The following is a 71,591-nucleotide window of genomic DNA, read 5'->3' on the forward strand; positions in this document are numbered from 1 at the left end:
AGAAAGTTGGGTGGCCGGATCCGCAGGCGGCAAAGGACAGGGTTAACTGGAGAGACATGGGAGAGGCATTTGCCGTGCAGTGGGTGTAGTAAGGCTGATGATGATGGTGATATGTCTATGTTTACAGCATTCCGCACAAAACATATGTATGTCGCCGCACCAGAGGTGTTGCGTTTATCTCAAACGGCGCAATTGACATTTTCAGTACATCGTTTCGTGCATCATTCATGACGCAATACAGAAGAATCATTCTGTGCGCAATGAGTGCACGCAATTTAATGCATGCACGATGTACCTTACAATCCTAGATAATTGCAAAAAAATATTTAGTATTTATGTAAACACGTGAAAGCAAACCACTATCATGCAATTGGCTTCAATCTCCATGCTAATGTACACCAGGTGTCCCAGCTAAATGTAACCAAGCTTTTAAAGAAAAAACACGAAATGTCCTAGCCACGTGAGACCAACTGAGGGTTGTTCAGAGCCGCGTTACGTAGTCTAGATGCAGTATTTTTCGTTCTTCAATGTTAAGTAAGTAGGTAAGCCTAATTATCTAACTTTTTAATTATCACCCTGTGAAACAAAGTGTCAATGAGAAATTGTAGATCACTTTGAAAAACAGTTGACTGCAACGTTTGCACCAAAAAAAGCGTTAACGTAAAGTAGTTTTTTTCGGCCTTAAACCCTAGCTCGCACAATAAAGAAAGCGTCCACGTGGCAATGGTGTCCTTTAAGCTCCCCAGAACCCGTCTTAGAGAACGAAATCCATTTTACTGATTAAGAGCGTACGTTGTTGGGCTAGTCGGTCAATCATGGTAAATACAAGGGGGGAGGGGGGGGGGGGGTACTGCGCACGAAAAGACAAGGACAAGAAGATAACACAACAGGCGCAGACTCGCGACGGGTACTGCGCACAAAAAGACAAGGACAAGAAGATAACACAACAGGCGCAGACTCTGCAGTCGCGAGTCTGCGCCTGTTGTGTTATCTTCTTGTCCTTGTCTTTTTGTGCGCAGTAACCCCCCCCCCCCCCCCACTTGTATTTACCATTTTACTGAAGTGCTCTCACCGATTATTCTTTGCGTGCACATTAAAGCAGACATGTGACCCAGCAGCTGGTCACGTGATAGCTATTTTTTAAGGCCAATAAATAAACCTGCGTAAACCGTGCCTTCATGAAAACAGCACTGCTAGTGGTTTTTTGAGACGATATACAACATTTACATTGACGTGCACTTAGTTCCTCAAATCAATAATTAAAAAGTTAGCTAATTAGACTTAACTAATTATCTTTGAAGAACGAAAAAAATACTGCAGACTAGGCCACGCGACTCTGAACAACCCTCAGTTGGTTTCACTGGGCTAGGGCACTTCATCGTTTTTAAAAGCTTGCAATGGTTACATTTAGCTGGAACACCTCGTATATATATGCGACACCAATAGAACTCAGTGAACATATAGTTGCATAATCAGCCCCCACCATGTGCTGTCTTCTGCGGAACAAACACGAGGACTTCTTCGTCAACAGCAGTGACTAAATCTTTGTTCATGATCCACAGCGCCGAAATGAGCGGTGGCTCCCGAGAAAGCGGCGCAAGTAGATGTTCCCGTCGTAAATATGCGGGTCTCGCTGCACTTTTCGCAATTTCGAAGTTCGCGAGCATGAAACCAAACACCACCGTAGCTGTTGCAGCACCGACCACACTAACACATGAAGGGACACGACGCCAAAGTGTCTGTGACCGACTCCGCAAAGCAGGCGACAACGCCCGAGGTAAGCGACTGACGGAGCTCGAGAAAAACACGTAAAGGATGTGAGGCGGTTGCAACGGTTGCTCGGGTCAGAAATTCGAAGGGATAAAGAGTGATCGAGAGAGAGCGAGAGATCTTTTTATGGAATCTTTTCTCCATGCTTTTCTACTTTCAGAAACTTCTTCCGGTTAGATCTCGCTCTGTATCACAGACGCTAGCGCCAATTTCCCCTCCAGTTACGTTCACAGCGGATAGCGGACCAGTTACGGCTTCAGAGGGACGGTGAGTTGCTCGCGCTTTCTGTAGTGAAGCTCTGGCCACATTCAGGACCGTCGCAAAGAATTCCTCCAAGACGAAAAAGTAGTGCGTTAAAACTTTTATCGCTTTTCTTGTTAATTACACAAAAGCCCAGGTAGCATCAATCATTAGAATAATGTTATAAATGTGCTGATGCCGGCCGCCATACTTGAGGTGCACGTAGCAGACGAACTATGGCTAGCCACCATAAAAGAACCCTTGCTCCGCAAGCATGTTTTCTTCGCATGCCGCACTGCTCCTTGGAATCCGCGTACATCGGAGATTCGGCCGCCGGCGCGAAAGGAACGTCACTTCGATTAGGCAGTTGCATTTGTAAGCGCTGCTAAAGCCTGTCAATGACAGCAGCGCTTTTGTGAAACTATAGAGCCGCATGTATAGTTCCGGCACATTCATGGGGTAGAGATCGGTGATCCTGCCACCCGCTGCGGAGTGTGCGGGCATGAAAACACTGGGTAAATCTCGGTGAAAAGGCGCCGATTCTGTCTTGCGTGAGAGTCCTCTACAAACAGCCGTATCCATGCATCCATCCATCCATACGTCAGAGCGAGCAGCCCGTAGTGAGCCACCGGAGCATTGCTCGCAGCAAGAAAGCATCGCTTGCGCTGATTTTTGCTTACTGAAGCAGATGAAGTTAAGGTGCATGGACCGCCAGATGCGTCATTTCTGCCGCGAGCTTTGAGAATGCCACCAACAGCAAAAGAAAAAAAAAGACTCAGCGCTGGTGTTTCGTGCCCACAAGTCAAATTTACTGCTTATAACACGGGTTCACTTTTTTTTTAAAAGAGTAAATCAAAAGGAAGACGAAAAGAACGGAAAAACCGTGAAACCATGCGTTCTTTAGCGGGCTTATCATGCTGTTGTGTACTACGTGGATGAACAACTGAAAATAAGCGTTCTTCCAGAAACGCGTCTTTTTCTTACTGTGCTGTTTTGCTGGGGAAGTGCCCTTGTCACACTTCTATGTTTCATGAGCTGCAGTTCTTGGGAGCGTTTCTTTGAAAAGGGCATTCTCGTTTGCTGCGATTGCAACGCATGTAAAAAACTCCACGCGGTGGAAAATTAGTCCGGAGCCCCCCACTACATTTTTACTGTTTATTTTCGGCTTCTGCACGTAAAAACCCACTAAATTTCTCACAGTACCGACGCGTATTCGGCACAATGTAGTCTTGACATATAATGGTCTAAGGAGCAGAAGATAAGCATGCAACCCTTTCCGAATATTTTAAAATTTTCAACACACTAGCAGCGCAAATCTCCATGCTTTGTTTAGAGCATTTGGGCTTCAAATCAAAGCTCTTGAAAAACAGATCTAGTTGCTCTGTTGTTATCCTTTGCTACTCGACATGTGTATCTTAGCGAACCCCATCACAGGAGGCAAGAGAAGGTGCTGACGCAAGGCACTCACTTCCCACTTCATACATTTTAACGTCCCAAAGGGACTCAGGCCATATGAGGGACGCCGTAGTGAAGGGCTCCGGAAATTTCGACCACCTGGGGTTCTTTAACGTGTACTGACATCGCACAGTACAGGGGGCCTCTAAAATTTCGCATCCATCGAAGTTCGACCGCCGCGGCCGGGATCGAAACCGCGTCTTTCGCGTCAGCAGCTGAGGGTAATAACAGCTCAGCCACCACGGCGGCTGCTGACGCAAAACAAAAATACCACACATTATAGGGGAAGCCCACCTGGAAGCAAAAGAATTTCCTAAAACTGAAAGGCTACAAGCAGCGCGAGCGAATCGCTCTAGCGGCGCGGAAAAAGAAGGGAGGGGGAGGAGAAAAATTTTGGCACTTTTTTTCATGTCACAAACGAACAGTCGAGCGTGCCATTCGAGCGCGTTCTTGAAAAAACGTGTGGACGTATGCGCAGCAGCCTTTCACGCCAGCACACAAATCGGACCTGATAAGTTCTCCAGTTCCCTTTAAATCAAACCTTTGCAAATGCCCTGCTGAAGAAACAAAGCGAGATGATTCCAGCGACTGCTTGTCGTCTGCTGCGCAAGAAAGCGGTTCTGCTTGGTGAATAATTCTGCAGAACTCGTAGCTCATAACTGCATCGTGTGGAGAAACCACCACCGCGGAGCCATTTTTCACCATCAGCGGCATCCCAAAAGCAAAGCACAGCGCGCAAATCACGCAATTAAACGCGTTCCGCGCGCTTTCCAACATGCATGATCAGCGACCGCGCGACGGCGCCTCTAGCATCAGCGCCCCTGGCGGCATCGGTGAGCAGCGGTGCCACTTCCGGCAAGGAAAACGCGCCGGTTTTTTTTTTTTTTTTTTTCACACCTGAAAAAGTTCTAGCCACCCTAACTTCGGCGTAAAAGTAGTGTGCAAAAGCCATAGGAGCGAAAACGCAACAGCACACGATGCCACTAAAAGGTTTTTTGTTTTCCGAAATGCTCTGGAAAAACCTCTTAAAATGTTGAAGTGGCAACATTTTTTTCAAAACCATATTTCTTTTTAAAAGTGCACCTGTTAATTAAGCACGAAATATTGGCTTTTGTGGTCTGCAATGTTTGGCCAATAGGAGAGCAAGCCGTCGCTTATTTTGAGCAAACTTTGCATTTACATTCTTTTCTGCTCGTTTGTTATGATTTATAAACAGGATATTGAATGATAGGACATTCTTGATTATCGAACAACGCATTATTTTTTGGCCGCAAGTTGTATTTCTGCAGTCGGTAGCTCTTCGCCCCATGATGCTTAGAGCGCCGATGGTGGTACATATGGTCTCCAGGAAGCTCCATGCAAACTCCAGCTTTCCCTCTAGTTAATAGTAAGGAACTCTGTGCCACCATAATCCCCTTCTTACGCTGACCACATAGACAAGTGCATCCGGCTGATGTATGGTATGGCTGTGTGGGCTGACGAGGAGACAGATTGAAAAAAAGCTTCACTGAAAATTCGCTTCTGCTGGTTCCCCCGACGCTTCAGAATGGTACTCTTGTTCAGTGTTTCACATCTAGCGAGACGTATTTCACCTATTCTACCTCATCGCTGTTCTGTCCGCGACTTCCCGCTAGCGCTGCGGCGCAGGACATGCGCGTGCCGAAGTGCTTCACTAGTCATCCTGCGACGCTGCTCCACTGAAGCTGATTACATTGAATTCGAAAACTTTGTGCACTGTAGCAGTTATGTAGAGCAGCAGCCAAAGTTCTCTTTGCTTAACTTGCCTTGTGGCGGTCATGACGTCCTTGTTGTGCAGCCTCGAATCAAAAAGGGGCGCCGGATAAGAACTGATACTACTACTGCGTTGCAACTCGCCGAAGCAGTAGCCCTGGTGGAAACATTGCCAGGCTGGAGAGCTGCCGGCAGGCTAACGCTCAAGACGGACAATGATATGCGGAAGCTAATATTCAAGACGGGAAACTTGGAGAGAATTCAGGATAGCGTTAAGGAAAAGTCTGCCTCTGCAGTTTTTATTAACGTCGACATCCTGACCGGCGTGCAGCACGTAGCTCTTCAAGAGTTCTTTGGTCGTCCTATCTACGACAGGTACACTGTGGTCCTGAATATTTTTCGCCATCACGCACGCACTAGAGAAGCCAAGCTGCAGATTGCGCTTGCCGAGATTCCGTACTACCGTGCCCGCATCTGGCACATACACAAAGGCAAGGGCCGCGATATGTCCGGCACGGGACAGACCTACTACGAGAGGCAGCAGCAGCAGCTGGCGAGTCGCGAAGCGGCACTCCGCAGGCAGTTGGGCGAACTCGAGGGAGAGCGTAGCTTGTTGCGGAAGAAGCGGCGCCAGCTCGAGTACCCCACTGTCGCCGTCGTGGGCTACACGAACGCCGGAAAAACTGCGCTCATCGGGCAGCTGACGGACGACAACCGCTTGCAGCCGCGCGACCAGCTCTTTGCCACGTTAGACGTGACCGCACATGCAGGCCGGCTTCGCGCTATAAAGACTGTCCTCTACATGGACACAGTAGGCTTCATCTCGGACATCCCCACCGCCCTGGTGGCCTCGTTCGCGTCTACGCTGGAGGATGTGGTCCTGGCAGACGTCATCGTTCATGTGCGCGACCTAAGCCATCCGGACCGCGATGCTCAACGCAACAATGTTCTTGAAACACTGGAACGCATTGGTGTGCCTTCTAAACTTCTGAACAGCATCATTGAAGTGGGCAACAAAATAGATCTGTTGCAGTCACCACCCACAAGCTCCGAACAATGTGTGCCCAAGTATCTGACTTCTTGTGTTGATGGCAGAGGATTGCCAGAATTGAGAGAGATCATCGAGCACAAGCTTATTGAAAACACCGGGCGGACAGTAGTGAGGTTTCGTGTTCCCACTGGAGGGCCCGAGTACACTTGGTTGTACAAAGAGGGCACATTCCTTTCATGTACTGCGGATGAACATGACTGGAACTACTCTTTTATTGATGCCGTACTCACCCCTGCTGCTGTTGCCAAGTTCAGGCACCATTTTGGAAATTGGTGTATCATGGAGTAAATCGTGGCATGACAAAAATGGTACACACAGTTCTGCCACTGTGGAGAAACCCACACCAAATGCTCTCAACCACTTTCACACTGAACAAGTTACTTGGGTATAAAATACAACAGAATTCCTTTAGGCTAGACTCTGCTGTGCTTATAAAGAACCTAGTTTTCTTTCATGCAATCTGTGCACTGCGTGTAATATTTTTACAGCTTGCAGAAAGGTAACAACCCATACTAGAGCTATTAGCAAACATTTTGACAGTTCACGGTTATGCTCCGGAACTGTGCTGTTGCCAAAGACATGCTCCTATCCTTGTGGGCCTTTGTGCGTGCTACCAGCATCAACCGCCGAATGTGACCTCCCAATTTCCTTTCCTAATAACTAGGTTAGCGAGCCATCCTACTTAAAGGGTTTCTATCAATCAATTAGTCCAAATTATGAGTGGCAGTAGATGCAGCAAGATGAGATCACTACTGTAATCTTGCAGCTACACAAAATTAGTGTTCTTTTAGAGATGACATGCATGAGAGTGGAACCCTGGAATAAGGAGGACACCGCCCATAAGCTGAAGCAACTCCTTTTTCTTGAATAAAGTTTTCCTCCTCCTCGAGTGCATTAGACGAAACATTTTGCAAAGCTCACAGGCTGGCAGTTCAGTTTCACGTATGTTACCGTCGTATTTCCCATGGGCCACTGACTCTTATCTCATCTCCACCATAATGGTTTAGCATCTTCTAGAGCACTGCACGCTCAAGCCGGGCCTGGTCGGGGCTCTGGCCCATACATAGAGGGACTGCATACCGCTTTTTATTCATTATTGCAAGTAGTACGCATGCGGTGTTCTAGCAGCGCTACGGATGAAATATGGCTAAGCCATGGTGTTTGTTGAGGAAAAAATTACTCTGCACTCATTTACCTTATGCTGAGGTTGCATGTTCCTTGCACGAGAAAAATTGCAATGCCAATTTGTTTTTTTTACTGTCGCCCGAAACACCTTGGAAGTAAAAGAATCCCAGAGCGAAAGTCTTTCCAGTGGTTTATCAGTAAATCACTATTTATTTTTTATTGCCATAGAATGAGAAAGTTCATTTGTAGACTAACTTTAATCGGCGCCACTCACTTGCTATGTTTAAGTAATTTTGGATGCACATGCCTCGCTGCGTTGAAGGATACAAGAGAAGTTAAGAAGAAAATGCACAAAATCCAGCAGTGGGATAGATCCACTAAGAGACATTCGTAATGGAGCTTGGAACACCAGACTCTAGACTCATTTTCGTGAGTGCACTAGCTTACTGAATTACACAGCACCGCTGACTGTGCTCTTTCAGCTATCAAGAGCACACGCTGTCACATCTGCCAGAAGGCGCTGCACATCTCAGTTTTGTGTTGCCACTAACGACTAGACGTTTGAAGTCTCACAAGAACTGCTGGAGCAGGGCCTTCATTCGATTGCTCGATGGGCAGCAGTCTGTTCCAAGATAGTTTCAGACTGTGTGCCTTCGCTTCCCAAAAACGCATCTCTACGCTATGAGAAATGCTACTTGAGAAAACCTTGTTGTTTTAGGGCACGTCGGGTCTTCAAGCACATACCAAGCAATAAACAGGCGCTTTTATTACTACTTTTCGTCTCCATAGAAATGTGCCCAGTGTGGCCAACCTATGAAATCGTGGTCATTAAAAAAAAGTCACTGCTATGGCTTTGAAGACGTTTTAATATTTAGAAATCATGGGCCATAAAAAATGACCAGAAATCTAGACCTAATGCAAAGTTTTTTTTAAGCGAAATTTATTGCCCCAGGGCATCAATGATGGGTGAAGGTGTGATGAAAGATGTAGTAGTGATTAAATGAATGGAAAAAGGCTAGCTGATTTGATGAAGTCCAGTAGAGAACGATGGTACGGTCCCTGCGTCCAGCCAATGTATGAAGCAGGGTTGCTTGGTGAAAGACCCGCTACCTTCAGGTGCTGTATCCTTGTAGGCTTGAGAGCTGGGCAGTCCCACAGTAAGTGATGAATGTCGGCTTCAATGTCCTCGTGTTTACATATCGGACACCCTGGCCGAGGAAACAAATCTCGGTACTGAGGCCACTTCCGAGTGACGGCAGGTGTGAGGGCAACCCCGACCCGGATCCTCCTAAGCGCAACCTCCTCTGCACGGGTAAGACCGCGGGGGAGGGTTGCCGCACACGGAGGATGAGAGCACGTGTGCGGCACTGGAGGAGTTCCTTTCTTGATGAAAGGAGGGTAAAGTTGTCAAAAATGAAGGAGCCGAGGCAATGATGAGCCTGGAGTCGCTAGGCGGGTCGCTAAATCTGCCTGGCTTTGAGAGGTCAGCAGATCCCGTGGGACCCACTCAATACGTACTGGCTGCGGGACGCGTGCCGCGAGCCGGTGGATGTCCTGACATATCGTTGGACAGCGGCTAACACGTCGTAGGAACCGGACAACTTGAAGGGCGTCAGTACAGATGACAACGCGGGCCGCAGGGAGCATAGTTATGGTGGCCACGGAGCAGAGTGCTTCTTGAACTGCAACGAGCTCAGCACAAAAGGGGTTCTGTAAGCTGAAACCAAGAGGTTTGATTCAGGGAAGGTCTGCACGAGCAGTAGATTGCTGCTGTTGCTTCGCAGGCTTGTATGCTTGCGTCTACGTAGACAACAATGGATCCTTCAGGCAGGCAAGCATCTTGTTCCTGAAATTTCTGGCGAAGCAACGATGCCGAATTAGGAGATGTTGGCCGGCGATTATTTGCTGGCTTGTTGTCGCTGAGCTGTACAAACTTCCATGGGGTAAGAACTGGTGTTGGCGGCTGAAGAATGGAGTGTGACGTTGCATAAGTCCTCAGTGCATGCGTGAAGTGCAATAGACTGGCCTTAATGTTGCGCGCATCACGGTGCTACTGCACCAGCTCATCAATGGCATTGAGATGCGCATTCTCTTGTAAAGCTATGACTGGTGCGACATCAAAGCTTACTGCGAGTTTATGCAACCCTTTTCACTTGGCTCACGGAAGTTTGGGTCTTTTACAAACAAGGTCACTGTTCAAAAAGCAGAGCAGGTGAACCTAATTATCGTCCTCTTTTTGTATCTACTAAGCCAATTTTATCTTGTGGTACTGCTATTTGAGCGCCTTTGCCGGCCACTTTACTTGCAGCAGGAGAATACCTGCACTCGATGAACGTCGAGCTTGGCGGGCCTGGCCCGGGCCGCATTCTGCAGCCTGTGTAGTGCTCTTGGACCTTCATGTTCCAAGAATGATCTCTGCACTGCAGATATGGGCTTTTTTCACAAGTCTTTAACGTCCCACAGTCTCATATTAATCTATGTTCCTAGACGCCTCTGCGGCTGTGGTTATGATGCATACACCTCCCACATTTACTGGATTCAGTTGGTTACCAACATTTTGTGTGGTGTGCACTTCACCTGAACCACTAGTTGTACTATAGTACCTTTCCAGTTTAGTCGCCGAAGCACTGTTCTCGCAACCAAGAAACTGCACCACTGAATTCCGTCTATTCAGAAATCAGCCTATTTTTTTTCTCACAATTTATGTGCGGGATCTGTAACAACATGAAAACGCAGCAAAGTGTGGGTGCCCTGCACATTGGTATGCTGACTTCTTTATCTGAAACACGCAGGAATGAAGCCAAAACCATTTAACACTAAAAGCTCACAACAAACAAGACACCTCAAACTTATTAAAAATGGTATTGAAATATACTGTTAAAAATTTATTTACATGCAACATGGCATATATCTAAGCATAATCCAAAATGGGATCTTATTCTTGAACGGCCGTGCTGCAGATCGCATGTTGTAGAGAGAGCATGCAGCAGTGAAAAATGCCTATTCAGAATAATTCATTCCAGGTGCCAGGCTTGGGGCTAGAAGGTTCGGCCAAGAAAGAAAACCTCTTCGCTCAGAAACTCTGGCAAAGCAATCTCAAGGAAGCCCAGCTTCGTGTAGAAGTCAACCACATTCTTGTCCCCCATTGTTACTTCAGAGAACACACCATGAGACCCTGCACGGAGAAAACAAAATGACCATGAGTGCTTCTGCACAGAAGCTAATTTGACACAGAAATTTCGCTACACATCTTTGCACAAGTAAATACTTAAAAAGCACAAGCACACGACTTTTTTATGGAGAAGGCAATCAGCATCAGTTCAACATTGTTGTGTTTATACAGGATAAGGGCTGCTATATAATGCTGTGCCAGCCACTTCAAAGCTGCTGTACTGCTCACCTAGATTATGCAAGATGCTCCATACAATTTGGGAAATGGTTTCAAACACTGACACACTGTGTATGGGTTAAGCTAACATTATGTTGTCTGCATAAGATTTGTGTGGAACAAGCAGCATTTTTGTATGGCGGAAGTATACGAATCTCACGGGGTCGCGAAAAATATTCACATCATCCGAGATTTGTATGATACAAAACCAACAAAATCCACATGCAGAAGCATGGGAAATGCATTCACTCAGGTCTGATTACAGGTGACAGGATTTATCAACGGTTGCGACACCGCTCACTGCTCGTGGTGCGTACAGCGCGACTGGCGATTGCTATGTTGATGATGTATGAGCCACGCTCCTCCGCTCACTCGCGACCTCAGCAATTCCTAACTTGTGGCGCATACCGTGAGACTAGTGATCGCGGTGTTGGCATGTGCAGGGCGAGTGTGTACTAGTGCTCATGGGTGCAGTCGCACGCAGCTCGCACATTCATATCATCCGTAGTGGCGCAGAAGAGCTTTTGGTAGATCTGAAAATCTGCACATTGTACAAAGGTCAGTCAAAAAGTAACGCACAATCCTCTGTAACTCGGTAATGGTAAGGAAACAAATTTTGTAGGTAGAAGCATTGGAGCTTGGGTCCTTTTGAAAATGCCACTGAATATGTGACCCATCTGAATCACTGCACTGCAGCCTTCTTTATTTCCATGACATGAGTGCACGTTTATGAAGCCTTTGAGGTTTGTCGTTGCAGCACATTTTTCACGCACACAATGATATCACCTCAAACCTGTTTGTCACGCAGATGAGTCTAAAATCGTTCGAACAGATAGAAATCTGATAATGCTTCATGAATGAAATACTTAATGAAAGCATTATAGACAATCCACCAAGAAAATCTGCTCATCTCCCTTGTCAAGAGCCACGAAACCCAGGAAGCACAAATTTTTCTGTATCCCAAGTAATGATGCATCTGTCATTCTGAATGAGTTCATGAATGACTGCTGCATTTTCATTGGTTGTGTCGCCTGACTGTCTACCTCAGGGGTTTTCAAATTGGTTCCCGCAGGCTGCTTCTGTGGGTTCCGCAAGCACCTACACTGGCCTGTCCCCACTTTCAGGTACACTTCTGGTCGGAGAGAGAGTACCTGGTTTGTTAAAGCTCATTTCAAAGCTTTAGCTCTTCCTCAGTTTAGTGCCATTGTGGGGTGCCATCCGTAGCACAGATGTTGGCAGCACGCCAAGAGCTGAGCACCAGTGAGAGCGCCGCGTGCTTATGTTTTGACAGGAGCACCAGTGACGGTGGCTTGTATGGCGAAACTGGCAGCATGCCAAGACACTGCTGTGCCCAGCTGCACCAGAGCACGTATGTTTAGAATACAAGGACGAGTGTTCCACGCACTCGAGTGCATGGCAATGAAAGTATGGACCGTACCGCCGGATTAGCTGAGCCCAGCCAAGACAAAAAAGAAATTTTTCCGGGTGATTAGTGATTAGACAGCATTGGCAGCGCTGGGACAGAGTTTCGCCGGCAAGCCCATTTGTGCTGCAAAGCCAGTATCAGCCGAAATTAGGAAAAAAAAAAATGCCATGTCGCATTGATGCCAGAGCGGCAGATAGCCAATGAAGGTCGGATGAGGCGTCATGTAGTTTTAGTTTTGTGCACAGCCCAGTCAGTAGAGTGCGTGAATGTGGGGGAATGCTTGTCTTGTGACTAGTTTTCTGCGTTCTTGTCTTGGGGTTGGAGGTTTGAGCATGAGCGAGAGATGGACATGCTGAAAGCTAGAAAAGAAAAGAACTTACAAAAGTGAATTAAACATAAAAAAAAAAGCACATATAGGCTATTCACAAGCAACACCGACCAATTACGACGCTTCTGACAACAGATTGAATGTCCGAGAACCCTTGGTCTACCTGAATGAGGCAGGACCTAGCTTCTGCAATCACCATGCCAAAACATCTGAAGCCATCAAAACACATTATTTCAATTCTTTGCGCTGTCCCCACAGACTGGCAGCAGTTTACTGAGAATCGATATTGTTGAGTTTGTTGGAAGAATTCAATCACTGCACTATGCCAATGTAGGGCACCACATTGATCATCCATGGTAGCTTACACGAAACAACAGGAAACAAATTAGGTAACGATTAGGGTATCAAGCACCAAAGCTTCTACCTACAAATTTTAATTTACCCAGTGTTTACCATTACCAAGCAGATTGTGCGTTAATTTTTGAATTTTACAAATTCGTATCAACTGTGATCATATGCTCAAGTTTTGTAACTGGCAATAATACTGCCCAACAATGAAGATATGAGGAATGTAACTGCCAAAAGAGGCACCTAATGGCGCAACCTGAGGAAATGTTGCCTCATGGTTTTAGGCTGCTTTCTGTCAAAAGAAAACGCGCAAAAGCAGAGTGCTTCACTTCATCATCCAATACCTCACGTGGCTTTGCTGCAGCCAGATATGCTATAAGAGTTACTATCACAGTGCATGACAACGCCTCTTGGTCATCCAGTCCTCCTACCCCAATCTTTTATCTCTCCACATACGTACACAAGATTTCGCGTACCTCTATCAATTAAAAGGATTACATCTGACAATTAGAAAGATGACTGCTAACAAAGTTGCACTGGTTTGAGCCCAACTTATGTGAACCATTCAGTATTATAAAAAAAATACAAACCATGCACTGTATAGCACAAAATATACATATAGTACAAGGTTTCTACAATGCCCATGAAAGCTGCTCAAACTTGCATAACTGCAGATGAACAGTGGTGACAACAAAAAGAAAAAGAAATGATGCTCACAACTTCCATTTCTCACAATAAACCTCTGCACATGTTCATCATTACACCACACTGGGAAATAAAGGACCTTCCTGTGGAGAAATAAGTACCAAAGGCACTGTCAGGAATGACTAATAATTTAACACAACACTTTGCCTTCAGCTAACATTGCTTTGTTAAGTCACTTGGGAAATGAGCTGCAAAGGATGGTCAAGATGAGTCAGACAGGCAGAGTAGAACGGTAGGTCTTAATATTAACATGCAGAAAACCAAAGTAATGTTCAACAGTGTCGTAAGGGGAACAGCAGTTCACAGTTGGCAGCGAGGTGCTGGAAGTGGTAAGGGAATATGTCTACTTAGGGCAGGTAGCAGCCACTGATCCAGATCATGAGACAGATCATGAATGGCAGTTTACCAATATCCCTCAAGAGAAAACGGCTGCATCTTACCGGCACTCACCTATGAGGCTAATGAACAAGGTTCAACTTAGGACATCACAGTGCACTAAGGAAAGGAAAATGACAGGTGTAACATTAAAGGAGAGGAAGAGGACAGAATGGGTCAGATAAACAAACGCGAGTTAATGACATTTTAGTTGAAATCAAGAGGAAGAAATGGGCTTGGGCAGGGCATGTGATGTGAAGATAACTGCTGTTCCTTGAGGGCAACGGAGTAGAATCCAAGAGAAGGCAAGCGTAGCAGGCGGCGGCAGAAGGTTAGGCGGGCGGATAAGATTAAGAAGTTTGTAGGGCCGCAGCTGGCAAAGGGCAGGGCTAATTGGAGAGACATGGCAGATGCCTTTGCCCTGCAGTGGGCGTAGTCAGGCTGATGATGATGATGAACAGTGGTCCTTGGATTAATGCGTCTGTCTTTCAAACAAATATCTGTGTATCTCTCGCTCTACGGACCTTCCCAACCTGGGTACTGTCACATCTGTGTGCTGGGCTGCTGTGTGCACCCGGTGCTACCACTTCCATCAAGCTTGCACCAGGTGCACACAGCAGTTTAGCAAGCAATACGACGGCACCCAGGGAGTGCTTTCTGGAATGGTCGATTTTGGATAGGCCCTCTTTTTACACACTTCTGAAATTTTACGTTTTTTTCTCTTGCTCATGGCTTAGCTTACCCAGTAACTTTTTAAAGTTAACTGTGATAAAGACCTGTTACACGCCTTTTCCAAGTTTGTTGTTTGCAAGACACACGATTACGGACTGCATGGGGGTGCCAAGGGCAAATGCCATGTGAATAAGGCTGATCAAAGACCAGGAAACAAACAATTAATTGCTTTTTGGGCTCCTACTGTTATCACCACAAGGTTGGCCAACAAACAACAGGTCTGCACAGCTTCACTATCCCTTCACTATCACTTCACTATCAGAAGCCGATAAACACTTCCAGTTGGTGCTTGCATTTGGCGACATGAGTCTACAAATGCAACCCTTTACCATGGTACTTCAACAATTCGTTGAAGTTATGTCGAAATACGTCGTCAAACACCAGATTTACAAGATTACTCATGGTGCTTGTTGTGAACACAAGTCGCCATCTGCTGAGGATGCCAACAAGATCATCAGAGCATATTTGGCAATGGCTGGCAAACAAATCGAACTTCCCTTGGGTGCACATCTGCCAAAGTGTTGTTTCGTCATCACAGACTATAGACACCACCACACCGACTCAGTTGTTAGAGCATTCTGCTACTGAGTATGAGATCACAGGTCAGATTCCTTGAGTGGCAACATATTGAGAAGGGCATGCAGCTAAGATTGCTACTAAGACTGCAGTAAAGAAGGTAAAAAAATTCAGAGTGCCTCACAACGGTGCATTTAATTTCCCAAGCATCAATCAATAAAAAAAGGGGGGGACAGAGCGGATGTGTTAAGCATAAAAGCCAATCAATTCACCCTGGGTGTCCTGTATACTAACAGCATCAACTTATGTGCCCTAACAGAGCACACAGCGAATAAACAGTCGATCCCACTTCAAAGTTTTTCCATTTCAGCCGCTATGCCATAACATGGTCCATCAAAAGAGTATCAGTGACAGTTCACAATGCCCAGGCAGTCACTAACAAAGTGAGTAGAATCTCGATGATATTGCAGGAAAGCTTTGTAATGTTAACTTGTTCATGCTCAATGCAAGAAGCGACCAGATTATCTCAATGATCGCAGCCAGGCGGAACCGATTCTACTTTGTTCGAGACTGTTGTGGTTACTTTATTCGCCATTAGGAAGTTCATTGTCGGCTTTAAATTGAGCACGGCCGAGAGCGGCAAATATTGCGGGCATTCTGTTCGACGACCGCAGAGCTTGCTTGTTGCCGCCGAGTAATTCAGTTCTATGAGTTCAGTTAATACGAGTTTCGGGATGGTATGAATTCGTAAAATGCCTGGCCAGAGTACAGTCGAGCCCGGTTATAACGGATATGAGCGTCACGCGGCGTCCATTCGTTATATCCCGAAGTTCGTACTAAGTGGACCACAGCTTTAAAGACAGCTGCTTGTCAAAACAATTTTTTTTTCTTTCTGAAAAAGTTCGTGATGGGCGTATGTTTCTGCAGCGCAGATCCGATGAGGGAGGTTTCCAGTTTATTTAAAGCAGAAGCGTGCTATCGCCGACGTCATCGGCATAGACGAGCTACATAGAGAGCCTCAGACAGCTTGTCTGAGGCTCTCTATGTAGCTCACTGCTACAGGCGCGCTTATGGGTGCTGGCTCCGGTTTCATCCTCATCTGATTCCTCCGTGTCACTCTCGTCTCGCACTTCAGAAACGATGCCTTCGTCCGTGCACGGTTCCGCGGTGTCGGCTTCGTCATAGACAGAAATAAAATCATTCCGTCCAATTTCATGACCCCTCATGTCGGCGTCGGCGATGCGCTGGTCATCTTCCGAAGCATCAGGCTCAACATCAGACACTGTCGACGAAGCCGGCCTTGCGGAAGCAGTTCGCTCGCCAGTGGCCGTCACCTCTGCCCAGGCCGCTTTCATCATCTCTACCGCTGAATACAATGAAAATGGGTCCGGTGCTCCCGTCCGCCATCCCGAATTACGACCAGGGCCCGAGATTTGAACGAAGCCAACGAAACGTCTATACCGCAACAAGAGTGACAAAAGCGCGCGATGAGTAGACGTGCAACCGACGTACACAGGCGGCAATTAAGCCAATCAAGCTAAAGATACAGACGCACAGCGCCAGCGTAGAGACCAATGAGGGGCGTTCGTGAGTGTCAGTGCAGCCACCTCTTGGATCCCACGGAAGGCCTGCTTCACGGAGGGTGGTCTCCGCGATCGGCACCGGCGGCGGCGCGGTTGATCGCGGACGCCACGCAGGGATTTGCAAGAGATGAGGAGAGGGGAGCGGAGTTGCGAGGAGAAGCGGGAGGGCGATGTGGAAGGCACGTCAGCGGGGAAGCGTAGCTCGCTCGTGAGCGGCACGAAACAGGCCGCGCAGTTGGCCTGCGTTGAGTCTGGGGAAAACATGCCGCGTGCCGGACGCACAAAGGGGTCTGAGGCAGGTTATCTCTCATCGCGGTGCCGGTTTTACGCCGTCCGTTCGCTGTAACCAATCAGCAGGGCTTAATGACGTTCGTTATACGTGTATTTGTGTGCCATTGAAGCAATGAATATTTTGACGGTCGCGCAGGTCTCGTTCGTTATAAGCGAAAGTTCGTCTTAAGTGGGGCCGTTATATGTGGGCTCGACTGTACACTGTGTGCAATGGGAAGAAATTTGTATGTTCTGAACAAACCCCTGCTCCACTGTGGATGTTACAAGCGTGCGAGCTGCGACCGTACCCTTGAGCACCAAGTACTTGCTACCCATACATTGCAGACGACAGGACTGCGTACCGCTAGCAGTGAGTGGCAGTCGCGTCCGCGCGGCATGACAGTGAGCGGCAGCGTGCGACCAGCACAGCACCGACGTCGCGAGTCAGCAGTGCCGTGCAGCCGTCAGTATAAATTCTGCATACGAATATTGTTCATTTTGGATGATACCAATTTCAAATTATACGAACGTTTTTCGCGGCCCCATGAGATTTGTATGATCAAGATTCTACTACAGCCTTTGTAAAAAATATACAGCCCAAGGAGTTTGCTTCTTGGCCATGCTGTGTGGCTCATTTTGCAACGTAAGCATTCCAAATTTCTAGAACGTTACAAAACCTCTAGCCCTCACCCAACAGGTGCTTTAACTTTCCAGGAAATCTAGAACATTCCACTATTTAGCTTCGAAACAATCTCCTGGACTGTATATTTTTGACAAAGGCTGTACAGTCATGGACAAATGTTCATTATTTCTGCACAGCCTCTTTAGCCAGTCTTCTAAGGTATTGGTTCCAATGGATGCAGCACGAATGTCCCCTCATGCTGCTGGGTTTTCATTGACCTGGTTTAGCTGACAGCAGAGAAAGGTTTTATCCACGAACCTGCATGCTACAAACTTTTGACATGTATTGCGTACAGTCATGGACAAAAGAAAAGCTGGGGTAACAGTAGCTGCATGTTTGTATCAGTTATCTTTGTTCAATACTGAAGAAATAATATATGCAATGAATAAGATTATGCTACACCATACAGGAGAGGCAGAAGTGGTCGAGTGGAATGCATATTAACGAAATGGAACGGTCAGTTATGCAAAACAATGACATCAAATACATTATAAACTTGACCCTGTACATCTCGTTTATTGTTTTCAGTGTTTGGCATTCACTGTTCAAATATCATTCATGCAAACACTCATTACAATAAGTTATTATGAATCCAGACTACAGTAGAACCCCGCTACAATGAAAGTCGCTTCAACGAAATATTTCCAATTCCCCGTCAGCTCGCCACAGAAAGTAATGGAACAAATTTCTCATCACAACGAACCATTTCCGGTGTGCATTTCTGCTTCAACTAAACTTTTGCTATGCGAAGCTGGGTTTAAAAATCTACCTTACAATAAAACAACCAGATCGCCGCCTATCTGTATACTTCCGTAGGTCCACACTGCTTTGTTTCACTAAACTTTCGCTGGAACCAATTGATCCACTCATTCAAACGCACATGAAGACCGCCATTGCTTGGTGGTGATGACAATCGGGCTGGCTGCCTTGCGACAAGGCGCGGGCACAAGCTCCAGTTTTCTTCCATGCAAGCCAGAGCCGCAACCAATCCGTCGCTGAAGGATGCAGTAGCCTGGCAACAACAGCAGTGCGTTTGCCCTAGATTTTTCACTCGTGCTTGTGCTCCGAGATCGACACGAGCATGGCGACTTTGTCTAGGAAGCGGAAGTTCCTTTCTCTTGAAGAGAAGGTACGAATTAGCAGTGCAGCATCCAGCGGCAGGGAAAAGGGAGGTGTTGCAGTGGACTTGCACGGATGTTGCAGCGGAAGATGCACCAGCCCTGCCGTCTGCATTGCATGTGATGGACGCATCTGACACCATTCGTGCTTTTTCTGGTGCCTGTGGCTGCGCCGCCACGCTGTCACGTGGTTGGTCACGCGGTGCGGAACAGATGCCGGCAGCACGGCGCCGTGGTTGATCACGTGGTTGGTCACGTGACCAAGTTCCACTCAGCCAGCTGTAGTTATCGCGTCACTCCAGGTTTAACCAAAGCTAAACCACTGCCAATTTCTTTTGAACTGATTTCGCCACAACGAAATTTCCGCTTTAACAAAATTTTTCATGCATCCCGTGAATTTCGTTGTAGTGGGGTTCGACTGTATAATAATTTGCCACCTAGTATTAAAATAGTGCTAAACACATGTACTTTTTTTAGCTACAAAGCACATTAGCAAGACTTCTTCCCCTGTCTTTTACACCAACTAGAATAATACAATTAGCATCTTTTTGCTATTAGTATATGACTTGAGACCATGTCTTCATTAGCTGCAGAACTGGATTCCATGAAAAAATGGCAAATGTGTCAGCAGATATGGGAACGAATTCTGGGAAATGCAGTGCTTTCAAGATAACTGTTGATGCCCAAACTGAGAACCACGCACAAAAATACTGTGAGTGCTTTATAGTATGACCACCGGTCATCCTTCACTTCATGAGCAGGTCATTTCTTAGCTAGGGAAGGAATTGAAGAGGTCTCAACTGCAATACAAACAACCTGAGACTCACCATTTGCTTTCAGTGCTGCCAAAACACAAGCCAACAGGCGTTTAGAAACACTGGAGTCCATTATCGATGGCAGCATGCTCATTGTTACACGTGATGGGTGGTGCTTGTATACAATGTCTGGGACTGTGATGGTCCTTGAATGGAAGCTGTTCATTATTTCCTGGAAATACAATAACACAATGTGAGTACAGTACCATGCAATGTGTCAGCCCTCAACGAATAAACGAGCACTTTAAGGCTTTAAATTTGATAACTACCAATCGTCCAATGTGTAAGCCCTGACCTCATATGTGGCACATTCACTGGCACTATTCTGCTACTTAGAAGAGCCAGCAACATCCTCATTCAAAATTGAGTGCACCTACCACACAACACACTAATGGGCTGTATAGAAGAGGCGGAAGGAACTTTCCCATGATGCCGCCTCTATTTTGTGGGTACGTGTATGCACAAAATTTCAAGTGAACCATGCACCAACCATTCCTACGGTAAGTCCTGCTGCTGCAACCAGACAATTGACCTTCAGTCTGCTCAGTGCAACAACGCTTCAAGGTCCTCAAGGCTGAGAGCAACTTTTGTCCTAACCACTCCAGAACTTACAAGTGCCAGAAGTGCTACAAGAGCCTGACTACAAGGCATAGCAAGTAAGGATAGTGGCCTGTATATTTTCCCCAGAAACTGTACCGCCAGCAGCAGATGAGATGTGATCCTTCAAAAATGCACTCTGAGGAGTATTTTGCAGTGTGAGGCATGCAGAGAAACTTCTTGTTCAAGGCAAGCTTTCAAATAAATGCTGCTAAAATGCCGAACGTGACTGAATGTTCTTGTGCACCTCCCAAAGCATACGTACTTCATCGTGATGCACAATTTACCAACGGTCATACAATCGAATTAGTGCGTTTCTGCAGTTAACTGCATGCACGCGCACACACTTATGAAAAACTAGTACATTACTGATGACAAGACGGACTTGTTGAAAAATGAAAAGCACATCCAAACAAAGATTTTGATTTCTCACACTAAGGGCCTCACGTCGAGTATGGCGGGCAGGGCTCAGGCTCGGGCCTCAGAATGTGACCTGTGCAGTGCTCTAGTATCTTCATGTTCCAAGGATGATGTGTGCACTGCAGATATGGGCTTTTTTCACAAGTCTTTAAGTCCCACAGTTTCATATCCTTCTATGTCCCTAGACGCTTCTGGGGCTGTGGTTATTATGCATACGCATCCCACATTTACTGTATTCAGTGTGGTGATTCAGTGATTTTGTGTGGTGTGCACTTCACCTGAACCACTAGTCGTACTATAGTGCCTTTCTAGTTTAGTCGCCGAAGCACAGTTCTGGCAACCAAGAAATTGCACCACTGAATTCAGTCTATTCAGAAATCGGCCTATTTTTGTTCTCACAATTTATGTGCAGGATTTGTAACAACATGAAAACGCAGCAAAGTGTGGGTGCCCTGCACATTAGTATGCTGACTTCTTTATCTGAAACACACAGGAATGAAGCCGAAACCATTTAACACTAAAAGAAAGCGCACAACAAACAAGACACCTCAAACTTATAAAAATGGTATTGAAATACAGTAGAATCTCGATAAACGGAAATCGGTTAAACAGAACTACCGCTTAAACGGAACAAATGCCTCGCGATTGGTTGGTTTTGTATTAAGCCAATTAAAAAAAATCTCGTTAATCGGAACTCAAATTTTGCGACCACCGCGTTAACGGAACCGAAAAACTCGAAACCGCAACTAGTTGGACAAGCGCAGTGCCATCGCGGTATGCATCAATGCTCCCCTCCTTCTCCTCCCCGCGTCATCACTCCGGTTTCCATCTCCGGCGGTTTCCGGTTTGCTCGTACACTGCCCTCCGCATCGCTCGCTCGCGTTCACGGCGGTTGTGTTCAGTTAGGCCTAAGCCCTAGAGCCCTAGAGCTTTTGTTCGGTCCGATGACAGCGCAAAAACGACCGCACAATGCACTTGCGTTGGAAAGGAAGATGGAGATCATCAACTACTTCGAGAGTGGTGGCTTCACGAAAACAGCGCTAGCGACGAAGTACGCCGTCCCCAAAAGCAGCCTAACAAGAATTCTTCAGGACAAGGACAAGCTGCGGGAGGCGTTCGAGACGTCACGCTTTGGTCCTCAAAGAAAACGACTGCGAGCGGCTGACCACGAACACTTGGAGAAATGCCTGGTGCTTTGGCTGCGCAGAGCCCGCAGTGAAAACATCCCAATCAGCGGGCCACTAATTCGTGCAAAAGCGGAAGAATTTGTTCTTCACCTCGGCATCGAGGGTTTCTCGTGCAGCGAGGGGTGGCTGACCCGGTTTAAAGAGCGCAATGGACTGGTGTTTCGTGCTGTTTCAGGGAAAGCTGCCGCTGCTGACGCGACGGCATGCGGAGACTGGCGAGAAAGACGGCTGCCCGAGATTCTGGAGGAATACGATCCAGAGAACATCTACAATGTAGATGAGACTGCACTCTTTTACAAGTTGCTCCCCTCAAAATCGCTATCATTTAGAGGAGAGAAATGCACCGGAGGGAAACTGAGCAAGGACAGGCTGACCGTCCTTATCGGTGCCAACATGACGGGCAGCGATAAGTTGAAGCCGCTAGTGATCGGCAAATCGAAGCATCCTCGTTGCTTCAAAAACGTCGCAACCTTGCCCGTTTCATACCAGGCCAATGGCAAGGCGTGGATGACGCAAGCCATTTTTAGTGAGTGGATTTATCGTGAGGATGCGCGCTTCTCTCGCAACAAGCGGAAAGTTTTGTTCCTGGTGGATAACTGCCCTGGACACGGAACTGTGCCAGGTTTGTAAGTCCATACAGCTGGAATTCCTGCCAGCGAACACCACAGCACTGCTGCAGCCTATGGATCAGGGTGTGATTCAAGCGCTCAAGTCGCGCTTCTGCAAAAATCTTCTTAGGAGGATGCTCTTATGCATGGACCAGGGGAAAGAGTACAAGGTAGATGTACTGCGTGCCGTTTACCTCCTGGATGATGCTTGGCGGCAGGTTAGTGCAACCACCATTGCCAGCTGCTTCAGGCATGCGGGATTTGCCGCAACCACAGAAAAACTCAGCACACAGAGTGAGCCTGATGATGTTCACGACGCAGCCGAGGAAGATTTGCTACTAGAGAAATGTGCTGCGATGGGCATTCAACTTGATGAATATGTCCAGATCGACAGCGATGTGGCAACATGCCCAGAAAATACCGTGCACAGCATTATAGCTGATGTCTGCCCCCCTGATGAAAGTGAAGACGAGGAGGAAGAGCTTGAAAACGAGACCGCTGACTCTGATCCTGTGGTGACACCTGCGCAGGCGGAATCGGCAGTCCAAATGCTGAAGAGTTTCTTCCAACGAGAAGAAGGTTCGGAAGTGTTTCTGCACAGCCTGTCAAGTATGGGTGATGCCATTAACAAAAAACAGCTGCGAGAGCTCGAACAAGCAAATATAAAATCCTTTTTCACTAGCCAATAAGTGGTAATTCCCACTCTTTTGACATTTTTTTTTAAAATTTCAGTACTAGTACTACTGGAACAAAAATTCACTGCTTATTTTTCTCTAATAAAGTTTGTTCTCATAGTGTACCGTTCTCCTTATTACCTAGATTTCGCAAATTGAGATCCGCTGAGACTGCCAACTGCGCGCGCGCGCGCCAGCCGCGTAGGGTTCACGCGGAAGCGGATTGCGCAATGCTGAACCTATTCTCTCTTTAAACGAAACTCCTGATAAACGGAACATATTTTCCCGGTCCCTTGAGGTTCCGTTTAACGAGAGCCCACTGTATACTGTTAAAAATTCATTTACATGCAACACGGCATATATCTAAACATAATCCAAAGTGGGATGTTATTCTTGAACGGCCGTGCTGCAGACAGCATGGTGTAGGGAGAGCATGCAGCAGTGAAAAATGCCTATTCAGAATAATGCATTCCAGGTGCCAGGCTTGGGGCTAGAAGGTTCGGCCAAGAAAGAAAACCTCTTCGCTCAGAAACTCTGGCAAAGCAATCTCAAGGAAGTCCAGCTTTGTGCAGAAGTCAACCACATCCTTGTCCCCCCTCCTAAAGCATATTGCTTTAGGAGGGGGGACAAGCATATGTACTTCACCTTGATGCGTAATTTGCCAAAGGTCACGCAATCGAATTACTGTGTTTCTGCCGCTACCTGCATGCACACACCTATGAAAAACGAGTGAAAATGAGAAGTACATCCAAATATAATAACTTTTCATTTCTCACACTAAGTATATATGGACACACTGAGCTGCGACACCACCAACACATCATACCTCAGCAGGAGTGAGCATCTCAGAGGGCTCCTTGACAGGTGCAGGATATTTGAGGCACAGTTCGGGTTTCCAAGCCACTTCTAGTTTCTTGCTGAATTGCTGGGCATCAAGTGCTGCCAGTGCATAGCCGCATACTCCAGTCTCATCTTCCACAACAAAGCAGTACTCATTGCTCAGGGTTAGAAAACCACCAACCAGTCTGCCAATGTGAGATATGAAAACAATCAGGGTGTACAAAACAGAAATACAGCACCACCAATTTATACGGGCACAGATAGGTCCAGAAGCAATATGAACAAGCATAGAGTTAGCACTCTCAGAATCTGTATCCTAGACATCACAGCCTGCCTTCAGACTTTCAGCATTCACAGAGACACAGATGACCAACTTCTGTATACATTCCATAACTGCAAACATATTCACATGGAATGCACTCGTGCTCTTCAGTGTACACATACGAACATTCAATACTCATGTCATTCGTGGCAGCCACAGACCAGCTTGGTTTTTGTTAACAGGTATCAACATCACAAGTATTAGGTTGTTCATATCAAAAATCTCCCCTGTCTTGGTAACACCTAAATAAATATCAGTGAATAACATTTTTTAGCATAAATTCAGCACGGTGGTTATGGAGACATTCAAGGTGATGAAGGAACACCGAGGACAAACTGAATATAAATGGATTACCGCATTCTAGTAACAAAGATGCTACTGACACTTCTAGCTATGAAAGGCCAACAAATGAAATACTACAAGTGCTATCATCACCAGCCAATTTTTTTTTTAATTTTAAAATTTTTTTTTCAAACCTGGACGACAAATTAGGGGTGCGCAAATTACATGTGTAAATACAGTACCTAAAGTTGAAATTATCTTTTTATCTATTACATTTAATGCACATCAGTTTTGTGACTTGTAATGGGGATTACAAGTCACACTGGTGCAAGCAAACCCGCACCTCAAAAGTCAGTGACACTTCGCAGGTGAGGCTGCTGGTGACAGAGCATCTATTTCTCACTGCAAGCACATACAAGAGCTGTCGCAGGGATTGCACATGAACATTTGCATCTCTTTTGCGTTTGCGTACCTCAGAGCATGATGGAGATGTTTCTAGACAATCAAGGAATCAATGACTGTGCTTTTAATGCACTGTCTGTACTGTTTGCAGATATTTGTGGCATAGGAAGTAAATTCTATGTTTTAGTTATTGACCACTGCAATGTTGATGTAAACATTTGTCTTAACAGATGTCGAGTAACTCCATGGTGGTCATCAATCAGTAACACTGCATGCTGCATCCATTTTTTATGCACAGAGAGCAAATCCCTTTAATCAGAGACATCACTATTAAGTTGCAATACTTACAGAATTTTGAAAAAGCATCTGTTCAAGAGAATCAAAAACTATACTTACAAAGATTACCAAACAGCACCTTTCACAGGGCACAAATGCTTATCAAGAAATGCCAGACACAGCAAAAACTCGCTCAAAGAAACTTTCAACCAGAAATAACCAGTTCCCAATGAACCCATCTATATGGTTTACGGGGGGGTTTAACGTCCCAAAGCTACTCAGGCTATGAGAGACGCCGTAGTGAAGGGCTCCGGAAATTTCGACCACCTGGGGTTCTTCAATGTGCACGGACATCGCACAGCACACAGGCCTCTAGAATTTCGCCTCCATCGAAATTCGACCGCCGCAGCTGGGATCGAACCCGCGTCATTCGGGCCAGAGCAGCTGAGCGCCATAACCACTCAGCCACCGCGGAGGCTGAACCTATCAGTAAAATTACGACAGTTTGCTTGCGCATAATGCTGTTGCTATATCAAATTCTAGCCATTCAAGCCACCCACCCCTTCTCGAAAAAGTTGGTCTCTAAGTTGGCTGTTGTGAACTGTATCACTAAATGGCATGAATAACAATGATGATGACACCTCACTCCTGCACTAGAAGTGAAAAATTCCATCCTGCATGCTTACTTCACTCAAAATTACATCGATGTCCTTTCAAGATAACATTTTCACATTTAACACCCATGATTTTTTCCTTTTACTCTGCTACACTTTGAGAAGTTTTTCAAGCAAAATTCAGAGACCTTCAGCTCACAAATTCCTCATGCATTATTCCAATTAAATATCAAGAAATTTTGGTCAGCTATTACTCTGGCCTACCTCTTGGAGAAAAGTAACAGGGGATAAATAATCTTGCTCACTGTGAAGCAGCTGAAAAAAGATTTCACTTCAATGGGGAATCTGGTGCACACATACGGAATGGTATGGTACAGTATGGCACGGTATGGTATACGGGGCTTAACATCCTGAAAGCAACACAGGTTATAAAAGGCACACCCTAGTGGAGGACCCAGGATTAATTTTGACCATCTGGAGTTCTTTACTGACTGCACATAGTACACGGGCACCATGTGTTTCACCTCCATCGAAACGCAGTAGCCACAGCAGAAGTTGAACTCACATCCTCTGGCTCAGCACGGCGAGGCAGGTACTGCCGGGAGCAAAAAGTGATATAGTACATTGCATAGACCTGACTGCCGCGCCACTTTCCAGCAGCGCCTAGTGTTCGCACAGACAAAGGAGGCGATCGTTTTCATCCATTGGCATGCCATTTCACTAGTTTGGATGTGTGGTGCTCCAGTTTGGCATTAACGGAGAAAGGTGCCGCAAGAGCAGCCAGCCATGCAACTGCGAGTGCTACATACTATTTTTGCACCCGACAGTAAATATGTGAACTCCTCAGGAGCGCTTGCTTGAAATACAGTCGACGACCGAAAATTTGGACGCCCGATTTTTCGGACATGCTTGATTAATCAGACTTTTTCACGGCGCCGCGACATGACCCATAGAGCAAATGTATAAGAGCGACTGAAATTTCGGACGCACCGCAACTGACTGCTCGATTTTTCGGACCTCGTTTGCACTCGCCGCCAATATCCAAGCCGCCATGTAATGTGTACAATGGAACCTCATTAATTCAAACTGCAGGAGAAATCCAAAACATGAACAAAACGGAATTCAAACTTAAAGAGAGCCTCTTAACTTGTGATGCTGAAATTCTCTGAGTAAGCACATTGCGCTCGCATGGTTTCGAATTCGTATTGTTCTTGAATGTCTTCCGCTGCACTTGAACAGCAGTCAAGAGTTTGCAACTTATCTGTGTCGAGTCTTTTGTCCCGAATATGGAAAGAGGTAGCAGCGAAGTACTTGAAGGCATACGGCTTCATGGAGACGGCGAGCACGGGAGGAAATGGTGGTGCATTTCAAAGCGAGGTCAGCATACCAGCGGCAAAACGCCCTGCAACCCTGACTTTTCTATCGTAAAACCGTAAATAACTGGCGTTTCGATGACGGGCAAGACACTTCTCATTATACGCAAGCCATCGCAGAGTGCATATTGCCGGATACGATGCAGATTTTGGCTCTAGTCGCTAGGCCTAACGACAAAGGCCAACGAAGCGCTTGCTTCGGCTGTTTCTCGGTTCTTGTTACGCCATCTTCGCGTTCTCGTTCCGGGCCCACCGTATTGCGGGCACAGCGCAGTTTCCGCAGTGGCGTGTTCGCTTTCCTGTTTAGACTTAGTCCCAACCCGTCAGTTCATCGGCGAAATGCCAAAGGCAGCACAGCCAGGCCAAGCTCGTGAAAGCGGTCGCCGCCCGTCGTCTGTGCACGTGTCGCGCGGCGAAATTTAGTCATGAGGAACTTTAGAATGTGTGCAATACAACTGACCCCTTCCTCCAGCATATTAGTAATAAGTTCGTGATTTTTTTCAGTGAAATTTGATTTTCCGGACTGCCTAATTTTCCGTCGTTCTAGCGGTCCCTAGAGAGTCTGAAAAATCAGTCGTCGACTGTACTCATTTCTGTACCGATTCTGGTCTTTCAAACCAAAATGGTGTTCCAAATGTTCCATGTGTGACAATTTACAACAATGATCTCTTCCTTTTCCTTGTAACAGAAGTATCTTGCTCAAATTTGTTTCAGCTGATGCAAGGGACAGTAACTACAGTGGAACCTCGTTACAGAAACTCGATTATAGTAATAACTCGGATATAGTAAAGTGAAGCTGCGGTCCCATTTCGCCTTCCATAAATGACTGCCATTTTTTCTCGGGTATAATAAATATTGTTTTTCGAGGAAACTGCCATAGTAAAGAGCGCCTCGCCACGGCGGTGTACTTCATCGGGGCACGCGCGAAGTCTGGGACCGAGAGGCAAATTGATACCGAATACGATAAAATGGCGCTCTTTGAGATGGCTTCACCGCCAAGCACATATTGAAGCCCGGCGGCCCTGAGTAGACTGTTCTGCCGCACTTGACTGTGACTGCATTTCTACTGCCTCTTAAATGACGCTGAGGCCATGGAAGATGATGCTGTGACAATGCAAATCTGTATTTCACATGGAATCACGTGGAATTTTCGTAGCCGCATTGTATTCATGTAAATGCAGAACTTCCATAAGACATTAACGAAGTTGAAAACATGATAACATGTGATAATTGAAAATAAATAATAATCACATAAAGAGACGATAAGAGCAGGATGTAAGGTATTTTCAAATGCTTCTTTTATAAACCAACACTTCATGCTTATAAGCAGCCAGAGCATATTCAGAGCCGTGCCACCACTAACAACAGATATACAGTTAAACCTGGATGTAACGAACTCCTGGATTTAACAAAGTTTTTAAATTCCCCAACGCTGCCCCCATTGAAGCCCATGTATTTTCGACCTCGATGTAACGAACGGGTTGTGGCGGTTAACCTTGATGTAACGAACTCGCAAAGCTGATCAGACATTACTTTTTGCACTTTTAAGGAAAATTCGGCCAAAGAAATGCACTAGATTAGTGAATATTATTACTGTAAGGAGCCAGCAGCTACGCGAACGCCTGGGATCGCCACGACTGAGCAAAGTTAGCGATGATGATGATGGTGGCGGCGGCTAGCGGCGCCGCATGCCTAACGTAGCAGCCTTTTCAGGCTTTGCTTGTCTAGCGTGACACCAGGTGGCATTTGTAGCGGCAGTAGTGGCTAAAAGCAAGACAGGAGTAAAATTTCACAAGACATGGCTAGGTGGATTGAGCCACTACCCGATTTAAAGGGTTCAGCCGTATTCATCCATCCATCCATTCATCGATTTCTTTTGCAGCATTTTTTTTGCATAGATTTGAGGACAAGCATTCTTATTTTGTGATTTTCATTTGTTTCAACGGCTCAGACACACTTCTGTGTAAGAATTCACTTTAAAAGCAACGCTGATGGCCGGTTCTTTCATTGCCAGGCCGGGGGAAGGGAGAGGAGGGAGGGACGATGAGACAACGACGACGACGCGTTGCATTTGCCATTTTGCGTGTTGTCCTGCGTCTGCACGTGTGCGTGTCAACTGTGCTCTGGTGCTGATTCGTCCGACTTGTTTTGGAGGTGCTAGGCCTGCCTGTCGGCATATAGTCGTGCGTCTCCGCTTGTAACTGCATCATCAGTTGGTCGTGATGAGTTCTTCTGCCAGAAAACGAAAAGTTCTATCTTTTCAAGGCAAACTCGCAATTTTAAATGCAGTCTCTGCGTGCGAGAAGGAGAAGGACATTGCTGCCCATTTCAGCATTCCAGCGAGCACGCTATCAACTATTTTGAATGTGGAACACAGCATCAGAAACGCAGTGGAGTTGGGAACAGGCTCGAAGAAAAAACGACTGAAGCTGTCCACATACGCTGATGTGAACAAGGCAGTGTTCACGTGGTTTTTGGACACGCGAGCCAGAAATGTGCCCATCAGTGGCGCTATTTTACAACAAAGGGCAAAGGATTTTGCGTGTATCTTGGGCCATGACGATTTCAAGGCAAGCAATGCGTGGCTGCAGGGATTCAAGAGCCAGCACGGTGTCGTCGAAAAAGAAATTAGTGGCGAACCTGGCTCCGCAGACAGCGATGCTGCTGCTTCGTGGGTGGCTGACAAGCTGCCTGGAATTCTGAGTCGCTTCGAAGCGGCTGAAATCTACAATGCCGACGAGACAGCTCTATTTTATCAGATGCTTCCGGGCCGCACACTAGCTTTAAAAGGCGATGACTGCCGCGGCGGAAAGCAGAGCAAGCTCCGCATAACGATTCTGCTGTGCACCAACCTCGACGGCTCAGATAAGCGAGTCCCGCTAGTTGTCAGCAAAAGTGCCCGTCCCAGGTGTTTTAAGGGAACGAAGCGTATGCCCGTGAAATATGTGGCGAATTCCAAAGCGTGGATGACTCTGCCAATATTTTCTGAGCGGTTAAAGGAATTTAACCAGGAAGTCAAGCGGCAATGCCGTCAAGTTTGCCTACTGCTGAACAATTGCTCGGCGCACCACGTCGAAGGCCTGCAGCTGTCGAACATCGAACTGCATTACTTCCCGGCCAACTGCACGTCCCTAATACAACCCCTGGACAAAGGGGTCATTAACAGTTTTAAATGCTGTTACCGGCGCCGACTAATCCTGAAGATACTCCTCGACATCCGTCTGGAACGGGAGATGAAGATCGACATTTATTAAGCAGTCGAGATGCTTGCTGCCTCCTGGCAAGAGGTCAGGGCAGAAGTTATCACGAATTGCTTTTTAAAGGCCGGAATAGCCAAAAATGCACAGGCTGGTGCCGACGAGGAGGAGGAGGAGGAAGACCTATCTACTCCGTCCGATTTGGCCGAAGCGTGGAACGAGCTACGCACTAACGGTGGTGTACCCGACGACATTGAACTGAGTGACCTTTTGTTTGCTGAGAACGCCGCCATGGCTACAGAAGAAATGACTGATGCAGCAGTAGCTGAAAGCGTGCAAGATCCCGATGACGGCGATGATGGTGCCTGTGAGGTAGATCCGTGTGACGTGTCTACTGCAAAGGAGGTGATGAATGCAATGGACGTTTTGCGCCGTTTCGTCGGCTCGCGTGACGATGAAGGAGCTTTACACGATTTAGCTTCTTTAGAGCAGCGTGTTGTGCCTTCACTCGTGCAGAAGAAGCAAGCGGCAATTATGCAGTTTTTCGCTATAAAATAAATGCCTGAAGGGTGAGTTCACCTTCACGGATATCTGAGCCATTTGTTCTCGTTTTTGCATCATCCGTACGAGCCTTCACGCGAAACCTGTACGTAACGAAAACCTGCATGTAATGAAAAATTGCGAGCTTTTGTCAACTTCGTTATATCCAGGTTTAACTGTAGTAAAAATTTTTGCTGGCCCGAGCTACTTTACTATTGAGGAGTTCTACTGTAGCACTGTCGGAGAAAAGCAAGGTAATAAACCACGATTTAATTGGTGCGGAAGGCACGGATCTATATTCTGCCATCTACAAAACCAAGGAATCAGAGGATAAAGGTCACATGCTCTTATCATTCGGAGCAGTCCCACAGTACATACAATTGAAAAGTCCAGTTAGAAGTCCAATGCGTACAATAGTATTATGTTTGTTGAATGCATGCTATAGAAGTTGAAGGGGACCCTGAAATGATTTCGATGCACATATATAGTGCAACAGATCTGTAGAGGTGGTGTTTGCGGGTATTCGAGTCGAATTTGAAAGCTCTGCATGGACCCTATAATCTGGGCGAGCTTTGAAGGCTTGCCCGGACTGCCCACTGGCGTCATCGGGGTGCGGGACGCAGCAGTGAGGTGTCGCCCTAATCGATAGCGAACTATTGCAAGCAACGAGTTAAAAAAATTAATTCCAAATTATAGGGTCCACGCACATCTTTTAAATTCGACTCGAATACATGCAAAGACCACCTCTACAGATCTGTTGCACTAGAATATGCCCACTTAAATCATTTCAGGGTCCCTTTAAAAACTAAAATAGTCTCGTCACGTTCACTTGCAACAAACTAAGCATCTAAGATTACAGGAGAACCTGCCCCTGCTCAAACAGTAACATATGCTGCTGCACTACATAAACCTAACACCAGTTCTACAGTACTGTCAAAAATTGGTGACAACTACATGCCATACCAAAAAAAATAGGAGGGGACACTTAAACTCCGCCTTAAGGATATGACGCAATAGCATTAAATAGTCAGTGCCCATATATGTAGAATTGGTTATTCTCAACTTCACATTCATAGGTCCATGGGAGTCCCCACACCACTCCTTGCGCAATAGTGCAGCGGTTAAGGAATGCACCACTGCTCTGCGATGGCAGACGCTGCCACCACTGCCACCACTGGGACCCAGGTTGCTCTTCCCGAGCAACCCCTCGTGATGAATGATTGATTTAACAGCCACCTGCCACGGTGGCCAGTTTGCTCACTATCCGGTGGGCAGGTTGTGATGACTCCACAAGATCACATGACTTAGGTGGCCCATCTAGGTTGCTTATCCGGCTACACTGCCCTATTTCTCCCTCACAACGCCGACCACTTACACACTCACAACACCACAAAGATAAAATTGCTGTCATATAAAAACGATGACACAGCAAGACATGCACACAATTATAAGATAGTCAAAGTTAATATGCTACTTACTTGTCACCAATGAGGTTAGGAAATTCGGGAAACACTTCTGTTCCATCCATTCCATCATCGCATGTCTTTCGACACACTTCATAAACAAGCGGCTAAAAACAGAAAAAGAATAAGAAAGAAAGAAGAAAAGATGAAACATAGGCACAGTAGTTAAACCTCATTACAGCATTGGGGCTCTGGCTTCAAAGTAACTTCAGATCCGACCATATGATCAGAACCATCAAAACAACCATCAATCAAATCTCAAGAATGATCAGCCGTATTACCTGGCACCGCAAGGGTATGAGAGAAGAGGACACCCTTAGACTCGTCCAGGCCCTAGTTATGAGCAGGATAACATACGGCCTCCCTTAAAAAAAAAACTGGCCACTGTGGAAAACAGAGCTATCAATACAATCATAAGAGGGGCTTACAAAACTGCCCTCGGTCTTCCAATAGCCATTTCTGCAGAACGACTCTTAGAGCTTGGTCTGCACAACACTTTTACCGAGCTCCAAGAAGCCCTCTTGGAAATTCAGAAAGAACGGCTTATAACAACAAATGCGGGAAGGACGATCCTGTCTAAATTAGGGAAATGGCCGGGGCTGGAAACAAGAGGCAGTAAAACCTCTCTTCCAATCCAAACCCGAGAGATCACCGTTAGCCCAATCCCGCGCGTCACATGCATCATGCTCATCAGAAAGGCAGGCGACAAGCGAGAGCAAAGGCACTTCAGAAACAACTAGAAAAAGACCGTGAAGCCGTCTACGTAGACATTGGGGCCTACCCCACGCTGGGAAAGTTCTCAGTTGCTGCGATTGACCACCAATTAAAACCGGCTATCCAAGCGTCTATCTATGCAGAAAACCTCTCCTCTGCAGAGGCTCTGGCAATAGCTGTCACCATCAAACACAAAGACCAAAAAGGACAGTCCTCCCACATCATAACAGACTCCCAACAAGCCTGCCGAGACTTTCTTAATGGCAGGCTTCCCTCTAGAGCAACAGAGCTACTTGGCAATCTAAGCCAAACACACAAACTAACATAACACCTGATCACGTAGGACTAGCTGGCAATGAGGTAGACAACGATCTAGCCCGAGATCTGCCCAACCGGGTGGATCCTAATCCCTACCCCACGCCCATGCCCAGCACCTATGGTGACAGATTAGAACATATTAGGCTGGAGCGCAGAAAATACCCGCCCCCGCACAAAAAATCAGACTCCTCCGAAGACATAGACTGGAGGAAAGTTCAGACCAACACTTTCCCTAACCTGTTCATCCTACACTAGATTAGCCCCACTCAATATCCATCAGTCAGCAAAAGCCAGTGGCGCCTTGGACTAAGGGTGCCACCTAAGTTGCTCAAGCAACCTCACTCTCTCTCTCTCATTACAGCGAACAGGTAAAAAATGCATAATTGCGAAAAGCACATGCTAGAACAGTGCAATTAAAGTCAGTGACGAGACGGAAACTCCACAGACCTTTACTAGAGAGCAGGAAGAGACCTATCTGAAAGTTTTCGTGCTATTTTGAAGGTGGTTGTAGAGATTACAGAAGCCGCGAAAAACCAAATGCGTTAAGTTGGCTTCCCCACACAGCACTGTCAGCACGTAGTACAGTTGAACCTCATTATAACGAACACTGATATAGCGAATTATCGGTTGTAGCGAACTAAATTCGAACTTTGGTTGGTCGTGCTTCATTTTAAAAACATTTATTCTTTTATAACGAAACCGAAAACGTGAGATACACTGTGATATCGGCTGTAATGAAGAAATATTAGGTTTACGCGAGGTTCAAAACGCTAAAGGTAGCATAAAAAAAAGCAAAATAAATATTGGAAGCCAATTCACAAGCACACTTTTTTTTTATCGTTTGAAAAGGTTGCAGAAAGTTTGGCGGCCTGGCACATAAATTGCGCGTTTGAATGGTTGCGCCACCTATGAACAGAGCGAAAAAACTCTGAAAGCTCATATGACGGCAAGGCCGAAGGGCGGCGCCACCTGTCCCGCGGTGAAGGCAAGCGCAGCAACACTGGCAACAGCATGGCGGTGGTGGCGAGCCGGCATTGAGTAGAGAGCCTGCTTTGCGGCATCCTCGGCATCACTGCAGTGCAGCACCGGGTCGAAATGGAAACGAAGCGGAAGGCGGTATTGCTCGAGACAAAACTGCAGATATTGGGAGCTGTGGACAGTGGCTGCAAGAAAAAGGCTGTTGCAGCGGAGTTCAGCGTTTCCCCAAGTACCTTATCCACCATTTTAGCCGCAAGAAAGAAGATTGAGGGCAACACCAAGGACGCTGTAAAAGCTGACCGTAAGCGAGTTAGGCCTTGCCATCACCCGGACGTGGAAGCGGCTTTGCTTTCATGGTTTAAAGACGTGAGGGCACGAAACTTGCCAGTATTGGGAGCACTTCTTCAAACGAAGGCCATCAGCCTGGCCTGCGCACTAGGGCATGACGATTTCCGTGCAAGCAGCGGTTGGCTGCTACGTTTTAAAGACAGACACGAGATCGCGTGCCACACATTGTCTGGGGAAGGGGCTGCTGTCGACGTGGAGACGTGTTTAGAATATTTGCGCGAACCAAATTGCGGATTTGTCAGAGCCGATATTTATGCATACTGTTAGAATGAATATCGGGTATAACGGAACTAATTTACGGTCCCGATGCTACTTCGTTATAACGAGGTTCAACTGTAGTGGCAGGCCAAACGCCAGCTAAGGTGCCGTCCCCACATTACAGCAGTGTCGCACGAAAAATGGTACGCCGGGACTAAAGCTACCGTCATTCTCACTACCTCTCCTTGACGGCCAACGTGAGTGAAACAAGGTTACTGCAAAGCTACAATCGAGACCGTCCACGCCACTGTTTCTGTTGCACTGTTGACAGGTGTGAAAGGGGCAAAAGCATGTGTGCCGCCTGGTTGCACACTCTCTTGGCGCTGTTGGCGAATGAGAGATGGTAAGAACGCTTGCAAAACCACCAGAGTCACTTGTGTAGTGCAGCAAAGGCTGCAGTCGGCCAACGTAGTGGGTACCACTTGGCCCTAGGGGGTTCGACTGGCCAATTGCATTCGGCATATATAGTAAGAATTGCATGCGCTTGTTAAAAATATTTAGAAAGAGTTCAATAGACTTAATAATTCATAACATCCATCCGTGTTCGATATACTGGGGTTCTACTGCATTTGAGACTTTTGGCATGAGAGCATCCATTTGGCACAGAGGAAAGTTTGTCAATGATGGATTCAAACAGAGCAAGAAGCACAATAAAATGCACATTTGTGTAGTGCGAGTTGGTAGCCACTACCTCACTGTCTCTTTTTTGTCCTTGCTGCTTCGCGCTGCCGCTTTTCATTATGATTCACTCGCTAGCCTGCACCAAGATATTCATCAACACAAAACCTTAGGGACTGACTCAGAGCAAAAAACGGGGGAGGCAGCAGCTTCATGAGTACTTGGCTTGCGAAGGCTGGCCGTGTGGCGTCACACTCCCTCCAGAGTTTTTTTTTTCCTCCATGCTTGGATGACCTGGCTCTCTCCTTTTTACGACTAGGTTGGAAGCACCCTCCAGAGTTTTTTTCCCCTCCATGCACGCACGTGCCTTTTTGTTATAGCATCTAAACGACTGGATCGGACTGGCAACATTGATACACCAGCTATAGTGCCTAGAATATAGTACTGGCTAGTGTGCCACTGGTGGCGCCGTTTGCAATAAAAGCCCACCGATGGCGACAGACTGCACTGCTTATCGGGAGGGTGCTGCCGCAGCCTGGTCTCTTGTGCGTGCGTGACTAACCTGCTTGTGCTGTGTGTGGTTTTTTGTTGGACGAGGTGCAGTGTTTGTTGCCCTGTATGGCTGCTTGCACATGCAAGTCATTGCGTCCTCTCCTCCGAGTAGTTCTGTGGTGATTTGGTCGGTTTTGTGCGCGCGCTCTGTGCGTGTGTGTACCCGTTCTGCGTGCTTTCACAGTGTAGCCAAATCATGGGCTGAGCTCTCGATTGTTCTTTTCCCGTGCCCACCACTAAATGAGCTACGTGTGACTGCACAAAAAGATGTCAAAGCCAAAGCGACAGTGCATAGAGAAGACTTGCAGTTGCCTTGTGCCACAGTGTAAAAGCGGTATACCGCTCGAACAAGGAGCGCGTTTTCACGTCTACTGCACCATCTGAAGCTACTTGCAGAATGGGAACGAAACTTCAAAAGAGAAGACAGAAGGCCAACACCAGCTGCTGTGGTTTGGGAGAAACATTTTGAGAGCCGTTTTATCAAATGCATGTTAAGTATCACCGTAGTAACCAGCGAGCCTCCCCGCGATAAATCGCGTCTGAAACCAGACACCACGCCTACGATATTCACACATTACCTAAAACACATTGTGCTTAAAATATCAGCAAAGAGGAAAAGTAGACATCTGTGCGAGCAAAAGCCTCCAGCAAACCGTCACAGGCAACCTGCGTCGGAAGCCTCCGAGTTGTGCTCGGCCATTGAGAGTACCGAATCTGTGAGCCTGGAACGATCTGGTGCCAACAACGGAGCTTTAGTAATTGAAAAGTGCACCACACGCTGTGGTTCTAAAGAAGCAAGCGCTGGTGAAATGGTGAATCGCAAAAAGATTGCGAACACCTGCCGTCCACAAGCGAGACCTATTCTACGTCGTCTCTATTCCAGTGACATGGATGGAAGTGCCATTTGTGCCAGTGGATTAATTAGCTTACGCCTATCCTGAAGCTGAAGAAAACAACTTTGCTTGATGGGCAATCAGCGGTAGCCGCATGTATCTGAGGGGAAGAGAGAAGTAAAAACATACCGTCACAATGAGCTTGCAAAGAAGCCGAATCCTTGATCAAGGAGGCTCCCTTGACAAATTTTTGTGGTGGATGTGGCATAAAGCTGACCTCAGGAAAGCACACTTCAAACAAAGGCATGTTTTTTGCTGAGAAGTGTTTATTACCTACGCGGTCCGATGGAGAGCCCTATGCTTTCTGTAAGTACCAAAGAATTCTGGCTGAAAACCAAGCACGCACAACATCTAAATAAAATACAGTAAAATTAACTGACGTGTTTCACCTGCTTTGTGGCCGAAAAAGTACTTTAGATAAAAAGATTATGTTGTATCGGCTCTAAAACACATCATCCCTGTTCCCTTCAAAAGCACCAGATGTTCGAAACTCAAATATGTGCTGAACTTCAAAGCTTTCGCGCATGCGAGTCCAAGCCCTAAATATGTAGCATCTAGTCAGAGACTCAAAAGAAACACTGTAACCTGCCTCAATGACAGCTATGGTCACTTACGGCTTAATAAAGCAAAGATGCAGCACTCATTTTGCTGATGTTGCGAGAGCGAGACTGCGTGATCGGCATCCTCCCGACTTGCAGTGCTCCACGCGGCGGCATTCATCGCTCTCGGCGCCACCAGGGAGGCCATGGTCGGCTCACTAGCCAGTATATTCTAGGCACTATACACCAGCAAAAACTGCAGGTTCCCAACGAGGCGCTTATTTTTCGCTAAATTTAGCGCTACCGAAAACGTTTGCGGCTAGTCGAGGCTTTTCGGCGTAGCGTGGCACAATTTTAACAAAGGTCATGCTTTTGCTGCAGCTTGGCGCAGAAATATGCAATTGTATGAAAATGGCGCAACTGGCACAGCTGTTGCACCCCTACATGTATCACAACAGGCTTCGCTAGTTAGTGTGTTCCTTGGTGTCATAACACTTTTGGACCTCATAGTAATGGGCACTAAATAGCATTGGACTAGTTGTAATTAACACCAACAGTTATTTATGCCAACAAGCAGCTTCGGAAACATAACACATCAGCACCTGCTGACCGCCACTTTTTGCTCCAGCACTTAAAATCGGGCAATGAAACCTCTAATCAGTGATGCACAAAGCAGTATCGGAGTACAGTGAAGCGTGGAACTAGACCAAGTGCAGTGCACAGGCTCATCCACTGCTAGAGGGAACATAGGAGCACATGCCAGTGTTTACCCAGACCTGCACACAGAATCATAGAAGAGCAATTTTCAACCTCACAGGCACTCGCAGAGAGCACTAGGACATTTGGGGCCCCTCATGCTGTTCGCACTTCGGTGTTTAAAAGCGCCCACCCATATGTCAATCTTGTGTTCACCCTAACAATGGACAACTCTGTACAGAACGCGTCACCCTTGCATACAGTGTGTGAACGGTACACTTCGGAGCCAGCCAGTAACATCTTTAGGTAGCTACTGGGTTCGAGCAAAGGTGCTTGTGAGCGTGTCTGAACATACATACATACAAGCCTTGCTGCTTTGTTGCCAGCGGGGACCAACGCTTACATAGCATGCTTGCTGTGCTGCTGCCACGTGCTTTCGCATGATTTTATATTCCTACAGAGCAAAGCAGCATGAGCCAGGCGCAGGGCGCGCTTCAAGATAATCACCATGTCACTGAGGCACATTTTCAGTCACTAGCTTCAGTTCACACTCCATGCTTGACGCTATGATATCATGCCTTTTTATTATTCAGTTTGACTGCTAGACTAAGGCATGCTGCAGAGAAAATGACTGAATGGCTAATAAGCTGTCAATTTCTTGTTGCGGGAATCCATGATGAGGGCCGCTGGATCGGCAGGAAGACTGCACTTCTGGGCTTGCACAGAAATCGTTGCACCAGCTGTACCCCACAAAGGAGCGAAATCACTGCAGTGCCAAGTAACAACTGCAAAATGAAGGCACTCCATAAGTTGTGGCTCCCACGGGCGATGAAGCAGCAAGGCTTGCCTGTACGTGTGAACGTGCATGTTCACTATTATCTCCATCTTGGACTCATCAGTTACCTTTAAATGTCGCTGGCTGTCTCTGAAGTGCACCGCTCGCATACTCTACCCAAGGGTGACACACACTGTGCGTTATATTGCCAAGGATCATTTGGAAAATCACGATTGTCACGATTAAACGATATTGTCCCATATGTGTGTGGTACAGCAAAAAACGGACAAAGGATGGAAGAGAAGACCACACGGGCGAGCGCTTCGTTACAACAAGTAAGCGCCCATCCGTGTCGTCTTCTCTTCGTCTTTCGTATGTTTTGCGCTGTACTCGAAATGAAGAGCCAACTATCCTCCCATGAATGTCTGGAATAATAAACACATGTGGAACAGGAAAACTCACTTCATCACTGGGGAGGTATGGCCGGATAGTGTAGGTCTTGCTACTGGGAGACTCAGGAGGCTTGTAGAGAAACAGGTCACTCACGCTCTCCAAAGGGAGGAGTCGCTGCAATGGGATAATATTGAAGGAACATTATTTGGTAGGGCAAGGTTAAACAGCTGCATGACCAAGCTTGGACCGTGAACTTTTTGGCCGACAGAACACTTTTTAATATGTGCAACAACCCTGAATAAAAATTAAAGGAGTGATCACCCTACACACATCTAGGACACAAAGATGACCGGGAAGCTGTGTTCTGCATATCTGACAGTGTTCACACCTAACTTTACACTGACTAAAGAAGGCATTCACCATAATGCACAAGCATCGTAAACTGCATGCACTAAACAAGGCCAGCGTCACTCAATGCATGCTCTGATGACTTGCACTAAGGTATGATACAAATTCTTGCAGACGTGCCTTCTATATAGTACAGTAAAACCACGTTGTTACGTTCCCTGTTCATACACTCAAAACTGAGTGCAGTAAAAGTGTCTTTTAATTTTAAAGTTATTTTCCTTCCAGTTAATACGTTCCTGGACAACAACACGATTTCTCAATCGCTACATTAAAAATTTAGACAAATTCTGGTCATACAGCATGTTTAGCGACCAAATGCACATATGCAAACATACGAGTGGGCCGAACCAATGGCAAGCGACATTAAGAAGTGGTGACACCACATTTTTCAGTCTTTTACTCTGGAATGATGTGCAGCAGATTAGTAAACATGAATTACCGCATGGAATTCGTCAGCGTTCAATGAATACTTTGTAATTGATTTTTTTTTTCTCTAGTTTCAGTTGCCAGACTATGGTTGCAACATCACAAGTATGAGATCATGTGAGGCATACAAAAAATGCAATACAACCACTGCTTTGTCATTTTAATTCAAACTCTTATGCTGAACTGCTCAAGAAGCCGGAATGGCAGCAACTGAACGAAGAGCTATTACACTGCAGTTTTTGTATGCCTCACGTGATCTGGTGCTCACATGAGACCAATGCGACCGTCTTTCGACTGCTGAAACCGAAACTGCAATTTCATGGTAAAATAAATTCAAATATAAGTTAGGGACTGAGCATAGGCAACATACAAACGGACCATTCCTAGAAGGACACAACATGAAAAGGAGAAACGCAGTGAGTTCTTCACAGTGCCTAAGGGCAAAGGGGCAAAGCATCCAAGGATTAGAACGATGCACTTACATATGAGTAGGTCAGATCTGAGGAACACAGCACAAAGGACAAGAATGCTACAACACTCAGCAGCCTGGTGGCTTCCTCCCTATAGTGCAAAGGGCAAAGCATCCAAAAATGACGAAGAGATTTGGCTACTTTCGCCACTGCCGTCGACAAACTGGATGTGCCCCAAAGTTTCTCCATGCTAAGGACGCCGCAGACGTGGATTGAATTCTGTGAGCACTAGAAAAGTTGTTCAGATCATGTGCCAAAATATCAATGCCTTAGTAATTCCCTCAAATATTTTCCAACATTAGGCGGTTTGGACCATGCGTTTTCCTAGAAAATATTTCCCGATATTTTTCTAAATATGTATCAACGAGGTTTTACTGCATACAAGTAATAATGCTGTACAGTACATTTGTTACTTTCCAGCACCAAGAATATCATTTTGTGCATATTCAATTTGTGAGCATCACACGATATACCTGTAGAGTACAGGAAAAAAATGCTTGGTGTAGCATACCACTATTACCACAACTTCTCTTTGTGAACTTACACCTCTGAACAGTGGAGAGCATACTGTGCCGAAAGAAAAGAGAAAGAAAGAGATGTAGCACTAAACTGCAGCCACGTACACAAGTACATCAAAATTTGCTGACACTTACCTGCAGCTCGGCTGTCAGACCACCTCGAAAAAGCCATGGCTCTTGCTCCCCACTGATGAATGCTTCCTTATAGCCCTTTGAAAACCCTGCACAAAGCCGGGAGAACAGTGACAATGTCATAAATGCACTACAATGGCAACCAGTAACAATTCTATCTCGTTGCAGCCGGAAGAGCAGACACACCATTCAGGCACTGGCGGTGCAAGTACATGCACACCAGTGAGGCAAACAAAACAAAAAATGTCCGCTTACTGCATCTGCTTAGCTATGCCACAGTGCACATCATCATACGTTTAAAGTAGCAAGTCTTCAAGGACTGCACTAGAAAGCAATAATATATTCCCTCGGTAAAACTATGTTCACACTCTATGGAAAGCAAGCAAGGCTAACATGAGACGAGGAGACAGGAGGGGCTTGTCACCTTTCTAAAGCATTGAAATGTGACTAATTACACCCTGGGTACTACCAAACCCCTTTGATTACTACCCAAAGAGAAACTCGCGCAACTGCCCTCATTCAACCTTCACCAATACATAGTACAGGCCTTACTGACATCATTGCACGGCTTGCTTTTGTGCATCCAGCTTCTCTCTTGAACCACCTTTTCGATCAGATGCTTGGCATCCACTTCACTTTTGTCGTCTAAGAGCTGACACAGCAAGCTTTTCCCACCAACCTTAGCTATGACGTTTTGCTGAATGCATGCCTAACACTCCGTCACTTGATCATCAAAACTTTGGCTCTGCCCGATCATGAATCAGCGATACCTGCTATTCATCAACCATGATCAAGCCACATAACAGTGTCCACCTAAAGATCTACCAGCTGAGACAGAGGAACTAGCTGTTAATGAACACACCCCTTGAATGTTCAATTGTGGAAAGCCACAAACCATGCCACTACAAAAAATATTACTGAACTGTTTTAGGTGCCAAAGCTACACACAGGCAATAAGGTACACTGTAGTGGACACCTACAGGATTTCAACCACCTGAGCATTTTTGTCAGGATCATGCTTTGACGCCACAGCATGATAATGCCATAGCCACTAAACATCGTCACTGAGTTTATGTCAGTGGGGTCCCAATTATAAATGTGCGTTCTCCCAAAGACCCATCTTGCCACAAACAGTTTCTGCATCTTGTTTGCCCTTGAAGTACCCACCACAGTTTATCCATGAACTTACACTATTCCTGTGGCATATTACAGCCCACTCTGCTAGCGCACAAAACTCAGGCTTCAGGCTCTAACTTTTCGCATAACATGAACGCAGTGTATAAGCCACACCTCACCACATGACAAACGACATGTTCCAAGTCACTAAAGACCCCTGCATAAGCCATTATTCTCCTGGCTTCTTTCTCCTCTCTCATTACCAACCTCTTACCCAGATCTCTGCTAGCCCGTTCGTCTTCCCCTCGCACTGAATGCAAACGCTGTTCCATCCCTAAACTCTGCAGATGAGAAAGTATCCAACTGAAGTGACTAAGCAGGTAGTAGTACCTCTGGTCACTCCATGAACTGAGCTCTAGAACTGGGACAGTAGCAAAAGCTTAAATGGTGGTGAGTGTCTAACATGCTTTTCCTGCAAAGAATACTGCAGTCACATATTTCAAAATCTGATTAAAAGCAAAAAAAAAATCCGAATTGAAGACAATGTGAGCCCCTTTTATTATGACTGCAAGCAGAGGGCAAACAGCAGTGCTGGGGAAATACATGCTGCTGCTTTTAACATCTGTTTTCTGCTGGCTGCGCTTAGACCCAATAGCTTACTACCAATAAAACTAGAGCTGTCATGAAGTCAGCCTTCAAACATGAAACAAAACACTGCTATGCTAAGCCCTCCAATGTGGAGTGCCTGTAGTAAGGCGATCAAAACTACAGCCCAATCTGAAGCTGTTAGATCCATTAAAACCAACATTACAACTGCTCCCGCCGTTTCTTTTCTCCATGCATTCAGCGTTTTCAGAATGGTTCAGTATTTTTTCAGCATGTTCAGCTCAAACCCTCTTTCTCTCTCTCTCTCTCATGCATGCGCGCGCATGCACGCACACACACACACACAAAGCATCCTCTACTTACAGAAACCCTCTAAAGACTATACTTACTTTCCATGTCCTCCCCTTAAAAGCAAAAGCAGAAAAGACAAATTAATTTCTTAACCTTATTCTAGTGATTGCAAATGGCAGATATGAACAGGGTAGGGCTTCGCAGGTGTACAGTTGCTCCGACTCCCTTTTTCCGCCACTCGAGATGATTTCTCATCATAGAACCCATAGTACAATGCATGCGTTGCTCCAGCCAAAGACAGATCTAAAATCTGTGCAGGTTCACAGCTATTACAAGTCTACAGTACACTACTGATTTGATTTCGTATATCATGCAGAAAAATGGCAAAAGGGATGAGAAAAAGATGGCAGTACATCTGCTTTACAGTAGACAGTAGGTGGTACTGCTTATTGGTACAGTAGAACCCCGCTGTTACGTTTTTCAGGGGACTGTGTGGAAGGAAAAAAAAAAAACAAGCGCACCAGCAGGGAAACGTAGTAAGCGCAATTGAAAAACTATATGCTGTTGCCTTCTTTTTTTTCTTTTCCACTTCCAATAAGGGCACCATTCTTCACTGCAATTTGCAAGGCTTTATGGCTCTCACACTATGGCTGTCACAGTCTGTCTACGCAGCTATTGGTGGAAAGGAGATAGCAGCGAAGAGGGAGGGCACGCACAGCAGGCAAAGTTTGGGCAAGCATGCGCACTTCTGTGCTGTTCCTACAGCAGCCGCTTTACTCCTATACAATCCTAGTCTATTGGAGCCTAGTTTTAAGTTGCAGGCAACGGAGAGAACATGGATAAGTCTCGGAGCCAGCCCACGCAACTGCACCTCGTACAGTGCCGTCAGCACTGCGTTTGCCATGGCATAGTTCACTTTTCGAGTCTTCGGTCATTTGCGCTACGCTGCCACAGTGATAGAACTGGACTAACAGCTACAAAAAGAATCACGCCGCCCGTAAGTGTACTCTGAGCCTTCGTGGGCGCAGCATGCCAGAAGCCGCCAAATACGGAGGTGGCCAAGCGCCGATAGAGTGCTTTGGCTGGCCTGCTATCGCTGTTCCGCACGCACTAAACGTGGGCCGTGAAAATGCCGGAACGAGGTAAAGCACTACCAAGAAGCGACAATCACGACTAAGCACACGGGAACGCTACCACAGTTGCGACATACAGCCACATTCGAAGCCCATGCATTGTTATAAAATTGCACTAAAGGATTTGTTGCTTGATCAAGATTTTATGCAGATTAATTTTTGTTTGTGCATACGTTTTCTCGAGTAGTTCGTGTTATTCTGTTACCTCACAATTGCATTGCTGCCCTTTGTAATTACTCATATTCTGCTTGCTGTTAACTTATGTTCCTTAAATATAATGTTTATTTGAGGGTCTCCGTGCAGTCTTTGAGACACTCATCTGTACACACTCATGCCTGTATCAATTTTTTGCAAAGGATAAAGTTTGATTTGATTTGATTGAATCCGTACTGCATAGGCTTCTATGGGAGCTTGGATGGAACTGGCTGATAAAAATGCAACACTCGGGAACGTAACAGCGGGGTTTACAGCATGTATTAACTCTGCGAAGAACTAATGGCGTGCATGTTACACCAACAGTACTTCAACACTCGATTCTAAAACTCTTAGCAAGCAATTTAAAATGGCCAACAAAATAGTGCAGTAAATTCCGGATATACTGAATTCCTGTACATACTTAATAGCCAGAACATCCCATTGAAAATCTAACACGAAAGTATAGCACTACCATTTGCATTTATCAGACTCGTGTTCAGCAGAAAATTCACTCTATTGAACGACATGTCATGCCTAAAAAAAAACTTCTCGTGCGCACTGCCAGGTCGGCTGCATGGCCTTGGACATTCTATTTACAGTGTACTAGTATCAAGATCAGGTGTCTGATCAATGGCAGTGGCTCACTCTAGAGCACTCTAGCTTCGATGCAAAGCAGGCCAGGCCTAGCGACGCCTAGAGAGTGCTGCACTGCTAGTGCCCTAACGGGAGGCACGTTGCTGCAAGCGTGCCATGTTTTATATATAGAATAATGAATATATCGAACTATTTCGTGATCCCCTTCAAGTTCAGTATACAGCAGAACCCTGCTGTTACATTCTTCAGGGAACCGCAGGAGAAAAACATACCAGCCGAGAAACGTAGTAGCTGGAAAGCGTGCACGAAAAAAAAATGCTGCTATTTCTTTTTTACTTCTAGCAAGGGCAACACGCTTTTCGAATTTGCAAGGGTTTGTGGTCCTCATGATCGTTTACATGCACAGAATGTCCTAAACACCCTTGCAATGACTCTCAGTTCGCCTGAGCAGATGTTGGTGCAAGGGAGGCAGCAGCAAAGATGGAGGGCATGCAATGTGGGAAAGTTTGGGCATGCCTGCACACTTCTGTGCTGTTTTTACGGCTAGCGCTTTAATCCAACACAACCCTTTGTCTACTAGAACCTAGAAATTTAGTTTTTAAGCTGCACACAACAAGGCAAACACGGATGGCAGAAACATACCTTGACACCAGCATTTCATACAGCACTGCCTATGCGGCATCTGCCGTGACACAGTTTGCGCTCACAGTGCAGCAGCAATGTAACTGCACAGACATGGAATAGAGTAGGTTGCCAAAGATTAACTAAAATAAATGTCCAGCCTGCACCAACATCTGTAACCAGGCTCACGCCATATGTAAGTGCACTTGTCATCACTGTGGGTGCAAAACGCTGGAAGCCGCCATACATGGAGGCGGATAAGCGCCAATAAAGTCTACAGTCCCACTTTGGCCAGCATGAGTTGCCATTGGGCGCATGCTGGATGTAGGCTGTCAAAAATGATAGCATGGGGTGAGTCACTGTCGTGAAATGACATTCACGATGTAGCATGTGGGAAAACTGCCACAGTTGTGACTCAACAGCAGAGTCTGCATTGCATGGGTTATGGAAGCTTGGATGGGACTGGCTCATGAAAATGTAGCAGCTGGGAAAACGCAGCATCTGGGAACATAACAGTGGCATTTTACTGTACCCAGGATCACTACGACAGTACCTTCTATCCTAGACAGTTTATTTTAAGGCATACTTGCTACCATACATACAATGACTTTTGCTCCTTAGTATCCTCTTATATGCCAATTTAACAAGCTTTCAAAGCAATTGCTACATGACCCTCTTGGCTGGCATGCATCATTCCTGCTAAGGGGAAACTGGCATTACTGCTTCAGAAGCACTACTTGTTCGCACTACAACCAATTATCCTGCGGCAGAAGCCACTGCGCAGCAGCAGTCTGATGAGCAAGCCAAGGTAATGTCACTCGTAGACCTAGGCAGAAGGGAATGCATGTTATTTCACCTGGGGACAAGTGGAAGTGGGCCAAAGATGAAAGGTGCCTTAACAGCCGCGCTGGAAATGAACGCCACAGAAGGGACAAAAAAGAGAAGAATCACCGGGTGCGTACATGTGAATGAAGGCGTGGCAAAGGCCAACGTAGACGAGCACGGCACGTCTCCCAGAGCTAGGCAGAACATGAAGAGACAAGAGAGGAGACTTGGGTTAGAGCTGCAGGGGCCACATCTGCCTGGGCAAGCCTCCTCCATTGCGGCAGCAGTCAATCAGCACTGAGGCAGCACAAGCAGGACAGAAACGCCGCATTCCTCTCCAGTACCTGTCACAACTGCCGGCAATGTACTCGGGAAGTAATAGCAGCATGCTAGGAATTAAAAGCACCATGTGCAGTCATAAGGAACACTCAACAAAATGGGTCAAACACTTAAGAAAACCACAAATTTACATGAGTTAGAAAAAAAATAAAAATCAGAAAACAATGCACTTTTTGCTTTTCCTGAAACTTGCAAAGCATATGGATAGCCAAATCACTGACAGCCGCTGCAGCTAGCCAGCCTGTTTGAAGGGCCTGTTTCTTCCTGCAAAAAGGGCACATGGCAAAGCATGCCACCCACCCACTCACCTATCCACTTGATGTACGAGTTGAGCAATGAGATGACGCCCTTGATGTCCCAGATGTATGGGTACAAGTCATACAGCAGGGAACGGTTGGGCACAAACGTAAGCCGTGAAAACAGCCGCCCCACAGCCTGAGTCATTTGGTCAAACTTGGCTGCCCGCTTGCGCCACTCCTCAAGCTCAGCCAGGCCTCCTTCAGGGTCTTTGGCAGCACGTTTGCACCGCTCCCAGACCACGTGACCGTTAGAACGAAGCCAGTGGAACTCTTGCAAGAAAGCCACTCCCTGGTGTCCATGCTCGAAGGGAAGATAGAACAGGTCCACCAAAAGGGCAAGGTCTTCCAAAGCCAACTGTCGGCTGTCATCTACTGGCTCTTCCGTTTGCATGGCTTCAGTGGCCGAGTGACAGTCCATGGGCTCCAGAGGAGTTGAAGGTGACTGCACCAGTGAGTTGACCAACTCACTTGACAACGGCTGGAAGGAGGCTGCTTCTTCAAGGTGGCTGCCAGCAGGCCCACCACTGCCGCTCGGTGGGGTAGGTGCACCTCCACCACCCAGAAAGGCACCAGACAGCAGCCGCCCATATGCACTTTTGGTCCGGTAGAACTCTGGCAGCCAGTCAACAAGCGCTGCCCGCAGTGCCTTGCGTGGGTGATACGTGTGAGGCCCCAGGTGCGAGGTCATCTCTTCTGCTTCACCCTCTGTCTCGAGCCGGATGTCTGCGCTCACAGACTCATCTGGAAGGAGTTGCCACATACTATGCTCAGCTTAATAGAAAAAGCACCACCCAAGCTGCAACATGAAATGCTGCCAGGCTATATATAGTTTGCAAACGAAGAACTCTGAATGCCAGGACCTCAATCTGTGCAACCTGACCAAGTAAATTGCCCTTGGGTTTCTGGTAGAAGTTAATTCAACTGCTGCCTCATTTGTTCTTTTAGAAAGTAAAAGCCTGGGCAGAATTCTTGCTGCAGTGAATGCATTACCTTACTATGTAAGTGTCATGTGCTTTCTTTACAACGGCACAAAGTTTATGCCAAAAGCAACAAATGCCCCACGAAGAAAGTTCAGAACAGAGTAGCTACTCAAACGCCATAAGTGGGCACCACTATTACTGGCAATGAAAAGCATACAAAAGTAGCCTACTACAAAGGACTAATTTTTCTGGACTAAACACAAACCGAAATCAAAGCAGACTCACTCAGGTCCCTCTTGCCATCACTGCTGCACTTGCTCCACTGTGCTAAGGTGTGAACTGGGACAAAGTTGGCTTCATACTCGCAGTTGGGATTAGACAGGACCCCACGCAAATGAGGCACCAAGTCTGTTGATCGGCCGCTATATGGCCCCAAAAACAAACGCTTCTGGTCATAGTCATTTGCGTGTAGGTTGTCCCATAACACCGGAGGCCGGCGCAACACTTCCGTCAACTCTTGAATAGACTGGACTGTTATTACTTTCGAGATCACTTTGTGGCCTGCAGCAGAAAAAGTAATAATTACAACTATTAAAGGGAGAGGAAGAAGTTAAGCAAGAACACACGAGACCAGTGCTGCAAGCAATATTAAAGAACCAAAATTCATCGCTGATACCTGATGCTCTATTGCAAAATTTAAACTCACAATAAAAACCTGCAATTGTGGAAGTTGCTGGATACAGTGTGCTTACCTGTCCACATGATGTCTATTCCAGGCATTAATTTCAGGCCAATAGTATTCAGGTACTCAGAGTTCTGAACATTTGGTACAGCCCTGGCAGCACAATATTCTAAGAAAAAAAAGAAGGAGGAGGAGAAAGGTTAAGCGCAATGTCTGCTTTCCAGAAAGTACAAAAAGCATATAGGTGGAAAGATAAGCAGACAAAGGTAAACCACTAAATGCAATCACAGCGCATCCCTTCTGTGGACAATTTGAGATGAATTCAAGCGGAAGCGCAGATAATTATTTACTATAAAGTAGAAAAAGTAGGAGCCAAGAGACAATAGCAACATAATCACATATCACGCATGCAGTCCACAGCATGCAGCTTGTGTGCTCTAGGCTAGCATTTTGCCCTCTGTACCTCATAGGTAATACCCCTGAGTGTGCACGTACCAGCAGGGCTTTCGCTTCTTCCAGCAACATCGCACTTGCGGAAACAACTATACAGTTCAATGGAATAACCACAGCTTGAGGCTTCAGCCATTCCATTCATAGCACTTTACAACATATTTAAAAACAGATATTTACTCTCAGTGGCCCATGGTACTTACATTACTTCTCATAAGCTCAGTACATGTTATATACTGTCTACAATGTACTGAAACAAGGCTATTGCTCCACTTCAAAGGGAAGGGGACTTTACCCTGCACCTCATTTTGATTCAAGAGACGCATTACAAACAGGTGAACCAAAATATGAAGAAACAATCAGAACCTTCTTCAACACACTGCACCAAGAAAACCAAGCTTTTTCTATCACACCTGCACGCACATGTTTTCAAGCTTCCGATTACTACAAATGAGTCACAATCCAGACACACCTTCTCCCCCCCCCCCCCAAGTCTCTAGATCATCCTATTAGGCTAAGCTTAATATGAAAAGTGACTTGCTTCACCAGGCAACTCAGCATGGTTTAACAAAATTAATTTGTACAACCACTGTCTAAATAATTGTAAACTGTGGGGTTTAGCATGTGGGCTATGAGGAATGCTGCAGTAGAGGGCTCCGGATTAATTTAGACCCACTGGGTTTCTTTGATGTACACTGACATCGCACAGAACACAGGTGCCTTTTGTTGTTTCGCCAGCATTGAAACATGGCCACTGCGGCCGGGAACCCAGGCCTTCCAGCTCAGTAGCCAGGCTCCCTAACCACTGAGCCACAGCAGTGGGCACAACCAGTGTCTGATCAACAAACTGGTAATTCACACCTCTTTTGTTACTCTCAACACACTGACAAGGTTTTGCCTAGTTTTTTTTTTTTCCATATTAAACTGCTTTGGGAACAAGTAACCTGGCAATAATTGAGAGAATACAGCAACTGCAATTCGACAATGTGAGACTTCCGATGCACAAGTGTGCCAACTATTTTTACCATCGCTGCATGTATGCATCTCACACTTCACTCATCAGCCCACAACATCTAAACTGCTAAAATTTGTAGTCTGCATCTTGCAACAATGTTTCAGAGATCAAACAAAAGTGTTACAGCTGGAGCATGCACCATGCCGGCAATGTAGCTTAAAGGGCTATTGAGGGCAGATCCATTCAAGTTTTGTTCCCAGCAAAAAAAAATTTTACGCCTGTCTTTGAGGAGCAGCAGCATATAAACTTGCAGCCAAATCCCACTATAGTGAAATTCATGGGACCTGTGAAAAAGCTCGCCGACTCAAAACTTTGCTGTCGTGAAATTTGGCCAATTGGCACAATTTTAGTTTTACTCCAGATCTTGAACAATGGACATATTCGCGTAATAGAAGTACCCGCTACACTGGCAACCGAATTGCATAACCCTTTTTCGTCGTACGAGTTTTTAAAAAAGCACCCATTTTCATCCTGCGAGAGTTCCTACCGAGACCGTGCAGCCTGGAGGCACACGCATGCTCACATCACTGTGCTTCAAATAGGACCCGGGTCACATGGACCTCAAAATTTATGCTTTGGAAAGTGTGGGAGAAATGCAGTTGCTATGACTCTTAAAAGACTCTTTGCGACACGGGGTACGAACATGCCCGGGACATGTGCAGTTGAGGCTCCACCCCAGAACCCCCATCTTTCTGCCATTTGTGCAGCACTTCCTGTACTAGGCACCAACGCTAGCGGCACATTTCTGCAAATATGTGCCTTTGAAACTGCACCGAAATCACTTTGGAACGGCCCACCACTTTCATTAAAGGTCTAACATTATTTATTTGTGCCGATACATTAACTTCACATTGCAATGAACATACAGAAGATACCCGCTCTCCTCTGTAAGCAAAGCCAAAGGGGGCCAGCCAAAAACTGCATCGCACTGCTGCGGGTCGCAGGCAATCATGCTCTGGACCATCAGATTCCGCTGGGAATGTCAACGGCTCAATTGAAAGTGCAAGCCGACTTTGGCAGCAGTTTTTGGCAGAAACAAACGTGATACTGAACTCTGTAGGCATATCTTATACGCACACACAAAAAAAATGGTTGCTTACTCGCTAACACTTGCTGAAACGAAACCTCACTCTGAAAATTGTTCGCGATTACCAGGACCGTGATCACCACTTTGAAGTGAATGGTGGAGTAGCCTAGACTCTGGAATCCAAGCCCAAAGATGTGTCGACGCACCAAAGTCCTCTTGCCAAACCAGCCGGAGACAACACCTATATTTCTTTTTTAAACCTTTTCTAGCTAATAAAATCGAGGTTTCACTGGAAGACATTCACCTGTCTTTGTACTTAGAATGCTGCAATCTACTAATACAGGTTAAATTCAATTTTTCCTCAGTGTCCCTTTAATTTTGGTTCATCGATACTTAAGCCATCTACCTTCAAAACACATCCCAGCAATACCAGAAAACCATGCGACACAAACTACCAATCAGAGCACAGCAGCTCTGGCCACCACCTGGCAATTTTCAGAGTGACCTCGCTACTCTGTGGAAAGCAGCCGATGCTTTAAATTCTGCTTTTATTTAAAAGTGAGCACTGACACAAAAACACCATTAGGCTACTCTTGAGAGAGTGACTAATGTCTGGAAGTTGTGCCAAGTGAGCTTGGCCCTCCAGCTAATTCCCACAATTCTTTGCTGAGCAAAAGGCATGTTAAAGAGGAAACACACTCACCTGTTGGACAGAAAATAAACTTTGGCTGGTTCAGCTCCTGATAGACTTCATTAGTGACAGACACCTGGGCATGAGCAAATGACTGGAACACCTCTTTGTCAGTCTCGCTGATCTCTGGCTCAATGTCATCAAAAAGGAGTGCAAATGCACAGCATCCAAACTGAGCCACCTGCACAATGGTGAAAAGGAAAAGGAGAAAGGACAATACATGAGCTTGCACTTCCTTTTTGTACCACCTGGTGAACCGGTGGAAATATGCCATGCAGACTGATACTACGAGCACATACCTGCTCTAGTTTCCTCTTCAGGCAGGCTACTTCTTTGGAGTTTGAATATGTGATGTCTAGGCCAGGTGAAAGGGCATAGTAGAAAGTGATAGAGTTTTCCGTGGCTGCCTGAATAAGGTTTGTCAAGTGCTCTGCAAAAAGAGAGAAAGGGTTAACAGTGGAATGCTTAAGGAAACAAAGGACCCATAGAAGATGGTAAACACCAGTTTATTCAGAAGTTGGCCACAAATATATGTAGCAAAAAGAGAGAAAAAGTGGTGATGGTACTAATTATTACATAAGGGAAAAAGAAATAGAAGCTGGCTGCACTGTAAAAGCTAAGCTCAGGGCAGGTATCTCAGTGAAAACTGACAACTGGAGGGATAAGAAGGGCATTCAGAGTGAGGGGAAAGAAGAAATATAAGCGCGCAAAAAATAATGTCTTCAGGCATGGTACAGCAGCTGCGACATAATGCCCGACTGCCCGATGAAAGTGACATGATGGATCGAAAGTGGCATGAAACCACAAGTTAATAATTTTTAGGGAATTATGTAGAGCTTTTAAACACTTTGATAAGTAGTTAAGTATGCTTGTTAATCTGTTCCTTGCGATGCATACAGGCAGGCTGTTCTTTGAGCACACAAGTCGCCATTTTTTTCCCCCAGAACAACAGGCCCACCACTCAAACCTACATGCTTGGTGCTATGTTAAGCTGCCCAAAGCTGCATGTGGGGTATGAATAGGACTCCATAGCAGAGGGCTTCAGATTTTTTTCTGCCACCTGCGGTTCTTAACCGTGCACAGACTAAGACATCACACAGCACATAGGTGTCTCTACTAAAATGTGGCAGCTGTAGTCTGGATTAGAATCTGCAGCATTAAGCTCAACAGCCCAATGCTATAACCACTGAGTCGCTGTTGAGAATGCCTTCACCTGGTTTTCAGTACAATCATCAGTACGTCCTAATTTAGTAAACATCAAGTAAAATTTATCCTACTTTACCTCTACTAATTTACTTTACCATAAAGTTATACATGATAAAGTTCCGAAGTTTGGCAACACGAGGTGATGTTGTTCACATCCTGCTGGAGAACATCTACATTATGCTGGTTACATAATCATCATCAGCTTATCCCATGTCCATTGCAGGTCAAAGGCCTTTCCCGTACAATTAACTCTGTCCTATGCCAGCTGCAGCCACCTAATCCCCGCAAACTTTCCAATCTCATCCGCGTACCCAACTTACACTTGCCTTCCTCGTTACATACTGACCTACAAATAATGCAGTCCTTTGCAAAAAATCTGATATGCGAGGAAATGTTTCAAGTGTCAACAAATACCAATCAAGAAGAGGAACGGCCCCAGTACTAAGCCTTGCAGAGCTACTGAAGCTGCTCTTAGCTTAAACAAATTCACTCAGTTCTACAATTATATTTCTGGCATTTTTTATCTATATTTAAACACCTCATTTTATGTTGTAAATGTTCTTGAGAGAAAAAATGAAATGCTTCACAATAATTTAGAATTCTTGCTGCAGTGCACCCCTTGCTTTCAGCTGAATAAAAGATCATGAGAGAGTCCTGTTGTGATCGGAGGCCCGACAGCGGGAACAGACGAGCCCGGCAGGCGCCATCGAACTATGCTTGACCCAAAGGTGCTGTCGTCCTGAGAAGAGAATTAGGAACGGCTCCTGGCGACGGTGAGCTGTGACGAAAGGCCTCTCATCCCTTCGTCCGGAGTATGGAATGCGGCATTGCTCCCGAACTGTGCCCTCACGTGGACCGGCAGAAAGACGCGAACAAAGGCGCCGAACCCGCCTCGCTCGCTTGCACATGCGGCCAGACAAAGCGGGGGCAGACACGGCTGATTCATCTTACCCTCGGGAATGCCCGGGGGCGTCAGGACGCATCTTTACACGGAGAGTATCACCGCCTGCTAAGCCAACGACCTTGTGCACCTGCTCAACCGGTCGGAAACAGGATTCCAGGAACTCAAGGCGCCAGGATTCCTTATCGCCTGTGCACGTGTTTGTGGGGGCGGAGCGGTCACGGGGTTAGGGAAGAGACTATGAAGAGTGTGTCTTCCCATTGGACGCTTGACCAGCCACCGGTTTCCCTAGCTAGGTGCCTGGGGAATATCCACTGTATTTAAGCCGCGATTTGGCTGGTTTCAGGGCACTTCATCTCTGACTTTTGGTCTCCCTGCTTCTCTTGTAAATATGTAAATAAACCTTCAAGTTTACCAACCCTCCTGAAGGCTTCCCTCCGTCGTCTGCAGAGTTCATCGTCATGCGGTGAAGACCTCGGTCCCGATACCCAAGCATATCAGTCCCACTAACTGAGTAATAACCAACCCAGGTCACACCTATGCAGAGACCATGCCGATCAGAAAGAGACTGTCTGCTTCAAAATGATGAATTATGGTGGTGCAGAGAATGTACTAAAACATTTTACAACATACAGAACACAGGAAAATTTAGCTAGTCATTTACAAGAGAGAAAAACTCTTGAAGACTTTTGCTATACAGGCTTTTTTCCAATCTTTGAAGAACGCCCCAATTTTCAATTATTTGCAAAATATATGAAAGCACAGAGATACAGCAAAAGAACATACTTTTAGTACCCTTGGAGAAATGTGATCTAAAGCAGGTACCTGTTCATTTTTAGTACACTTGATATCCTTCAAGCATACTTATAATGATCGAAGGCACAACCTTTTGGCACACTCCCAAGTAACACTGAGAAGGGTAGAAAACTTTTACTTATTTACAAAGACTTACTTAAAGTAATCATGTAGCAACTAAGCTTTGCCATTATTTTCGGATATCTGGGTACTATCATGAAAAATAGGAGCTGACTATTCTTTCCCTGCCTCAGCATTGAAGCTAACAGATTTAGCCAATCCTAAGTTGCACTCTTTTTCAGTGCTGACAGTGCTAATACAGACTATACCCTCATGGTTATCCACGGTTTATCTCCTTTTGCCTCGTCAAAAATTTGTTTGAAAGAAACCTTATTACAGCAGTTATAACAATATGCATTTAAAGCCAATCCACAGAGTCAAGAGACAGAGAATTTTGAGCATAATCCTCAAAGGTCACCTCCAGATCCAGACTGATTCTCAGATCTTGACCTGGAGTAACGATAAAACTTTCTAATTTCATGGCTAGCATGGCCTACATGCCATGGTGCTTATTTCTGATACGATGTATCATCCGGATGATTTGCTCGGTGATGTTGTAAGCTTCTTCATAGTGGTGCTGTTCTGTCGCCACCATCCGCTTAGTGCAAGCGTTTGTGATCTCTCGGATAATGTACGGGATGGCATTCCTTAACTTCTCCAGGTCGGAAATTGAAAAGTTGGAGACACTGATCAGGAAAGCCTACAAGACGGCACTGAGGCTACCAAACTCCACGCCAACAGCAAAGCTCATGGCTCTAGGAGTACATAATAAATACCTTCAAAGAGATGTGGGAAGCACAATGGCTCTCACAACTCAATAGGCTCGCACTCGCAAAACTAGGCAGAGATCTGCTCCAAAAGATCCTAATTAATCTGCCCTATACGATAGACCAAAGAGAAGAGGTACCACGCGATGTGAGGAGACGCATCAACGTGTACCCCATTCCACGGAACATGCATCCCGCATATAACATCGAAAGGAGAAATGCAAGAGGGGAAGACCCGCAGAAGAAATGGGACGAGCAACCTAACACCCTTTACGTGGACGCCGCAGGACCAAAGAAATGAGTGATCACTACTGTGGTCTCAACACCTTCAGGATCGATGGTGAACTGCGCCTCGATGAAAACATCCAGCCCCACTCCCACAGAGGAAGCAGATATTGCATTAGCTGTAGCATCTAGCCCCAACGCCGCTGTGCTCACTGATTCCCTGAACGCCTGTCGCAACTTCAATAACGGATTAATTCACAGGTCAGGGTTGTCATGGCTGCTTAGCATCCACCCAGCCAAGCCTCAGTCATCTGGTTTCCCATTCACCTGGAACTACCAGGAGGAAACGAAGCCACTCACAGGCACGCCCAAGCTCTTCTATACCGGACACCTCCCACTGATGACCATGAAGGATGCTGCTATCTAATAGCTGTAGCAGTGTATGCTGACAATCTCGTGCCATGCAGAACAGCTAGGAAGGAGTACACAACACCACATAAATTCCTAAATAATTAAGTTAGAAGAGAACACCCTTAGGAGACTACAAACCAACACATACCCAACGCCAGTTAAGTTACACCAGTGGTACCATACACTAAACTCTCCGCAGTGCCCACACTGTGGAGAGGTAGCTAACCTCTACCACATGGTGTGGGCATGCCAACTTAATCCCATAGTTGACCCCATTCCATACCCTCAGAGGATCAGGGGGAGGCTATTCTGCTCATCAATTATCCTGACTGTCAGCACTGGCTGGTGGGGAGGGCCAGCGCAGCAGCAATAACCAGTGGACTACCGCACTAGGCGGCCCACCCACATGTTCTACGAATATTCAGTAAATAAAGATGTTTTCAATCAATCAATCAATCAATAGCACGGCCTAGTTGTAGTAAAGTGAGCTTCGCAGCAACAATTTCATTATCAATGATATCAGGTTATGCACAAACATATGGACAACCTTCAATCATGCAAAATAACTCTAGAGCATTTCTGCATGCAGTATTTACAACAGTTACAACAAACTGTTGCATTACTCCATAACAAACTTCCACATTACATTAAAAATGCTGAAGAGGTTCCATAAGGGTGCACGCTACAACCCCAACTAATGTTTGGGAAGTTAAAAGCTGCATGATAGCACAACGTAATCTTCAAGAAGTGAAGCCAGCAGAATGTCCGGACAACTAAAGGGCACACAACAAATAACTGAAACCTACCGTTCCTGTGTAAGGAGTGGCTACCGCGCAGCACAATGACTAGGTGCTGTAGATCTTCGTCCCAATTTTAGTGAATGCAACCATTCTTTAGCTAAGACAGTTAAGTGACGAACAAAACTGATGCAGTTCATGAGCAATGAGTCTATAATTTTGCAAAGCATACTGCCAATGAGGGGTTGCAAAAGGCAGAAGCTGTGCACTTTTTCCCTCCCCATAAGGAAAGTGATCAAGTAAAAGACCCACTTCACGACAAAAAATGCTTCTGCTCGTTTCTGCAACAAGCTTTCTAATATTCCTCGATGAATTCTTCCACACCTGCCGCATTAGCGAAGATTCCCCAAGTGGCAAATAGTAATACGGGTGTCAGACAGGCAAATTTAATGTAATTTCCAGCTAATGCACTTCACCTCACGAAATGCCACTTTCGAGGCATGGTGCAAAATAGGGAAGAAAAGTGTCATTCGGAATGGACCTTTTCCCAGTAACGTACAACACAGACACTCATCAACCCCATCTGCCATTTCCACAAGGTGTCACTTCACCTGTATGTCCACAGCCAGTGTTTCCTCGAACAGTGACACAACGAACTACAGGTCATTATATTAAGTGCAGTGCTAACTAGTGCAGTGCTTGGGCTAGATGCAGATGGGCTAGATGCCGCCGGCACTGCTTTAACTACAGCCCCACCAGCAATGTACAGAAATTTTCGCCCCACAAGAAAGCTGACTGCATATGTGGACAGTGTGCAGTGTCTTCAAGGCACATGGAGCGAGTTTACTGAGCTGACTTCGAGCAGAATGAGCGTCAATGACACTGCAAGAGTGCAAAAGTTCCTTGAAAGAACTAAATTAGCCCATGTGACAAGGGTATAAGGTAGCCTAGCGGAACAGTAGAAATCTGGGCCAGTTGGCACATGATGAAGAGGAGAACCAGTCAAGAAGGACAAGGATGGGAAGAGACATACATCAGTCGAGACCTACCACCACTCGTCGTGGTGTATGTCTCTTCTCGTCCTTCTCCTTTTTGACTGATTCTCCTCTTCACAAGGTAGCTTACTTCGGTAAGAGTACCAAATGAGAAAAAAAAAAAGCCAGTAGCTCTCACAGGGCACTTGATCAAGAAATATACTGTGATAAACCCAGAGACTTGGCGCGTATTACAGTGTGGTGTCAAGGCTCATCGCCAGCCTGGCGTGGTAGGGCCGTGAGACTCGACACCATGCTCTCTGATGGCAGATAGCACAGCAATGCAGTTTTGTTTCGCTCCGCCAGATTGCAGATCCCGCAAACTTTTGCGGCCAACAGTACAGCTCAATCAACGAGCGAAAAAATGCTCAAGCTGGTCTATGAGAAAAGACAATGTGCCATGCAGTCAGGCATGCATTCAGGCATGCAGGCAATGAGCAATGCTGCTGTCAGTACATGACAAAAATTACTTCAGTCCCCTTCAGTAAAGAAAATTCACACATCTACAGATTCATTCCTCAATGCAATGCAAGTTAGTATATTTTTTACTGCCAAAGCCTAGCCTTTAGTTTTTATGCCGCCCATACTTAACCTAGCCAGTAAAAAAAAAAAAAGTTTAAATGGGAGAACTAAAATGAACAGTTTCTAAATTCAGCATTTCCAAAATAAAATTTCTTAATTGCTTGACCAGAGTACTAGAAAAAAACAACAACAGATGCTAATAATGTATTAACAAGCTAATAAAACAAGTAAATCACCGCAATTACCTGCTTCCTCCACAGTGTAAAGTTCCCTCCAATAAGCTCTGTGCTTGAAATCATCTTTGGGAGCATACATGTAGGTGTTCAGTCCTAGCTTCTTCATTCTGCGAGTAAACAGAGAAACACGAAAATGCGGCCACTAGTCACCAAAAACCCGCCGTTATGAGTTAACACAAGAGAATATGGGCGTGCGGATCATGCTGCACTCACCTCTGAAAAAGATCTTTGCGTTGTTCGGTCGTCCATGGTCGCCCATAAAATCCTTCAGATGGAAAAAAAGAAACGTTACTATATGCTGAAATATAACAAGCTAAACGAAGACGACTTAAAGCAAGGCGCCTTCACGTAACAAAAACATCTCCACGAAACAATTACCAAATAGTAAATTCGGTTTTAAAACCAGCTAAGTGTAGCCCAAATCTATCTACCATTTGGCTAAAGCATTACGATATACACAGACTGCAGCGCTAGTGTTCGTTAAGCAAGCGACAAACTTTAAGAAGCTGCGAACTTTCAACAAACGGCAGTTGCGATTGCATAAGAGCCTGTGACAGCTGATACCGTGTCAGTAAGTAAAGGCAAGGCGAAAAAAATATTCCGCAGCTGGTTCATCTAGATGTGCACTTCAAAGGCACCACGGAGTAGACTACGTCGATTGGGAGCGCGGAACTCGGACACAGCCAAAAAGACATTCGGCGATAATCTACGCGCTCCGAGTCGCTAAGCCTCGGCTGACAGTTGCTGGCACTTACCTTCAACGACACCGCACACCAAATTATGGTTCCTTGAATTAAGAATACCGGACGGGTCCACAGACGACGTCTCTTCGCCCATCTTCTTCCTGTGATGGGAAGCGCTCACTCTAGAAATCAGACCTCGAAGGAGCTTCCAAGCCAGTTTCCTCGCTCTGTGGCAAACATGTTAGCTTGAACCTTCCTCCCAGGACGCCATACCGACCACAATTTTGGTGACAACAGTCGTACAAATCGAATATTTTGCAGTGAGCAAGATCTGAACCGCCGGAGCCAACCAGAGCTGCCAAGCACAACGGCACAGCAGCTTCGGGCGCCCGGAGCTCGTTCAGTCGGCCGGCCGGGGTCGGGTCGGGTCGGGGGCTGCGCGAGGCGCGAGGCTCGCGAAATCTCCGCTGAGGGGTGCTGCACGCGATACAGAATCAAACGACGAAGAAATGAGGCTGGTCTAGAAGATCTAAAAAAAATTGTAGTTCGAAAATTTAAAAAGCATTATTTGTGCAAGCTGCGAATAAACTGAACAGCAAATTATAACCTCGTGAATAAAAAAAATAGAGGGACTTACGTTTTTATGTGCCGGATTTTAAAAAAATTCCTTTGCGCAAAACACTGGCCTAATCGAGAGCGAACACCGCTCACAAGGTAGAATATTATTGCCTAAGTTGTTTGAGATCTAAATAAACATCGTTACTTGCCTGCGTTTGGTGGAATTAGCGAGGAACTGTTTTCGGCTATGAGTATAGTTTTTCCAGACGCGAACCAAGCAGCCGGTCTTACAGGCTGCGCCACCTTCTGGATAAACATGCAACTCACAAGCGACGAATTATCAGTTTTTATTGTGTGCAGTGCTGTTGTCACATTTTCAGTGCGGTATTTAGTAGCAGAAGCAGTGACGTTCCTTGTGAGATTAATTCTGGCGGGCAGACGAACCCCACCTTCGAAGAGAGCGCGCTTCTCGCATCCACCGAGCCAACGTCGTTTACCTCGCCATCCGGCAGATGACGCAGCCTGTCATACCGGCTGCTTGGCTCGCGTCATCAAAAACTGAAGGACTGTACTCGTAGTAATAATAATAATTTCTCGCTAATTCCACCAAATACAGGCAAGTACTAATATTTATTTAGATCTCAAACAACTTAAGCCCCAACTCGATGCACACATCCTAGATAGGCTTATCCTAGCTGTACGGCGGAGCGCCTACGCGCCCAGGCGCCGCGCCGTGCCGGGCGTCGAAAAAAGGCATCCACCTCCTTGCTCCCTGTGCTGGAGCCTGGCGCGTTCCCCCTCTCGAGCCGACCGAATGAATTTCAAGCGTGAAGAAAGGGGATTTGGGGGGCGCTGAAAGGACAACTTAAACCGCGAAAAAAAGTTCCAGGAACCTGGGGTCCCGTCTGTTCTCCGTCAGGTAGTTACACGCAGTGACCGAACGCTCCGCGAGTTCTACCTTGAATGATTAATAACTGGACGCCCCACTCCAGTTGTAACCAACACAGTGCTGTGCGCGTGTGTGATTGAATTCCTCTAAAATGAACTAATCACGCGCACAACCTGGACACATTTCTTACTGTGTAAATAGTTTGTACATATTACTTCTCCCCCTATCCTCTCTTCCTGTCCCCTCAGCTCTTTCATTTCATTTCTCCATTCTGCCTGCTGTCCTTTATTTCCGCTGCTCCAGCTCAGGTGCTTCAGTATCGATGGCAGATGCCGGGGCTAGCAAAAATCTTTTCCTTCCTTTTTACTATTATTTTTAATAAAACCACTACCATCACCACCAGGAACCTGGGATAGGTTCAAGCCATAAAGAAAATAGTCCCCGAGAGCTCCCGCCGTCCTCCTATTGTTGTAATAATAATGATTAATAATTGGTTTTTGGGGGAAAGGAAATGGCGCAGTATCTGTCTCATATATCGTTGGACACCTGAACCGCGCCGTAAGGGAAGGGATAAGAGAGGGAGTGAAAGAAGAAAGGAAGAATTAGGCACCGTAGTGGAGGGCTCCGGAATAATTTCGACCACCTGGGGATCTTTAACGTGCACTGACATCGCACAGCACCGGACCCCGCTTCCGACGCTCGCGCAAGCGCGCGCGCTCAGGCGGCAGGTGTACACTAAAGCCCCTCCATGACGTTTTCTTGCGCGACAATAGAGGGGCTTTAGTGTACACATGGATATCTGCCCCTGCTCGCGCCTGCGCGCGCGTCGCGCTTTGCGCATGCGCAGACAGGATCCAGCGTACGCCCCTGCGCGTAGGCGCTCCGCCGGTACGCGTAGGATGTGTCCATCGAGTTGGGGCTTGAGGCAATAATATTCTGCCTTGTGAACGGTGCTTGTTCTCGATTAGGTCAGTATTTTGCGCACAGGAATTTTTCAGAATCCGGCACATAAAAATGTAAGTCCCTGTAATTCTTATCGAGCACAGGTTGCGCGTTCCGCAGGAGTGTCCCCGGCAGAGGTCGCGCGAACTAGTGGCGCCGCAGCACGGCCGGTCTCGAGGGAGCACGCGCGCCTGCGCTAGACCGCCGCCGCAACTCGAGCCCGGCCGTGGCCGTGGCCGTAAACCGAAAATGTTGGAGCGAGGCTAGTTTTGCCTTATCATAGTCCATTGAATCTGCTGGAGACAACCGACCGAACACACGGAGAGCCTCCCTAGTACTAGGTGCTAATAATTGGTTTTTTGGGGAAAGGAAATGGCGCAGTATCTGTCTCATATATAATTGGACACCTGAACCGCGCCATAAGGGAAGGGGAAAGGAGGGAGTGAAAGAAGAAATGAAGAAAGAGGTGCCGTAGTGGAGGGCTCTGGGATAATTTCGACCACCTGGGGATCTTTAACGTGCACTGACATCGCACAGCACACGGGCGCCTTAGCGTTTTTCCTCCATAAAAACGAAGCCGCCGTGGTGGGGTTCGAACCCGGGAACTCCGGATCAGTAGTCGAGCGCCCTAACCACTGAGCCACCGCGGCGGGTAGTAGTACGAAGTGCTGTAGCCCATATTTCATTGGGCCAGCTGTGTCCTACGACGATACGCTCAAAACGTTTCAGGTATGCATCTAAGTCATCCCTGCGATAGTCGAAAGGCGGGGTCAACTTGTGTGGGCTAACCACTACTGAGGGCCCCGGTGCGGGTTCTCGATTACCCCCAGCAGCTTCTGCGAGCCTTAATTGGAGCTGCAATCTACGCTCTTCAGCTTCTGTTGGCGACTTTGCCGGATAACTACGCTAGGAACGCGGTCTGTGTTGATGTCTCATGACAACAGCGATTCCAGTAGCAGCTCAGACGAGGACGACAGGGCTATCCACAAGGCGATGTTCGAAAAATGAGCGTCCCGTGGGACGAAGAGCTGGGATAGCGATCGATACAGGCTAAGCGGTGACCGCGATGCAAACTGCGTGCGACCACGTGCGGCTAAAGGTAATCAAGGGACCTTACGTGCGGCTACTGTTGACATCAGCAGCGGTGCCGCATAGTGGTTCCGGAAGTTACGTCCCCTTCTGTCTCCTGCGCTTCCACTCTAAAAACTCTCTGACCATTCGGCTTGACTGGTCTCGCTATGCGCTCAGAGCAAGAGCGGCTCCCAGATCCTAACCGGATCGCGGGAGCGACCAGTCGAAGACACCATTATTCATTGGGGCTCTTCCAGGTCCATTTCCTGTTCTGTCGTTTGCGAAAGAAGGTATTCATGATCCATAAATTATTTCTATCTGCGAATTCGACTAATAACTCTCCCCTGCTATTTCTATTACATATATCCCATAGTCGCCTACCGCGTGGTCGCCAGCCTGCTTTTTGCACACCTTCGCATTGAAGTCGCCCTTCAATACAGTGTAGTGTGATTTTACTTTATTCATTGCCGATTCCACGTCTTCAAAGAAGCTTTCAATGGTCTGGTCATCATGGCTGGATTTAAGCACAGAGGCCTGCACCACTTTCAGCTTGTATACCTTCTTTTGAGCCTAATCACAATAGCTGAAACCCTCTCGGTAATACTGTAGAGCTCCTCTACGTTGCCAGCTATATCCTTATTAATGAGGAATCCCACACCTAGTTCTCGTCTATCCTCTAACCCGCGATAGCACAGTATGTGTCCGTCCTTTAGTACTGTATACGCCTCACCTGTCCTCCTAACTTCGCTAAGCCCTATCACATCCCACTTAATTCCCGCTAATTCCTCGAGCACCACTGCTAGGCTAGCCTCACTAGATAAGGTTCTAGCGTTAAACGTTGCCAGGTTCAGATTCCAACGGCGGCCTGTCCGGAGCCAGAGATTCTTGGCACCCTCAGCTGCGTCACAGGTCTGACCGCCGCCGTGGTCAGTTGCTCTGCAGCCGCTGGGGACTGAGGGCCGAGAGTGCGGGGGCCCCGGAACTTTTTTTAGTGGGGGGAGGGGGGGGCAAGACTTCCAGCGTATTTTGTTTTTTTTTTAATTTATTTGATGCTCATTTGCGTAATTTTAATTTTATTTTTATTCTTTAATGTTCAAAGGCTGGTGCAAACTGTCACGTTCTGTTGACGACACTCCAAAGTCAGGAAGAGAACGAAAAGGCTTTTAAAACAAACTGTTTAAGCGGCTGACTCGCGCCCTCTATGGAAGGAATGACTCGGCGGCGGCGATAGCCACAAGCGTGCTCGGTGCTCATCGAACAGGATGCCTGCAGTTCTTGGCCGCGCTCAATTTAAAGCTGGCAGTGAATCTTCAAGATAAAGAACAAAAAGCAACTACAACAACCTGGAAAAATGTGGAATCATTTGCACAAGGCCACGATCAATGAGGTAAGTATAATCGCATCTCGCATTACAGAACAAAATGATCAAGCCGCGTGCTGGCGGTTTTCAGCGCGAACGATCAAACGGTGCAAAGATTCACATCAAGACAAAACGAATTGAAATGGGAGGCTTTACGCACGAGGAGTGATCAATTGCATTAAAAAAGTGTGTGCATAGTTTAAATTCTGCTAATCATGATCATGTACACGGGTGAGACAGTCGACTTCTGTTGGGACGTGATTGGTTTATGTTACTCATATATGCAATGCTTTACAACTGGCTGCGAAGCCAAGTAGCTCAGCCGCACTGTGCTTTGCATTAAAAAATTCCTAAAAATGAAGTGTTTCAATTGTCAGAAATCTGATCCAAGTGCAAGTAATTAGAGACTGGCTGGCGCGGAGGGGGCACACACCCCTTGCCCCCCTGTTCCAGGGTCCCTGGGTACTTCCAACGGTTAATGTAAAACCACATTGGCATGAGAACCACAAAGGTTATGCGCGAGTCTCACGTACGTACGTGAGATTCGGATTTTTACGTTGCGGTCTTTGCGTTGCTTGCGTACATAGCGTTGACAAACAAGGCGGCGCCCTGCCCGCCCGCTTCACAGCGATAACAGCTTCGTCGCTAATCCCTCGACGCGACATCGTGTTCTAAGCTGTCGCATTCGCCTTCGATTTGCCCATTCTTACCCTCGCATAAAGTTTCAAGCGACAAATAGCTTTTGTTTTGCAGATAGAAAGGATATTTCCCAGCTGTTAAGCCTAACAAAGCAGCGCTCCGATGCAGTTCGACTCTTTTGGCCTTATTAGAGTAGACTTCTCACGTTTGCGTGCGTGAACTCTGTACGCGCGTGAAACTAAACTGCCCAATGAGCAAACGTGCCGAGAACGAGCGTTCTAGCGTAGTTAGTACGGGAGTGTAATGTTCAAGACTGCCAGGAAAAAAAGTAACGCATGAAAAGCTCAAAAATTGGAAACTTGTGCGTCGAAGACTCCTTGATCATGTGCTTTAGTGAAAACGCGCATTGCACCCGCATAGTGAGAAGAAGGGAGTGCGCTTTTCAGGACCACAAGGGGAAAAAAACTACTCGTAGGACAAATTTCTAAAAGCTTGAAAACGGTAGCTGGTGCGCCGAGAATTGTCTTCTACGCTTCTGAAGACATGCATTGCGCCCGTGTATTTCTTCTCAGTGCTTCTAACACACCGTGAGCGTGATTGGTTGGGAGGTCGTGTTGTAGCCATCACGGTGTCAAACACTTAATTGTCGGTCAAAACGCGCAGTTTGAAGCGGAGTGGGACTTCTAGCTTTCAGGGGGAAGATTATCACGTCGGGGAATGGAGGAATGCTTGTAAAAATCATTGTCATCTTGTATGCGATGCATCAATGTTCCGCATGCGAAGTTGGTAAAAGTGTGTTGTCCTTATTGGTAATTTCGCTTGTTAGCACAGCTTTTGCGCAAGGTTAAATTTATCAGTGCCTCCTGCTCGTATTTTACATTGTTCAGCTGACAACTATTGCTGTGAGCCGCGCTGCCATATCAATGGACGCACAAGAAATGTGCCAAATGGCGACGGCAACTGTAACGGTTTGCTTTTGTGTTTATATGGAGCAAGTTAAACGTTCGTTTCACAAAGCACATGGTGTCTTTTCTGGATTGGCACTGTTTGACGAAGGCCACGGCGAAGCTGCGTTGTTGGCCGGTCAAGAGCGCCCGGAATGTAATTTTTCACTTTCGTGGACCGAAAATAGATAACAGTTGAGGAGACCATACAATGCGCCATGAGGGCGTGGGAAGCCGCAGCGCATGCCAGCATTCAAACTGCGCTCCCCTAAAACCGCAACCGAAAGTCTCTCGGCCGCCGTTTGGTGCACTACAGTCAATTATTAAAACAATTAAGCAACAAATACAGCTGGAGACAGAGTAAAATGGTAAAAGACACTTCATTTATAAAGGGAAAGGAGATAGGATGTACATAAAATCCTTCAGGCCTGTTAGGAGTATATCTGTTACATACAGGCTGGTAATGTAGGCGGTGAAATTAAAAATGCAGTCATGATACAGTGAACTAGAAGTATTGGGTAGCGGCAAAAGCGGCGACAGTGGCAAAAACGCGGAAGGTAAAAATTGGATAAACTCAATGGAAAAGAAGCATATTGTAGAACTATATCGATACTGGAAAAGGCAGATCAGGAAAGAAGCGTTTTATGATAACTCCAGAGGCAGTGCCCTACTCTTTGAAGATGGTCAGGGTGTCTTAGAACGCGTAGCTACAAAAAGAAATTTAACGAAGAAGATGACACATGTGCGAAGTGTGGTAAATCGGTAGAAACAATAGAACACCTCAAAATGTGATGGCATCCATCCTGATGTCGATGCAGGCACAGTCACTCTTCCTGAGGCCCTAGGGTTTAGAGATAACAATGATCATGTAAATAAATCTGCGGTGGACATTAGCAAAAAGCGATTGGAAGATTGGTGGCTCAAAAGCAGAAAGATGGCATAAGGTTAGAAGTGCTGGAAGACCTATTTTTTTTAATGGCGAATTTTAATAACAACTTCGTTAAATAAAAATAAAGGGAAAAAAGCTGAGCATGGTGGCAACTGCCATCACCTTCCTTCCATCCGTCCGTCCGTCCTAGCATTGGCTGGCGCGGCCCGCGAGCAAGACGCAACAAGCGGGTTCGGCATTGCGGAGTTTCGGAATATGACCTTCATTTTTCCTTCATGTTAAACATATAAACAACACTAAGACCTGTAGCACAGAGAACGCAGCGCATGGCATTTACCTAGCTGTAGTGGTTATTTTCGTAATGCACGCAGTTTGTACTGCAGCGGCGCGCAGCATGTTTAACATGAATATTTCTCAATTTTTGGTCCAGTTTTCCCAATTGCATTTGCATGGCAAGCTGCTGAAATACGCCGCTCCTTATCTAGGCTCACATTACTGAAGAAAATAGCGCGAGGAAAGGTTTATGTTAATCGCAATATTTGCCAGAGCCGCCTACGTTTATCTCGGCCAGAAAAAACCAGTTTCAAAACACATGAAATAGCTTGCCGCACATCTGCATATCAGTCGTCGTCTTTCCCGCGTACAATATAAACCAGTAGAACCTACTACCCGAATGTTTCGTTACAGCTGCTGGCGACACTTTTCCGGTTCTGCTGATGTAGCGCGCCTACAAGCTCCAGTGCGAAAATTGTAGTCGTGTTTCTTTTGGTTTGGTTTATAGATTTTAACGTCCCAAAGCGACTCAGGCTATGAGGGACGCCGTAGTGAAGGGCTCCGGGGATCTCGACCACCTGGGGTTCTTTAACGTGCACTGACATCGCACAGTACACGGGCCTCTAGAATTTCGCCTCCATCGAAATTCGACAACCGCGGCCGGGATCGAACCCGCGTCATTCGGGTCAACTGTCGCCGAGCGCCATATACCGCTTAGCCAACGCGGCGGCTCTCCTGTTTCATTTATTTAATTTTTGGGTACTACTGCTGGAGCGTCATCTGTGTTCATACCTTCCCATGACATACTTTAAATTTACTACAGCTGTTCATTTTACACATCTTTTCTTCTTTTGTCTCGATAATTTGCCATGCTTTGACATTTTCGCCTGCCAGTTCTACCACTGCTTCACATGATCGCATGTCCCTTTTTTGTAAAAGAAAACCCTACAGAAATGCCCTCAGGGCACAAATGCCCTCAGGGCTCAGCGTTTCCATTCGTAACAGATCTTGCAAGCCCATAGAAGCTTAGGCAAGACACGGCGATGAGAAACTGTTGGGGTGTTGGATGGGTATAGCAACCGCTTGACTGTCGTACTGTACCGAATAGATTTTCGACTAGGTCCTGACTTGGCTTTGAGGTTATCAAGTACTTGTAGCTGACATTCTTTGTCAAATAGGTCAGCAATGACAGGACACTTGCAACCGCGTCTCTCAGACCAACAGCAGTAGATGCAGACAGGATAGGGAAAAAATCTAAATGCGTATCGCCTTTTTTCTTCTTTTCCATGGTCCAAAAAGCGACAACAGGGCAACTTCGAACAGAGAAACGGTCACACTCGGCACTTTCAGAAGCCCAAGTCTCAAAAACGCAAAAATCACGCTGATGCGTGGCACCAAGGACAATCTACCATCACTATAGCAAGGCACGTCCAGCTAGCTATGCATGCGCTTCCATCTCCTCGGGAAGTAGGATGGATGGATTGAAACGGGGTGATGGCAGTTGCCGCCATGCTCAGCTTTTTTCCTTTATTTTTGTTTAACTGTGTTGTATAAAATTCGCCATTTTTTTTTAAATACGTATTCCTACACTTTTAACCTTATGTCACCTCTCTGCTTTTGAGCCACTAATCTTCAAATCGCTTTTTTGCTAATTTCCAGCGCAGATTTATTTACACGACCATTGCTATCTCTAAACTCTAGGGCCTCAGGAAGAGTGACTGTGCCTGCATCGACATCGGGGTGGATACCATCACTAGAGGCCGGATTTTTAGGCATTAAAAAAGCGCGTTTTAGGCGCCAAAAAGAGGCAGGCCAAAACAACGTTTTAGGCCTCCAACGTCGTAAATATAGGCACAATAAATTTTTACATAAATGCAAATAATTACAAAAGAAGACGTGCGCGACCTGTATCTACGACAGGAAGACAAGAACTGTTATTATTTATGATATCACAAAGGTGCTAACAGGTGAACATAGCCATAGCCATGCAATTGTCCCATAAAACTGCTCACTAATGACGATCAATTGCCTTAATTCAACAAACACACTGTTCATATTTATGTTCAATGGCCACTGTCGCTTACTCGAGCGTCGCATATAGTGAAACAGGCATGAAAAAGAATAACTGAAAGCTGGAAATACTGATCAAGAAAAGCGCTACATCATGTCTGCCTGACGCAATTGAATTAGGACACAACAAAACGGACAAATAATAAATGCAAGAGAGACGACAATTCATTAGGCAATTAACATGTTATTGCATGAGGACTGTTTAGGTACAAATCTCACAGTTTTCTCATCTCCAATGACTCCCTCCGAATTGTACAGGCAAGACGTCCGAACACTGCCAAATACAGTTCCCCCTATTTCAAGTGCACATGTTTGAAGAAATCTGTTTGGAGAGCACGCGGAACGTATATAGTCTAAGAATCACTGTAAAAATTGTGGAAACAATAGCAAACTACCACCATCTCCAGATTTTTCGATTCAAAATTGTGCCTCTCGTCACTGAGAATGAGTTTGTACGCTGAGAAGGAACGCTCGACGTCGACAGACGTTATTGGAGCGTAGTTGTACTTGGGAACATTCGATGGCTTAACCGACACTGGGATCCTGGAGTGCTCACCAGCAAGGACTCCTGAAACTTCTTTAAGGACAGAAAATCCCTCGTTCTTGTCCAAGACCGATTTTAACTTCGCACGTGCCTTTTCGGCTACTGGTCCTTCAGGAACGGCGGCGATTCTTTGCCGTGCATGGAGAATTAGCGCAATCTTCGTAATTGGAGTTTTCTCCCGAACCTTCAGGTTTCTTGATAACATTTGCGAGGAACGTGAAGTTGGAGCACAAGTAGGCGAGGTTTCCTTGGAGGCTATCCACAGAGAGGACAGCTTGAGCCTTTCTGACTGCAGCACTCTCGTCACCTGAAAAGCCATTAATCACGACCTTGATGTCCGAAAATTAGCAGTTGTAATACTCAACAGCTTCTAGCCATGTTCCCCAACGTGTTACGATGGGTTCTGGCGGAAGGGGTACGTCCGGCAACTTCTCTTTGATCGAACGCACGCGAGATAGTGCCTTCAGGAACACGGCCTTGGCTGAAGCAATGAGCTCGTTGACGTCAATGAAGTGATTCCTCAGTTCTTCAGAAACACGGTGGAGTGCATGAGCTAGGCATGTGACATGCACCATCTGCGGTAGGTCTTCAGAAGATGAGCTGCCTTTGTGCATGTCGGCGTCTGTGTAGAGCAACAAAACCTGGTGTCATCGACGCAGGCTACAGAACCTTCAAAATTCGTTTACAAAGTATGCTATGGACTCCCCGTTTGTTCTCGCCAAAGGCTTCAAGCCCTTGTTTTCCTCGTCTGCTGCCAAGCTTCCTAGAAAGTGAGCGACAAAGCGCCCCTTGACGTCTGTTGCTTCGTCTACGGAAATATAAATGCAGGAGTCGCTTAGCTCTTCTCTGATTCTTCTTAACGTTTCTTCATACAAAGGGCCGGAGGTAGTTCTTCCGCAACGTAGACTCAGACGGCACGTTGTGGTTGCAATATTCCTGTAGGAATTGTTCAGTACAAGGATTTTCAATCTTGACCCAAGGAATATTTGCAGCAACTAGGGCTCGCACAAATCGACGTTGAAAGCGTTCGTCCTGCCGTCCTTGAAGGCTATTGCAAAAACAACTGTTTGGATGTTGAGGGCTGTAGAGCTTAACCTTTGCCAGGTGACCTTCCGTCTTCTCATGCTGTGCAGATGGTACTTTTTCTCACAAGGAATCTGCGCATATGCGTTAGGATTCTTAAATACAAAGCGTGTATTCAATATCACAGCATCGATAAACATGCTAAAATTAAGCGTGCTGACATGCTAGCACAATATAAATAAATACGATAAGCATCAATAAACATTACAACTTTCACAGCGAAGTGCTTGAACCTCCCTGCCGCGTCCCATCTCATGGTAGACCTGCACTCATCAGAGGGCTGCCACGCGCGGCATACGACCACAACGTACCCGAAGCGCCAGGAGAAGCTCAGCTTCCACGGACGTAATATTAATTTGACTCAGCACGTGCACGGTGAGCGACGTCAATCCGCAAAATTCCACGGTGGCAAGTATTAAAGCATCACGGCAGTGGATAAGGTGCCAGAATTCAATCGGG

At 46.3% G+C, this 71,591-nt stretch overlaps 2 protein-coding genes across 5 annotated transcripts; one reads left to right on the forward strand and one right to left on the reverse strand.

Annotated features, from left to right (window-relative positions):
* Positions 1-4,855: 4,855 nt before the first annotated feature.
* LOC144112852 (putative GTP-binding protein 6) lies at positions 4,856-7,151 on the forward strand. The gene has a single exon (XM_077645672.1). It carries the CDS (start codon positions 5,012-5,014, stop codon positions 6,533-6,535), a length of 1,524 nt encoding a protein of 507 aa, XP_077501798.1. The 5' UTR covers positions 4,856-5,011; the 3' UTR covers positions 6,536-7,151.
* A 3,080-nt stretch (positions 7,152-10,231) lies between these two features.
* On the reverse strand, positions 10,232-60,307 carry Oga (O-GlcNAcase). Of its 4 annotated transcripts, XM_077645668.1 has the most exons (16): positions 59,943-60,307; positions 59,401-59,452; positions 59,197-59,294; positions 52,593-52,723; positions 52,306-52,474; positions 49,181-49,279; positions 48,714-48,989; positions 47,518-48,249; positions 47,008-47,064; positions 41,493-41,578; positions 39,605-39,709; positions 32,469-32,560; positions 25,339-25,356; positions 23,971-24,169; positions 19,671-19,830; positions 10,232-10,547 (listed from the first exon to the last, which is right to left on the reverse strand). In XM_077645668.1, exons 1-16 carry the CDS (start codon positions 60,022-60,024, stop codon positions 10,411-10,413), a joined length of 2,493 nt encoding a protein of 830 aa, XP_077501794.1. In that variant the 5' UTR covers positions 60,025-60,307; the 3' UTR covers positions 10,232-10,410. The 4 variants fall into 4 exon arrangements, with proteins under 4 accessions (XP_077501794.1, XP_077501795.1, XP_077501796.1 ...); XM_077645669.1 differs by lacking the exon at positions 25,339-25,356; XM_077645670.1 differs by lacking the exon at positions 47,008-47,064 and having other exon boundaries at positions 59,943-60,276.
* Between the last annotated feature and the right edge of the window lie 11,284 nt (positions 60,308-71,591).

Source organism: Amblyomma americanum, chromosome 1 (genome assembly GCF_052857255.1).
Source record: "Amblyomma americanum isolate KBUSLIRL-KWMA chromosome 1, ASM5285725v1, whole genome shotgun sequence".
NCBI lineage: Eukaryota > Metazoa > Arthropoda > Arachnida > Ixodida > Ixodidae > Amblyomma > Amblyomma americanum.

What these genes read in the sequence shown, in the direction of transcription:
- LOC144112852 (XM_077645672.1), top strand. Translation starts at nt 5,012, where the DNA reads ATGGTACTCTTGTTCAGTGTTTCACATCTAGCGAGACGTATTTCACCT.
- Oga (XM_077645668.1), bottom strand. Translation starts at nt 60,024, where the DNA reads ATGGGCGAAGAGACGTCGTCTGTGGACCCGTCCGGTATTCTTAATTCA. An exon ending in GGTGTGCGGTGTCGTTGAAG is followed by an intron (nt 59,453 to 59,942) that starts GTAAGTGCCAGC and finishes TTCCATCTGAAG; the next exon opens with GATTTTATGGGCGACCATGG. An exon ending in TGATGGCAAGAGGGACCTGA is followed by an intron (nt 48,250 to 48,713) that starts GTGAGTCTGCTT and finishes AACTCCTTCCAG; the next exon opens with ATGAGTCTGTGAGCGCAGAC.